Source organism: Platalea leucorodia, assembly GCF_965183815.1.
Source record: "Platalea leucorodia genome assembly, chromosome: 12".
Lineage (NCBI taxonomy): Eukaryota > Metazoa > Chordata > Aves > Pelecaniformes > Threskiornithidae > Platalea > Platalea leucorodia.
This window is the reverse complement of record NC_138834.1, coordinates 12204859-12276947: the sequence shown is the minus strand read 5'-3', so window position 1 is coordinate 12276947 and position 72089 is coordinate 12204859.

The window sequence follows — 72089 nt, the reverse complement described above, 5'->3', positions numbered from 1 at the left end:
AACCCCCAAATTTGTCTTTCTTTGCTAGCAGAGAGAACTGAAGTGTTGCAAAGAAAAGTTTTCTGTTAAAAATAATTTTTGGAAAATATATTTTGAAGGAATTCTTAACACTATCCAAATTGTGTATTTTTAGAATTTTGTCAGACTTTTTTATTCCAGCTTGCTGTCTTGTAACAAAACAACAATTTTTGCCTATACACATCTTACTTTCAAGCAGAAAATAAGATTTTTCAGATTTTTGTGCAATAATCATGATAAGATTGATGCAAAATAAGATGGCAGATGTGATGAGCACAGCAATGAGGTCTGTTTTGAACCCTGCAAAATGGAAACAGAGTTATCATTTCATATTTCTTGGATGAAATGTTTTTTGATATTTATCAGGCAAGTGAGGGCAGGTGGATCCAAAGAAGCCTGTGCATCATGCAGAATGCTGAAGACGAAAATTAAGGCTGCTAATTTTTTGTTTCCTCTACTTGATGGTGTGCACCATAATACAGATGAGCTGTGAATGCTGCTGGGCATGGGGGCTGCCGGGCATGGGGGGGGGGGGTTCAGCCCTGGGGACAGACTAGCTTCTCTAGAAGCAGAACCAGTAGCACGGATGCATGAACAAGAACATTCCCAGCAGGGTCAGTTGATTTTCAGTAAACACTCCAAGGAAGCCCACCTGAAACTACACACTGGGTCTGATCTGAATGGCTCCAGGTGTCTCTCAGGCTCTTTCCAGTCCCATTTTGGTGGTAACAGCTCCTTTGACCCAGCAACTGTACCATCCCTTGGGTTGACTCACCTAGGAGTCCTTGCTGGACTGTCTAACAGTCTGCACCAGGTCTCCTCCCACGTATCAAAAGTAGGAGCTTGTTCTCCTCCCCAGCCCAGTGTCCAGCTCAGAGGACCCCAGTATGGACCAGAGTGATTCCCAAGTAATGTGTTCTTTTATAGGCATTTGCTATGTGTCAAAGCTCAAGAAATGGTAGCTGTGGTGCTAGGCAGGCAAATACAAGGCTCAGCTTAGACACCCTGCCTGCAGGGAAGCTTTGCTCAGAGCTCAGACCCTAGTGTCAATCTCCCCTTGACAACCTGCAGGAGAAACTGGTCTCATCTCCAGAGCTACATGGGTCACATCCATCCTTATCCCACCCCATGCTGCTTGGCCTTTAGCTCATCTAGGCTGAGCTCCCCCATACCCTTTACTAAGAAAAGCTCCTTCCCACAGAGACAGCCTAACACGCTTTGTTGCACTGCCAGAGGTCACTCTTTCCCACCTATGGGTTCCCTTTCTACCTAGAAAATATGAATCTCCATTCCCAGTAGCTGGAGACAGTCTGCAATGTATTTATATCACTGGCCCTTCCTCCACACCATGACCTAATGACTCCTGAGTCCCCTTCAAGCACTACCATGCCATATTTACATCACAAATAGATTAGACTCAGGAACCCTCCTTGGTGACTTATTGATGCTTCTTAAAATTAGCCACTCTGAAGAAACTATGAGAGAAAGCATGGATCCAGGGATGGCTGTGGACAGGCTGCAAAAGGAGCTATTGATAAGGAGCCATAAAGACAATGTTGGACGTATGCCACCAGACCAATGGTACCATGTGGTTGCTGGGTCTCAAATGTGACTACAATCTTGATAGCTCCTTCCCACTCCCCCTCAGTATCTTGAGTTTTTTGTGTTTCCACATTTGAGGCCCTTCTCTGAAATATTTCCGCTGCTCAGCTTTCCCCTCTGCTCTCCACACTGCTCTCCATTGCCTTGTCTTCATTTTCAGGGAGTTTTTTTAAAAGAAGGAAATGTTAAGGCTGTCTCTGGACAACTCTGTTCTTTCCACCCTCCAGAGAGCAATGGCACACAGAGCAGGGAGGCACTGCAGGTGAGGGTCTCTGCTGTGGGTGAGGGTCTAGTGCAAAGTGCTCTGTCCTATGTTATCTGTGTCAAGAGCTGAATTTGGCCCAGAACTGGAACAACTTGGGCTATGGTTGTGCTTTCCGATGGTTCCTTCCATGCTGCGATGGGATCACGCACCACAGATTTGCATCCAGAAATTACATCCTACTGCACACTGAAACTATTCAGACAGGTGATATTTGAGTCTCAGCAGCCCTCCTACTTCTGTCTCCACTGTAATTGCTAAGTCTTCCTGATAATCTTTGAAATGAGGAAGAGATCAAATACATACAAATGCTTATGATGCATTGTAAAATAACAAGCCCTTAGGAAACATTAACCTTCAGCACTGAATGGGGGTTCAGCTGATGTGGAATTGTGCTATTTGCAAGAACTTTATTTTTCGTGGCCTTCCTGGAGGGGAGTAGGAGAGGAGGGGGAAGGTGTTGTGCATTATTGGCAAGCACTTTAATCCACAGCCCCTACTGGTCCCAGTCCAGGGCCCTGCTGAGGCTGTTCTGGCCAGCTCCTTAGGTCAGGAGTGCCTGTTGACAGCTTTACTTCTTGGCTGACCCAAGTTATCTGTTTTCAGTGTTAAGTAATAAGCTCTCTGACCTTATGTGCTGCAACTGTCTTGAATATAGTTTAAATCACTCCCATAACTATGCAAAAAAAACCCCTAGCTATATTTAAAAGTTTCATTAACTTTCCTTCTTTAAAGAACAGGGAAGACCAGACCCTTTGGGATGGTCTCTGTCTAGTTACAGTACTTCAAGGCATGAGCAGGAGACACCTATAGGTAGAGCAACTGTCTTCATTGTGTTAAACATGGCCTAAGACAAAGCTTTGAAAGCCCTTAAGACGCCAACGCTCCTGGCTGCAGCACAGGTCAGAGACTATCATGCTGATTTTAATCTTTGGAAACAAAATATTCCAGACAGTAAAAAGAAAAGACTCCAGTTCCTCTCCTGGAGCTCCTCCTAGTTCTGAGTATCAAGAAGAAAAACACACACAGCAGGAACTATAATTAGAAAGGAGCATTACAAGAAAAGGAGTGAAAATTGCTCTGTCAACCTCAGTTCTGTTTAGGCTCTATCTACTTTCTCCATAATGTGCTTTGTCAGAAATACTACACTGGGCTTATAATGGCTGCAGAGTCTAATACTGATAGCAACACCAATGCCTTCCCCTGGAGCCACGCTGAAATTAGAGGTTTCAGTGTTATCTGTAATAGGAAAACTAGCTTCCATTATCTAGGAACTGTCCTGCAATGGAGCAAGCCCCAGCACCAGCAGGGAAACCAAAAGACACTCAATTCTAGTTTTTTGATGAAACAGTAACATTCCTCTTCTGTGCACTTGGGTTCATTAAACAGGGCACTTTTCAGAAGTGCCACTGAGTCTATTTTCAAAAATGCGTGCAGCGAAACTTACTTTTTCTCCTCTGACGCTTTTTCTCCTCTTTCACTTCTCCTCTGACAGAAGAATGAAAAAACTTTCTTGCTTTTCTGCCTAGCCTTGAGAATTTCCCAAGGAAAATCTGGATAGCATGATCCACACAGTTGTGTGTCAAGGAAAACAAAATCCTGCCACTCTATGTCTTTCTCTAATGAGGCATCCAGTAGGATGGATGTGGATGTTCCATGCTGCAAGCGGCCACCAGTCATGTGGCATTTCTGTGGATATTATTCTCACTATGGAGACCAGGCATGAATCACTGATACAGCCAGGCACACAATATCATTCTGTAGCCACTACATTTTTTTCCCCACTTTGCAGATGTCTTCTGGCTGGTATTTCAGCTCTTTGGGGAAATTTCCTGAAAGATGTGGTGGCTAACCGAACCCTGGCAGCAGTGCTTTCTAATGGTTGGAGCAGTTGTTTAGATAGTCTGCTGAGTTAGACTTTAATTTTTTTACAAAAATCTTCATATCTGCTGCTGCAGTGGATCTCATTGTTTACAATGTTCTGTTCCTTCCTTACCTGAAGATATATTTCACTTAATGAAGACAATCACTGTCTTTACATCATAATGTTGTAACACCAGGTTTGCTTTGTGATGCTTTGTCTGTGATTGCTTTTCGGACCCACTGAGAGTGTCTTTGTTGTTTTATGGATTATATATCTTGGATATATTTCTCCATATTTTCATTAGCGTTTCTATTGCATTCTTAGAGCAAAGCTTCTTCCTTCAACTCTCCAAGAACATCTTTACGTTCTCATGGGTAGTGGTTAATGAAAGACTTTGTAGCTTAATTTAGTGCCAACTGTATTTGTCTTAAGGTTTTGAAGGTACCAAGATCAAATCCAGAAGGAGATCTGTTTTTATTAAAAAATAACTCTGGTTTCTTATTCTCTGCATGTCAAATGGATCACAACAGTAGCACTTAATTATCTTTATCTACCCCTCTACTCTCTTAGCATTATTTAAAATGCTCGTGTTCAAGATGCAAAACTTAATCTTCAGCAGGTTCTTGATCTTTCAACACTTATTTATATGAGAAACTGAAATCAGTGTCACTGGAATTTGTCTGACAGTGGGTTTCACTTTCTCTGTGTCTAATCAGCTCCCCAATGGTGCAGGGGTAGTGCTAGGGATTTGCAACCCCCTGCCCTTCACTGATGATATACAGAGTAATATCTGAGGAACAAAATGTTTAGCCTACTGAGGGCCTTTGGGTGTTGGGACCACAGTGAAGGGCTGTGATACACGAGTGCTCGGTCCTTTCTATCCCTTCACTTGAGGATGCACATTTCTGGCTGGATGGTCCAAAGTCAGAGCAGCAGATGAAATTTTCTCCTGCACCCACTCCTGGCACACACAGTCCATCACGCTGCTTTGAGAGGAGGCAATTTTTCAGCTAAGTCTGTGTTTTGTCTCCTTCTGAGGTTTCACTTCTGTAGTTACAGGCTTGTACCTCCTTGCAAGGAGAATAATACATAACCACAGGTGCTTATTGACTGGGGCACTATTGAGTTACAAATAGACTTGCCTGTGCCTCGGACAGGAGTCGGGGAATGAATTATTGATAAGGGCTGTGGTGTAATGAAGGAGGGTGGAGATGGCCCCTCTGACTCATACACCGGCTTTCCTGCTGCAGCTAAAACACATCAAAAGGATGCACAGAGAAGCTGCTGCTCACACACCAGTGCCAATGGCAGCGATACGTCTGCAGAGGCAGAAGCAAGCACAGGGCTTTATTACCAGACACACAATCCCAGAGTCATTAAAGGGGGATGAGGTTAATCTTCTGGTTCTTCTGAGCTGAACATGGCCTGACAGGGTCTTGTCCAGATCTCTGCACTTTTCCAGTGAAAGCAGAAATTTTCATGACATGCCAGGGTTGGTGATGGGAAATCAACTTTGCCTCTGAGTGCTCCCTAAACAGCAATCAGGGCTTAAAAGGATTATTGACCTGAAGGAAGGAGAGATGATTTGTGAGTGATCAGGAAAGTCAATGAGCCACAAATCATTTCGGACCCTATGTTCTCTGCAGGTGACTCATGGACTGGCTCTGACACCCCAGAATGAGAAGGACCCCTCTTATGTATGTGTCCCTTAAGATTTCCAGGTACAAACTGGGCCTACAACACAGTGGTATGAGGGGTGATGGTAAGTGCATTGATTTACTGGAGTTACTTACATAAGTACACAGGACTCGGATGGAGCAAGGGTTGAAGAATTAGTCCTCTATGAAAAGGATGTTTTGCAAAGCGTTGGTCATGAATTTCAGAGCCAGCCCTTAGCTTTTTCTCCTGTCTTGACTGTAAGGTGCATAAATTATCCATTTTTTTCTGGATGTGTGAGCCAGTGGGCATTCAAACTTTGTCTGGTTTTGCAGGAATATTTTGCAACCCTGTGATAAAAAGCTCCATCAGTTCCCTTCCCATTAGAGCCTGTGTAACTCTTTGCAGGGTACAGAATAACCAACTGTTTTGCACCAACTGTTTTCAGCTCATGGCTGTGTCCAAATGTCAAGATGCAGAAAGATATTCTCATGGCATATACAGAAATACTTAAATAAATGAAGTGTGGTCATTACAGCAAAAAGCAGCTTGTGTAATCCCTGAAATGCTGTCATTTCATCTTCCAGAGACCAAGAAATAACAGGAAAAAATTCAGCTTCTGATTCTGATCCAGTCAAAATCCTTGTAGCGTGTTTCCATAGGAAAGATTCAGTTAAAATTTGCCCCCTTCATTTATTTTTTTCTGTTACCTCTGTTCCACTAATGGCACCTTTTTTTGCTCAGCTACCTATCAAATAGCCTTGATGCCTTTGGAAGATTTTAAAGTGAAGCTGTAGGGTTAATTCCAGCTAAATTTAAATATGTTCTGATATAAAATGTAATCTCCTATCATCAGCAGCTCTCATAAACGCTACTTTGCTAAAATGCCCAGTTTCCAAGCTGTGCTTTGATATACAGTTTATCCATTCACCACTCATTTTTGATTGGTAGTAAAGGCTTTTAGTAAGGATGACAGAAATGTTTTATCCACCATCATAAACATGGTTTTATTAAAAAGGAAAAAAATTGAAAGGGTAGGAATGAGAAAAATGCAGGTCCCCAGTCCTCTTTTCATAACTTATTGGGAAAGACTTTATAGCTGAATCAGCTGCTGAGTTGCCATGTTTTTATCTAGAAGGATGCAAATTTAAGTGTTTCTGGGCTGTAACCGTGGTACGCGCAGGCTCTGGGGTACCCACAATTACTGTCTGAAGGCTTAATACTGCGGGAGAGAAATAGGCAGTTTATTGCAATCGTCCTACCAGCCTGGATTTTTACAGAGAATGTAAGAGCAGTCCTGCTGCCTTTTTCCCCAGCCCTCTTTGTAATGCACAACATTTATCTTTTTGGACTTCTCTCTCAAAAAAACTCTGTGTTTTTAATTTTTTTTAAGCTCTACTGTGAATGAGCTCCTTCAGGACCTACACTAAATTAAGTGAGGTCTTGCAGAAAGAGGTCCTGGCCCCTTGGATAACCGTGGACCCTTCCAAGAAGCCAAAGGACAGGGAATTATTACACTTATTTCAGGACCAGTCACTACCAGAGAAAATTCCAGATTCTGCTGAGCTTTTTCCGGCAGTCCCTATGTGAAGTCTTGGTGCCAACCCTTTCAGAGGTATTCTTGTTGGGATGGGCCCCAGGGAATATTGGGTAGTGTCCACCAAAGGAATATGTTCAGATTGGCTCTTCACTGGATGAGATTGGACCTGCTTGTGTCTCATTGTAAACCTTAACACTGTCCACTGCCCCTCAGCATCTGGCCCTTAGGCTGTTCATTGAAGTCTGCTGCAACTCCTAACAATGCTTGGGAGACCCTGGACAAGCTTAGAGACCATGGTGATGTCCTTGTATGAACATCATTTTTTTAAGCTCTCTGTGAATGAGATCTTTCGGTGAGGTCTTGCAGCAAGAGGTACTGGCCCCTTGGATTGCCATGGACCCTCAACATCCCAACAGCCACGACAGTGTCCATCCTTTGCAATGCAACGGCCAAGCCTATCATTCACGAGAAAGCAATGCACTTTCCCGAACCAACCCTTCCCCAGGGTCTCTTCCCATTTGAAGGAAGGGAGCTGAATTGTTTATTTTATGACTGCAGATATCTGGACTGAATCCTACCAAATGCGTTAGCACGGGCCTCTGCCCATCTGTCAGAGAGTCAGCATGGTGAATCTTGACATTGTGCTGTGCTGAACCTTGCATATTGAGCCAGATCTGGCACATCTCTTGATCTGGTGGGAAGGGAAAAGAGCTCCTGCACTGCTAAAAGTACTGAATTTGGTGGAGTGCCACCAGGCCTCTGGAGACCTGCAAGTCTCCAGAGAAGAGAAACATAACGTTGCTCGAGAGATGGATTCGTCAGCAAAAGAAAATGGTGATGTTTATTGACATCAATTGAATAAATAAACAAGACAATAAATTTGGAATTGCTGCTGAAATTACTTGGAAATGCTGTATATTGAATTTTACCTATTTTTATTGTTTGTGGGATGGGCTGCTGTTTTATGTATCATCATCTTTTTGATATACTGATTTTGTATGATTACATCATGTATCCTGGGAAAAATCGGATGAAAAAAAAATTACTACCAGGCCTTAAATGCACAGATGAACTAAACCAAAATCCCACAGATAACAATGAAATTATTCTAACCCAGTGTGACAAAGTGAAGTGGAGGTCATCCTGGGAAACAATGCTGCTACCTGTAAGATGAAATGTTTCAGTAGCTTCCACAGCACAACTTTCCTCCTGACTTTCTGAGCACAGTAAGTTAAGAACTAGCAAATATAACTGTTATAAATCTTCTGGACTCTTCGTTCTCTAACAGGCCCCTCATGTGATGGGAGAGTATTCCAGGAAAGTGGCCGGTTTGGAATGTTTTCTCAATATATTTGATTTTGCAGAACCAAGACTTGATTAAATCCTGCCCAGAGATCTTGGCTTTTCATGTCAATTTTGAATGATTCTTTGGTTTTACCCCATTTGTATTAATTTTGATTTTTTCCCTCCTTATAATCCCAGGGAGTTTGGAGCTTTTCCTACATGAGCTCCCAGGGAGTGAGCTTGCTTTGCTTAGTGTCCATATTCACTTGCACCCGAGACGATTTGCAGGAAGAATTGTAACTGTTTGGTACTGGCTACCTGTTCTTCTTCTCAAATTTTTTGTCTGAAAGTTTCAACAATGGGCACATGCAGTACTGTGGGACCAAGCCATCCAGTCCTGATTCCCTAGAGATTAAAATCAAAGTTACTGTAAAAGCAGCATGGCTATGTTTTCTTTGTTTTCCCTTTTCTCAGAAACACCCTCTGCCATCTCTCTGGTACTGGCCAGTTTAGTCCGATTTACGTGGCACGCTCCCACCAGAGCCGATGAACGACCACTGGTGAGCTGGGCAAAAACAAGGTCCAGAGCCATGGGACCGAGGGGAAAATGTTGTTTTGGCAGACCAGGTTACATGCATGGAAGGACTACCAGCTTGAGCATGTGAGAAATCTTGGTCCATGAGAGAGACCCTTGACTTCAGTAGTGTGAGTATTTTGATACAGGCACTTCTGAAGTGCCCCAAAACTTCAGTATGCTAATATCAAAGAGGAAGGACTAGGAGACACGCTGGAGAGTCCTTTGGGCAAGATGAGCTCCCAAAGAAAAATGTGCTGGGCTGGCTGTGACCCACAGGTGGGGTCCTTGTCAGGGGAAGAAGGAGTTAACTCTGGGACCTGTCAGAAGACATCCTCAGCAAGAACAAGACACTCTCCCCTGCTTTCAGGCAGTCATGCCTGAAAAGATTCAGGCTAAAAAAAGTTAAGCATTCAATGTTCAGCTGCCAGTTAGACCCTGAGGTTTTCCTTAAATGAGCTCATTGTTCTTCCTTTTTTTTCCTAAACGCAGTGGTGCTGGTCCCAGAAGAAGTGTATGTGCTAATCGTATAAGGATGTAATAGCTCCGGACTCCCCTTAGAGAGCTCTGCGGCTCCTGTGCCTCTGTTCCACCCCTTGTGGGGAAATATATTAAGGATTTTAATATTATTTGGAAAGCCAATCACAGGAATATGTTTCTTATCCCCTGGGCACCATTGCAGTCACATAGTGACATTAGCTTTCCTGTCCACAGGCCCGTGCCAAGTGCTTGCCTGTCCCACTGCTCCAGCATATTTTAAACTCTTTTCAGTTTTATGGTTTCCTTTTTATTTATATCTTCCTGTGATACTCCTCTCCTTCTTCCCAGCATCTGCAGTCATGCAAAAAAGCTGGAGAACACCAGTTCCCAGAGGTACCTCCAAAGTTTGAGTAGCTTCTTCCCTGTCACAAGCCTGTCAATAAGGAGCTTGATGGGGTCTCTACCTCCCAGTCAGGGGTGGGATCTGATTTCCCAGGTTATCAGCATGACACAAGAACAGATTTGTTTTCAAGCCTCTTTATTAAAATTCTGCCTCGCACAGTGGAGCTGAATGTTCTCTATTTCAAAAGTTACCTTGTAGTTTGTTTTTGAATAAAAAATGGCATTAGAGACTGGAAGCCTTTTTGGTATTTTTGGTCTTCTGGCTTTAAGGAGAATATAGGGAATTTCCATTTCAAGGCTTTGGAAGACTAAAAGTCCCACCACGCATGCATATTATTGACTAAAGCAGGGCTCTGAAAAGTAATATACTCCAAAGTACACCCCCCCTGCCCCCACATAGGTGAGAGAATAAATAACAGATGACTATTAATCATACTGCTTAATGCGTTACTAGATAGTACCGGAACACGGTTGTGCTGATCATAGTGTAAGAATCTATTTAGAAGAAAAATTAATAAATTTAGAAGAAAAATTAATAAACCTGAGAATGTAAATTCAGATCTCAAACACTATTTAACAAGAGCGAGTGCTACTTTCATAGCACAGTACAAGAAACTGAGCCTTATTGTGGGCAGAGCAGCTTCCTATGCCGTGCTGGAGGTTGCCAGTAGATGTTTCCACACTTTATTTTTCAAGCATTATGGATAAATGGGCATTCAGAAGCTGGAAAAGAAACTTCACCCATGTGAAGACTGCACTTAGTTATTTAAAGCTGGTGAACAGCACACTCCCTCCAATATATCACACGATCAGCAAATTCATTCAGTAGTGAAGCCAGCTTTGGTAGATACAGACTTTTTTTTTTTAGTGAGAAAAGCTTCATCTTTTAGCCTTCTTTCCTGAGGAAATGAGTTTTATGTGAGTGGGATGTCTGTTCACTTCTCTGTCTCTTAGCTCCTTTTCCTGATTATTGGAGAATGCATGAGGCAATTGGGCAAATTGAAGTAGAGGTTTCAACAACAAGCATCTCAAGAAAAACCCATAAATGCAGTTAAAATTCAGCCCTTAACTCTTTCCACAAGGAGTAGCCTGCTTAAAACACCAGGCCACTGCCTGTGTGTTGGTTCAGGCAAACAGACAAAAGAGGAAGATGGAGGGCTGAAAATACAGGAAAATAACAGGAATCCAGGATAACTGTAGAAGGAAGAGATCAGGGATGTGGGTCACAAATCCATAGTTAACAAGATGAGAAATTGTTCTAAACTGGAATGGTGGAAATAAAAAAAAAAAATCTTAATTAATTTTCCAACTATATTTGTGCTTCAGTTTGGATCAGGAAAAGCCAAGAAATAAATGCATTAATTTGGAGACTAAAACAAGAAGAAATAAATAAATCCCAGAAGACAAAAAGCCAAAAAACAGATTTAGAGTAAGCTCTATTTTTGAGACATATATTTTTCAGTTGATGTAAAGTGCAAGACTCTCTCTTACAGTTCAACATGTATACACAGGCCCAGACAGAGGTATTTACATTAGCAGGTTTGGGAAGATTTCTGGAGAAAGCAAGTTTTAGGAATTTTCACTGTCCTGTCCACACCTGTTAGACTTTTCACACTATAAACTTCTGAATGATGAACTTCACCACCAGGATGTTTCCCAGAAAATCACTTTTCTATGAGAAAATCCTAAACATATGCCGAAAACATAATTAAATTGTGTCGGTCATTCTTATTGGTGTTCTAAGACTAAAAATGATGTCTGCAACCTCAACAACACTTTCACTGAGGTCGCAGCTATGTAACAAGTCCCAACAAAATGTAAGGTCTTGATTCCTGCCTGCAATAATAAAGTTACAGCAGCACAAGACCACTTAAAAACCATAACTGCATAATTTTAGATGTGGGATCAATCTGATCTTTTCACTACATTTAGACAGTACAAACTCTGCTGAAATTAATTAATGAATTGAATGACTAGTTTTAAATTCTTTGCTCAGCTCTGCTTGTGGCCTTGAAAGAACAAGGTATAATCAGTGCAGTTCCTAATTAATGATACCTTTCCAGACACTCCAGATCAGCAGTTAAAGTTCAGGAGGTTCATTGCATTCACTCAGCCATTGCATGGCTGGGAAATAATGTTGCCTTATGCCAGTGCTTCCAGGAGTTAGTGGTCCTTGAGAAGACACCTTTGTTGATGCTGAAGCCTTGAAAATACCCTGGGAAGGATTTGGCAGCAGCAACCTTAAAGGCAGAAAGGATAATTCTGTGTTCAACTAATATAAGTGAGGTCAATCCAAGGAATATTATTCAGCAGGCTTTACCAGTGCTTTTGGGATGGATAAATTACACAGGCACCTGAAGTGTGTTGGTGAAAAAAGCAACAGGCTTTCATTGCAGCTGTTCAGCATCTGTCTCTACCTTCCAGCTATTTAGGACTCTCAAATTAGGCAACCTGGCAATGTTGTGGTGGCTCCCCTTGGCAGATATGCTCTGAAACCACTTTGAGTGATAATTTTATCAGTCAATGAGTGAAGGAAGGCAGGGAAGGGGCCAACGATATTCTGCAAAAGAACCTAAGGCTACACAAGCAGACACATGGGTTTAATCTCTCTTTGACCTGATGGGATCCAAAGAAGATGGAGATGCGTCTACACTTTAGTCCCACCAGACTGAAGCTGGGTCTCGGTCCAGAAAAGTATTATGAGAATCATTGTGCTAGAGAAAGAATGAAGAAACAAGACTGGATGATGGGAAGCCTCTAGGAAGTGGTGTGCTCCTGAGTTGTGCTCCTGACTTCTTTTTTGCATCTTATCCAATGACATATCAATATATCATGTATAACCGTACAGGACTTTGCTTCCCAGACGACCCATTTTAATTTGTCATACAAGTGCTCCACAGACTGCAGCCATGCTGTCCTAGGTCAGAGCTCCCGTGCCAACAGCTCCTCTGCTGCCCTTCATGACTGTGTGCCTCCCAGTAGCTGAACTTGGTCTTGTGCATTGCTGTAACCCCCCTGCCTTTATCCAGAGGTGTAGCACTGATTTTATAGCAAGGGGAAATGCACCTTTAAATTGCTTCCAGGACAGTGGCTCTAAAACATGTCCTCTGTGTCACCACTTTACTTTTCTTTTGACCCTTTTCTCAGGTTGCCAGCACCTTGAATCCTTACCTCTGCTTCTGTCTCCTTGCCTCTTCCTGCCCTTCCCTTTTAGACCTGGCACCGCCTCATATCTCCCACTCCCAGTCCCTGCTCCTGCCTCCTCAGGCTGCCACAGATAACTCCTCATCTCCTTCCCTGGGTCCTTCTCCTGCCTCCACATCTCCCAGCCTTCTGACATTACCTCCTCATGCTCCCTTGGCAGCCACAGGCTGGATGCCTCACTGAGAAGGTCATGTCTTCCAGGGAACATCAGAAAAGCTACTCTGAACATGTGTGTCAGGAAGGGGAACCAGGTGCTCATAGTAGTTCAGTTCCTGGACAGCAGAAAGGTTTGGAGATACCTCTCTAGTATTGCCACAAGTTGATGTCAAAGCTACGATGAGAATACGTGCCTGCTCATATCAAATTCAGTTTGCTGACAAGAGGCTGCTCATGCCCAAGATGTCTTCTCAAACTATTGGAGTCTTTTTTCAAACAGCTGCTGGACAAGATGGCACGGACACAAAAAGGCTCTGGTGGACAGCCAAGACCACAGGCCACTACTGCAGAGCTGGGAGAGGAGCTTAGTGCAAGGCTTAGTGCAGAGGCTGAGTGCAGTAAACTACACCTAGACCTACAATTCCCAAAACTGCTCAAGGGGCTGGGAAAACTGGAATCTCCTTACAGAATCAAACTCCACCAAGTGCTCAAGCCTTTGTGCTTACAGAGCCTTGCTCACTGGTTGTTCCTGTGGCTGGCACCATCAAGTGAAAAAAACCACCAAAATGGGATTCACAAATTCTATATCAATCAGATAGGTGAACCTCCTCATCTGAGTATTCCCTAGTTCATTGGTACAACACCTTCTGGAGCTGTGGTCACCCACTTGGATGTCTGAGTGTCATGGCAACATTGACCTTGTGTCCTAATCCAGGCAGGCAGCTGCGCACATCTACATGTCCCTTAATGACATGAGCCCACAGTCTTCAGCAAACTTGATGCTCAGGAAATGTCTGCTGTGTTGAAGACCTATGGATCACATACCCACCCCTTAGAAAATCCTATGCACGTGGGATTCAAACCACATACCACAAAGCCTGGCAGTGGCAATCCCAGGTATTACTACCAAGATCACTGCAAGGGCTCATCAACCCAAGTCTTTTGATGACTTCCTCTTTTTAAGAAAAACACCTCAAGATGGAGTGTTGCTTGGCAAATCAGTGCCTAAATCATGTGCTGAATGGTGGGCGGTCTCTGGTGTACTGAAGTGTGAGAGCATTGGGATGCTGCTAATAACAGTGAAAAATCTAGTCCAGCAACAGTAAGGAATACGGAACCATCTCTTGGAACAGCGGAGGGTCCCTGAGGAAGCTCTGGACAGCTGAAAAGCTCTGTCTTTAGTCTGAGTTTATAACTTAACAAAGCAGAAGAAAAAAAAAAAGCCCCAGACTCCAACCTGTTAGCCTTATTCTACAGATTCACCACACTTCCTGCTATCAGCACCCAGAAATCTCTATCAGGAACTGCTCTTTGTACTAACAACAGCTAGGTACCAAACTACATAATAGTAACCAATTCTTAAGCATGCAGGAATTTTATCTCCATGAAGAGAGTACAGTACAATTCAGTACAGAGTGTTTCAGTACAATTCCCTTTACAGAAAAATAAAGGTAATAGATATCACATCTTATCTTGGGGTTTCCAGTATTCCTTTCAGGGCTTGTTGTTAAATGGGAAATTTGGTTAGTTATTACTGGAATCCCCCAAAGAACTCTGTCACACAGTTCTGGTCATTTCCCACTCCTCTTCCAGGAGTAGGAATACAGCGGTGCACTGCAAGGAGTCAGCACGGGTTGGCCCCTTTACAGCTTTCTGCCTCTGACATTTATTTTTAGCATTGCTGCAGAAGAGGCTTTGAAGTAGCCTTTGAGCAGAAGCAGCCAAATTAAATTCCTGGTCCCTGCACCATCTGAAGTTGGATAATGTCTTCTGAACACCACCAGCGTGCTTGACAGTGACAAAAATGAGCTGGTGATCAAGACCACAAACCTTTTGAGAAGAAAATAAACAAATGCCACTGTATTGTCTAGGAAGATTAGGGGAACAAGGCTGAAGAAGGCATACTGCCAGAGCCAGAAGACCAAGAGACTGAAGTCCAGACTGTAGAAGATGTCATGAAGCTGCAGAAACAATTGCAAGTTAGGAGTGAACGGTCTAGAAGAGAATAGGTGTGGAGGTAAAGCAAGTGGGACATGAATATCTATATTTCTGAGGTGCAATTTGGAGAAGGAATGACTAGGTATGATGAGTTTATTAATGTGTGTGGGCTGGCTAGCAATGCTTGAAGGACAGGCACTTGAGAAGGGTCTGCCCTGGGTCAGGGACAAGGGGTGGGCTGGAGCTCTCCTATGACAGGACTGAGCTGTGATAGGAGAGGCGGCCCTCACCTGGTGAAACAGATGATTGCAGATATGGCAAGTTGCTGGGATCTTGCCTGTATACTCCAGAAAGTCCATGGTCCTGGTAGTGCCTGCCAAAACTATCCTGACAGCCACATTGGAGGAAGCTTGCAGCTGTACTCACAATGAGGGTTGCGCAGTAAGAGCTAAATGAGAAATAACCCCCTCACGCACACACCTTTCCCCCCAGGTCCAGGTCATGATAAAAGAACAGCAGTTCAATCAAGCTTTGGAGTCAATGGTCAATTGCTGAGACCTTGGAGATGGTGGAGGACAGTGCAAGCCAGAATTATCCAATCAGTTTCCCTGCACTGACTCTGCAGGGCCTTGAGGCTGGGCATGTGAACCTGGCTGTGGAGGCAGAGCGGTACCAGAGCACTGGCAGAATGAGCTGGATGGTGCTGAGGTGATGACAACCAAGGCAGTAGCTTTCTCCTTCTGCTTTCCATGGCTGGGGCTGTGCAAGAGGGAGTTCCATGGCAAGATGGAGCTCCATGGCAAGAGAGCCTGCTTTGAGCAGAGACCAACGCATCTAGCTTTCCAAGTCACAGGAAGCAGCAGGGCTGGACTTTCTCGCTGTCCGATCTCTGGCTCATAGAGGATAATGAGGAGACAGACCTCTGCTCTCACTCTGTAAGGCCACCCCAGTCTCCAGCATAGGGCATGGGTTTTGGTTCTTTGCAGTGTACTTTGGATTTAGACTTCCCCTTGCAATCTGCATAACCCCCTGTCCAAGGCCTGGCTGAAAGGAATGGAAAAATAGTTATGTACTTTTTGAAAAATGCTGGAAAGTCTCCTTGATCTGTATTCAGTAAAGTTAAACTACAGAGGGGCTTCAGAGACCAGTAGTTGTCAGCCAGAAAGCAGTTCACCTCATCCACTTTGCGCTGCAAAAGTCAGGTATCTAGTCTGAGATAGTCAGCCAAGCTCCCTCTGCAATCAGTGAAAACACAGAGATGAAAACATTTACCCGTAGAAGTGCCCATCTAACCCAGTAACAGTACACAACTAGCTTAGATCAGACATTAACGCCCCCTCATCCAACATTTAATTTGACAGAAAACTGCAATCACAGTGGCTGCAGGGCTAGAATCTGATATCAGCTCCACTAGGGACTTGCAGATGCGTGGAGGGATTGACAAAGCAGACTGAAAAATATGAAATGATCTGCGGTACTGGGAGCATCTACTGCACAGAATGGCACTGTGGATATATATAGCGCAGAGCAATGCAACTACCAGAGGTGTTCCAGAAGCCCCCATGAGCACATGAGGTTTTTGACAGACAAGATATGGCAATAAGGACACAGAGTCATCTGTGTTGCTTGAGAAGGTCTCAGACAGGCACTGACCAAGAAGAATTACACAGCTAAGCATCAGAAGAAGTCACAACCAAGTGGGAAACGGGATCTCACAAGCTTGTGCAGCAGGGAGCAAGTGGTCTCTGGCACTGATGGAAATTTTATATTTGGCAGTATTGGGCTGTTCTAATGTCAGCTGTTAGCTGTTAATGGTACATGTGGTGGGAGAGACCTGTCCAAGGAACAAACTGGAAATGACGGTTACATTGTGCAAGGCTCATGTTGCACAGTACTGGCCAGTTAAAGTTTCAAGGACTTGGCTCTGAGTGCTTCCTGAAAAACCACAGCCTCTCATCTCTGCAGCAGCTCTGCAAAGAGCCCATAAATCATCTTTCCTGACACCATGCAGTCTGCTCACCTCCTCTTGCATCTCCTTAACTTGGTTATACAGCTTCTCACGTAGTCCTCGCAGGCAAGTACATGGCCCCTACCTGCCCCAGCCTCAGCCAGAGGCACCAGGCTGCAGGAGAGCCTGGTGCCTGCCAAAATCCCTCCCAATGATGCTGAGCAGGTGAACATCATTGTCACCACATACTCCTGTTACCTGCACTGCCTCCACAGCACAGCCAACGATATAGTTGTATAAAGTCTGTTTGGGTAATAGGCTGCCAGTGTCTGCTTGAATGAGTCAAAGCAGGGGGTATTTCTTCATCTTTTTAAGAACAAAAATGTTAATGAACTTAATTGTCTCCCTGAAACAACAGAGTGATTACCCCACTTAGAGATAAGGAAGGGAAGGGAATGTAGGTATGGATTTAGCACTTCTGAAGAAAGACTCCTGAGAGTTGCCCAGCCTGGTAAAAAGCTTGAGCTGGAATTTATAATGAGGTTTTGCAGAAACATATCACTGATTTTTCCTTTCTTTTTTTCCTGTGCAGAGTTTAGACTGAATGACAGCAGGATAGAAAAGCACCCAGCCACAGATCGCTTTCTGTGTTATATTATTCAATAATAATCAATGTGCTCATCCATTTAAAAACAAATCCCTCCAAATGAAACAGTCCTGCCTGACATGTTGGATATGGCCCTGGGTACATGCACAGAAATGGAACAGATTTCCAACCTGAAAAAGCTTTTTTATATTAGTATGACGTTTAAGTCATTTGTCTTATGCTATGTGAAGTTTATGAACAGGCACAGTTGGAAGAAGTTTAATGTGATGAGGAAAATATTTTAGACTGTAAAGATCAAGTTTGAGGAGATTTTAGGACCAATTATTCTGTTCCCAAAATCAAAATTCAGTGCCACTGGTATTTATATACACCCAACAAGAAAGCTTTGTCATCCACGCTGCTAGTCATGTTGTTGCAATAAAACTCCAAATGCTATTTCCTCCAGCTGCTCTTGCAAACCACGGTGCTGGTCTGGCAAAGATCAGCACAGATGTTTTGGCAGGAAAAGGTGTTAATGAATTGAAATTGTTGCTAATATTAAAATTAGCTGTTTTCATTTCAACTTCCTACAACCCTCAGGAACAAAATCAATCCCTATTTGCCAGCTGAAAGGCAAACTTCCAAAAAGGAAGTAGCACACATTTTCTGCTCTTACAAGGGTTCTGTGAACAACCAAAAAGGGAAGAAATGTAATCCCATTGCTTGTTACAGCTTTCTTAAGGCAGCAGGTATTGGGGAGGCTGTGGATATCTGAATGGTTTTCCATAACAGAAGACAAGGGGGTTGCTTTGCAAGGAGAAATTGGACAGGCTCAGACACAATGACTTTGTGGTCTCCCATATATCTAAAGCATTTCCTACTACAGTTCCTAATGGGAAATGAACTAAAGAATCTACCTTAATCAGCAGTCTGCTCTGAGTAGGAGTGGGAGACTACTTCCTCACAGAGATCTGCTGAGATCCTCACCTGTGGCTAATACTGATGCCTCCAAAGATCAGAGCTTCAATATTATAATGCAATTACTGCTGGCAAGATGATGTAGCTGCTGATGTCAGCTGATAAAACAAGCCCAGATGGAGGTATCTGGGACATTAACTGTTCTGGGTCATCCTCTGTGGCCACCTCCTTCCTCAGAGTCTTTAAAGCAGGAGATGCTCCACAGAAAAGAGCCACTGAGGATGAAGGGAGAGAAAAGGAGTTACAGCAGATATAGAAGTATTTACTCTGAGATCTAGGATGCTATTTAGTAGATATGGGGACAAAATACTGCTGGGCTCAAAGGGGCATAAAGTCCCCTTTCTTTTCCTCTTCAATATCTTTGAGGAGCTCTGAGCTAGATTTCTCCAACATCACAGCACAGGCTGTGTCACTGTACTATCACCGAAGGCCTCAGGGTTAGACATGAGAACAGTCTGATATACACTGGATTGTATATCATCCCAGCATTATTTGTCCACAGAGGCAGCCGGAAGGGAAGTGTGTGGCAAAAGCTGATAGTGGGGGAGTCAGGCAGTGCCTGTTCACCTGCATGCAGTAGCTCCAGGCAGTGATGGTATAATCCTGCCCCAGATGTTCTAGGTCTCTCCTGCTATCAAACATACAGAGTCAAGGAACAGTATTTGAAGCATTGCTGGTGGTGTTACCAACTAGAACAGGAGTAGCTATCAATCCCCTAGCCTGAAGACTGTACTTGGAGAGAGCAGCTGACTGTCCCTGCCATGTATTAGCCCTGGTAGGCTGCACTCTGGCAAAAATGTTTCATGCATCACCTCTCAACATTTTCTGGTTCTCAGCTGTGTTGCTTGTTGCTGTTTCTAGCCAGCTTTTCTCTATCAGGGATTCCTCACCCTTCAAAGGCCATGTGCAGTGAAGCAGGTGTAAGATGGATCTTTAAAAACTTTGCAGTAAGTTAAAGAGTTTCAATTTTGCAGTTATAATTAGTAGAACATGTCTTCTGAGATGATTTGATGTTTCTTTGTGCTGGGTGGACCACAATGCGTGGCTTGAATGTGGTGGTTTAGAGATGCCTGGAGGTGATGCATATATGCTCAGGTGGATTTTGACATAGGTAGGTGTGCAATCCATGCCCACCAAAGCTATCAGTGCTAGCACCCCGTGGGGCTCAGGTTTTTGTCCCTTAACCAGAGCTTATGTAGGTGTGAAGATGCCTGACTCAGACCTTTGCTTAATGCCACGGTATACTATGGGTTGGTAGCAAGGGAGGAACCTCCTGTGCCCTAGATATACTGCCTAATAGGATCACACAACATTTGTACCAGCAGCAGGAAAACAAAGGAGTAGGTAGCGAAACAGGACTGAACACTGACCACGTTTCCGTGATGAAGAGCAGCTTTAACTGAGGAGTAATTTGGATGAAAACCACTATAAACAACACAAATCAGAGAAGAAAATGGCACATGGCTGAAACAGAGAGCTCAGTGGCCCAGAACAAGCTTGGACAGGATTCTTAGTCCAGGGAGAGGCCTCCTGCCTAGCTGTTTGTGTTCCTGACACTGGGAATAGAGGAGATTTGCAGCCAATTTTCCAAAGGTGTTGTCCTATCTTTTCCAGAGTGAGATTTGAACCATCTGAGTACCTTGCACAAGAATAGAAAAATAAGTAACAGGAGCAGGTCTTGATCCTGAGGCTTTGTTCTCCTCAGGGGGAGATTACACCATGAAAAGGCAGGACTTGTGCTGGCAGGAATTTGTGTCCAGCCATGCAACAAGAGAGACAAGGCTGCAGCCTACTATAACTTGGTAGCCATCAGCTTCTATATCTGTATGCCAGACGGCGTGAGTATGTCTTCTAGTCCCTTCCTCACTGGTACCTGATAACCACCACAACACACTGTGGGTATGAAAGGATCATGCTTCTTGTTCACAAGGTGTTAAAAGAGAAAAGAGGTGAAGCGTTTTGTGTCCTCTCCACCTGCACCCTTGCCCTCCTGTGCCCCGTATACAGCTTCGGCCATTGCAGTCCCAGTTCATAGCCCTTAGAGTGTTTCTGATCTCTATGACTTTGGTCTTTTAGACAGCAGCATTTTGTCATCAGTAGCAGTGTAGGCAATAATCATTCCATAGCTGCTTCTGTCTTATATAAAGCTAAAATAGCTCTGACCTGGACTTAAAAGAAATGTCACATACCTCAGGCCAATGTGGGAAATTGATCCTTGTGATGACAATGGAATCATAGAATCATAGAATACCAGGTTGGAAGGGACCTCAAGGATCATTTGAATAGCGTTAGGCCCAATATTGATCCCTGGGGGACTCCGCTTGTGACAGGTTGCCAATTTGAAAAAGAGCTATTTACCACCAGCCTTTAGGTGCGTCCTGCCAGCCAATTCCTCACCTACTGCACAGACCACTTGTCTAGGCCATAACGCATCAATTTCTCCAAGAAGAGCCCGCGGGGAACCGTATCGAAAGCTTTGGAGAAGTCCAGGTAGAAAAGTCCACTGCTCACCCCATGTCAACCGACCAGGTCACTTTATCATAGAAGGCCACCAGATTTGTCAGGCATGATCTGCCCTTGGTGAAGCCGTGTTGGCTTTTCCCAGTCATGTGCTTCATTTGAATCATGATGGCCCCCCCAGGAGGATCCGTTCCATAACTTTCCCGGGGTCTGAAGTAAGACTGATGGGCCTATAATTACCCAGATCCTCCCTTGAGCCCTTCTTGTAGATAGGGGTAACATTCGCCTTCCTCCAGTCCTCTGGGACATCCCCTGATCTCCATGACTTCTCGAAGATTATAGAGAGTGGCTCTGCAATGACATCAGCCAGCTCTCTTAACACGCTCGGGTGGATGGCGTCAGGGCTCATCGATTTGTAGGGGGTCAAGCTCCTGTAATAATTCACATACTATCTCCTTCTTCACTGATGGTGGGTCTGTGTTTGGATCACCCTGGATTTTCGTTCCCAATGCCTGGGATCCAACAGTGTTGGTAAACACAGAGGTGAAGAAAGTGTTGAGAACTTCTGAATTTTCAGCATTGTTTGTGACTGATTCACCTCTACTGTTTAACAGTGGGCCTATGTTTTGCTTCTGTTTCCACTTGCAACTTACATACCTGAAGAACCCTTTCTTGTTATTTTTGACATCTCTGGCCAGTTCCAAGTCAAGCTGAGGTTTTGCTTTTCTAACTGCATTTCTGCACTCTCTGGCAACGCCCTTGTAGTTGTCAGTGGATAATCGTCTACTTCTCCATCTCTGCTACGCATCTCTTGGTTTTAAGCAGACCCAGGAGCTCGTGGTTGAGCCATGGGGGGGGCCTCTTGCTGCGCTTAATTCCCTTTCTTTTATAGGGCATAAACTGTTTTTGTGCTTCCAAGAGAGCATTCTTGAAGAACTCCCAGCACTCACTGGCTCCTTTATCCTCCATGGAAGCTTCCCACAGAATGCCTCCCAACTGAGCTCTGAGAGCGCTGAATTTTGCTGTTCTAAAATCTAGAACCCTTGTCTTGGTGCTGACCTTCAGCATGCTCAGCCAGATCCCAAAGTCCACAACATTGTGATCACTGCAGCCAAGGCTGTTACTGACTGAGATATTACAAAGCATGTTTTCTAGGTTTGTGAACAGCAGGTCCAGCAGTGCTTCCTTCCTGGTTGGCACATCTAACATTTGTAAGAGGAAACAGTCCTCTACGCGTTCCAGGAACTTGATGGATGAAATGCGAGCTGCTGTATTTTAATTCCATCAAATGTCTGGGTAGTTGAAGTCCCCCATGAGAACCAGGTTCTGTTGACCAGAAGCTTGCCTTAGTGTCCCAAATATTGCTTCATTGGCTTTATCGTCATGGTTTGGAGGTCGCTAGCAGATGCCCACTGTAAGGTCCTGCTTGGAGACGACCCCTCTGATTTTAACCTCTGATTTAATTCAATAGAGCACACACAATCACCGTAGTTGACTTCGATACATTCAATGGAACAATCATGGAGATGTACTTTTGCTAGTTGGAAATATCATCTTCTCTTTATTTCATTTTCTCATACACACTCATAGAGCTGTCTTGCATGCCCCATGCAGACTGCTTCTCCCTTTGTTGGTGACTTCCCCAAACGCATCTTCCAATTCTGTGTCTTGCCTTAATAAGGACTACAGTAGGACTCTGTGTTCTCATCTCTGACTGGGTAACACCTCCAACACCTCTAAGGCTTGTTCAGGCCTGACAGATAAGCTTTTGGGCTCCTGTCTCACTTTTTCCAAGATGCAGTCTTGCAATATAAGGGTTGTGATCTCCTTCATCATCTGTATCATCCACAGTTTTGTCTTCTCATGACCATCCTTTCAGTCATCCTGCTGCCAGGATGCAGCAGAGCTGCCAACACAGAAATGCCTAGAGAGAAGGCAGTTGCTTTGCCTCTAATCCAAGCAGAGGTGTGTGTCCCAGGGAGAGGATGTTGATACATGTGACAATGCCCTGCAAAGCAGCGCCATTCACACTTTAGCAGAGAAGCATTTTAATTAATTGTCAACAGTTTTTTAATATATAGATTTAGCAGCTCTGCCTGAGTAAATGCTGTTTGAGAGATTAAATTCTGTTTGGATTAATGGCCTCTGACAGCTTTTCCTCCTTTGCAAACAAAGTGGGTTTGAAGTGTAATAAAACAGAGCGTGGGATGCATTGAACACGGAGAGCTGTTCAAGCTGGCAGCTAAGTGAAACATCGCCAGCCTCCATCCAGAGGAGCCCACAGACAAACACACCTTTCAGGCACAAAGGTTTTTGTCTGATGTGGCTTCGGGCTCTCTAGATGCCTCAAGCCTCCCATACAGTTGATTGTGGCAATGCACAGCAGTCATGTGTATGGAGTTTTTGAATGCAGGGCTCTGCAAACTGTGGGGCTGACATCTGTAGCATCTGCACAAGGCAGATACTGAGCAGCTTTGTTTATTCTCCTTGTGTCATGGTTGAGAGGAGACTAATCCGCAATATGGTCACATAACAGGTGAGAGCGACTTCCCAGGAAAGGTCAAAGAAGAAATGATGCTGATCCTAGGGCTCTAAAGGACTCTGAGGAAGATTTGGTTTTTTCCCCCATGCTTATAGACAGCTCCCAGCTGGGTCAGCCTTTTAAATGGATCATGATAATGATTAGTGAAACCTTTCTACCAGGGCACTGTACCTTTTTCATATGCAGTCCAAATTCCTTGTGTTTGAGACTGAGGAGCAATTAGTTCAGTACCCAAACTGTTTAGAGCGGGGAACAAATGAACAGACTCACCATGAACCTTACAACCAACTATCCCTCCATGCCATACACGCTACTGCACTAAGTCAATCTTACATGGATGGACTACAACCATCTTACATCCTCAGGCTCCAAAGCTAAGGCAAAAACCCCTGATATCCTCCTTTCCATGATACAAACAGATGCCCTCTGGGCCTGTTGAGAGAAAAGCAGGAAAGACGTTTGGAGAAAATGCCCACATGTACTGGGGCCCAGCGTACAGGAAAGTATAAGGCACCTGCTCCTTTTCTGTCATGACTCTCCTGAGCTGGGGCTGAGGCTCAGGAACAAGCAGCTTTGGAAAGGATGTCCTACCTTCTTACTTGTGGAAATAATTTTGTCATTTCCATGGAAGCCTGACATGTCTTGTCCTGGTAGAGAAACTGTTGTGAAAGCCATATCAGCCCTTAGAAACCTGTACACTCCTGGCACTTCTCCTGTAGATCATGGTATAGAGCAGTGTTTGAACTACTGAATATTCTAGGGGCAATCCCTTTTTCATTGTTTCAAAAAGAAGAGAAGGTTGCCTTCAGTATATAGCAGCATCTTAGCCCTGTGAGCTTCTGGGAAACACTCTTCACTGTGATTCAGTCACACGGGTGCATCTCACTCAGCAAATGCAGACATCTGTGTGTACATTGCCTGCATTTCCTTAGATACATATCTAAGTTCAAAAGTGATGTAGCTCCCTGGGATTTCCAATAGGCAGTGTACCCATACTGGCTACAGCAGTTTTGGTACAAATACCGTGTTGTATTTAGTCCTTCCAACACTGTCACTATCTCACTACTCTTTGCATCTTCAATCACCCACCACAGTGCCTCATACCATACCTCAGGGCACACACCAAGTAACCCTGATGTCAGGCTATTAAAAAGAACACTCTGTTCAGTTGCTCTGCAGCCCTCCAAGAAAACTCTTGTATATTCAGGCCACAGGGGGACCACATGGTGCAAAGGAGACCCAAGGCCAAGTGCAGCACAGTGCTGATGTCCCTGTTCACTCAAGAAGTTGAGTGCCTTTGAGCAGAGAAGGTCTCAGCTGTTCTAGTCCATGGGTGTGAGGCAAGGCAGAGGTAGATGCAACGTAGATGTAGTTTTATACTTTTATGCCTGTATCCATTTGTTTCTGGTTCCCCTCTGCTTGGGTCTGCAGGCTGCTCCAAGCCTACTGCTTTTGCAGTGTGGAAACCAGGGCATGGGGGGACAAAAAGCATTAGTGGAAGAAGCATTGGCCAGCACACCGCCTTTAGTTTGAGTTATAAGCAATTTCTTTACTGATTTGTAGTGTTTCTCTTGAGACAACATTCTTTCTCATAATAAGATGACTTTAAAGGGCCAGTAGAAATAAAGTGGAAGAGACAGAATCTTTTTTTTTGCTTTAATGAATTTTGTGCATGGTGTTTAAGACTTTTGCTACCCCTCACAATTACCCAGTGAAAATGAAGTTGCTGTTACTGTATCATCATTCAGAGTTGTAGGACATCTTGAGCTTCCTGTTTATGGGATTTGAGAGTTGCAATGCATGAAAACGTCAAGAACAAATCCAGGAGAACTAGTAACAGCAAACTCACTTTAATTGAACACTCAGATCATACTTTTAATGAACTTGTTGAATTTCTAATTGTTTTAAAGTATAGACTTGAGAACTCTTTAATGTGTATATGTTTTATTCATGAAAATGGAACTTAAAGACATTAAAGAACACGGTTTGTATGACAGTTTTATGAACTTTAAATGAATGATTTTAACAAAGGATTCAAAACATATTAGGAAGTAATTATCAAATAACTTGTTAATGATATCCAAGAGCTATATAGTATGACAGACCATTGCTCTGAACTCTAAGACCTTGTGTGATTATTTTGGTGCTAGAAAGGAGCAAACTGCAGCTTCAAAGGCAATGAAAATTTTCATTAGAAATAACATTCAATACCTAACAATAATCAGGATTAATGGCACTGTCAATGGTGATTCAACCAAAATGAATTTATGAAGTCAAATGTGTACCAAAAATCATTTGAAACAAAAGTTGCTTTCCCAAATCATGTTATTTCACAGCAAAATAATTTCCTTTGATGTACACAGACCTTCTCTTTCTGTCTGAACATGGATTGCCCTCTAATACAGAACAGGATGGAATGATTAGAGATAAGGTATACATTTTCAACAGTAACTCAATGAAGCATGTGGTGGATCAATGGGAGTCTTTAAACTTAAATTGCGTGTCTCCTTTCTAAAGGTCTGCTTTAAATCAATCCCAAGTTGAGATAGAAAACACAGGGTGGAATCTGTACGAAAAGCTGGTATAAAACTGAAATTGCTATCCTTCAGGAAATTTCAAGATTTCAAAATTATATTTTGCCCTAAGTTGGGTTACAAAGCAAGTTAGAAAAGTCCCCTAAATATTTCATTTTGACAGTACCTAAACATTTTGGTTTGGCTACGTTTTAAAACTTACTTTATATATATCTCAACTCTCTTATCCATACACAGATTATCTATGTTATATATTACCCATGCTGTTAGCATTAGGTTGGCCACAGTGCTTCCAGGCACAGCTCTCTTCCAAATCGTTCTGTTTTCCTGCACCTTGGACATTACCTGCCTTCACTGAGGACAATTTGTGTTTCTCTGCACAGTGCTGCTGTATCTAGTCCTACATTTCGTCTCAGACAGAGCCAGGGGAGCACAGGAAGGAGACAGGAGTTTCCCCAGGACCAAGAGGAAGAAGCAGTGACTGGTATTTCTGAAGCATGTCCCCATGTCTCTGGGAGGGGTTACTGGTGCAGATGTGTTCCACTGCAAACTTATAGAGACTGTGGTTAAGGCAATTAGTGCCCTGTAAGTCACAGGTTGTGGGGAACATGCAAATACACTGATTTGACTCTGTGGTGTGGATCCCATGTGTCTGAGTAGCTCTGCAACTCTGTCTGCTGGTGTCATCCTTGCATTTCGTTATCCAATGTCTCCTGATGCCCTGTTGCCCTGGGAAATGGAGAGCTGGATGTGTACAGCATCTTGTTTTATACTAGCCAAATAATAAATCAATATGGCTATAGCCAGCATAAATATTCTTTTTTTTACTATGTTCTTGGCAAATATTCTCAATGTCACAGCAGAGCCCAAAGGGAGATGCCCACTGCTGGTAAGGATTTTTATGATTTAGGAAGTCAAGAGCCTTTTGTTTATCAAGCAATTATCTGAACAGAAGGATTCATTTTAATTATTTGCTTATTTTTCTGGGAGTGCCAAGCAAACATTCTTGCTGTAATGAAGTCAATGAACCAATGTGACTCTTCTGAACCTGAAGGCATTTAATCTGCAAAGCTCCAAACGGGGCCTCAGTCTGCCTTTATTTGGAGCCGTGAACATGTGAAATAGAAGCTCTCTGCTTTGAATTAGAAAGGTGGATGTGCCACATCTTGCTGCTGCAGAAGACAGTTCGCTTCCACTCCCAGTAATAACTCTGGGGAGGCATCCTTACTTCTTTCACCTAGGGAAGCATTTTTCTTATCCCAGAACTACAGTGAATTATTCTGGCACAATTTACCTGTGGTAGACCATGATATATGTAATTTCATTTGCCATTTACTTAACTGGTTTTGGTATTTTTCATTCAACCTTTATTGTGCAGCATTTATTAACACTCAGGTCACAATAACAAGCCAGAGGCACTTTTTTCCTGTTTCAGGTTTAGGTACTAAACTTGTTACTCTGCAGTCATACCCAGTCACCCCAAACCTGATAAATCTACTGAATACATTTGCTACAAGAAGTGTGGCTTGCCATGCAGTCATTCCAAATTCTGGATGGAGGTTACTGAGTCCCCTTCTCCAGAATTTATTATCTCAGTTATTCTGAGATTTGCTCTCACTGTAATTGTGACCTCTTCTCACACCCATGACTTTGTTCCCTTTGGCCAATCCATGGTGAGTAATTACTACATCATTTGAAACCAAGTACTTCCTTCATTTTGCATGCTGCCTGAACCTGCCCTTAATCTCATCTTTACCTCTCCATTATCATGGCTACGGATCTTTCCCTGTTCTCATTTTATTTGAATGGCAGGAGAAACTTTACTTCTTTGCCCTTAGTACCCTTCATAAGATCCAACCCGCAGTGACATTTTGTGATTTTCATCATATTCCTCCTTTTCCTGGTGCCAGGAAATTATTCCCTGTTCCTCAAAACCCATTTCAATATACTAAACTTTGCTGATCTATTAATTACTTATTAATTGGATGTTGCGTTCAATAAACATGCCATAGCTTCTCACGATCTAAGATTTAGCTCTTTAATAAGCACATCCAGGAGTCTAAACTCTGCTGTTACTAAACAGTTCAGAGACACAACAAATTATAAGTTCAGCTTTTCTTTCTCAAACATATCCTTTAATGCTGGAAAATTTAAACAGGAAAAAACATAAAAGCAATTGTGAACAAATTGGTCATGAATAAGGGTAGTTTAGCAAAACAAAAAGTTCCTAACAAGAGTAATGGCAGCTTTCCAAAAGCCAGGGACTGGGCTCAGAGACTGGGAATCCCTCCCAATCCCTTTGATCTCTTAAGAAACTAAATAATAAAAAGATGATATGAAGAACAATATCAAGGAAATATTAACACATTCGCAGGGAAATTGGAAGACCTTAGACCAAGCCATGACCTGGCCAAATCATTCAGGGCTGTGTTCTGGATGTCACGATTTCTCCATGGTTTGCCTTCCCACCTTCAGCTGTGGGCAACAGCAACGCCTTATGCAATGGTGGAAGGATTAATGTCTATAAGATAGTGCATTGTGGTGGTATAGATGTGCTAAGAAAAGCATGTGAACTCCAAAAGCTATTAAGTCTCTCACATCAGCTTCCCCTTGCAACCTCAGAGAAAGCAGAAGGAGGAGGAAGGAGACTGTGTGAAGACCATGTAACAAACTCCATGGGCAGGAATAAATACAAAGTCTAGGCAGTTTTGCTACTGATTCCAGGAGAGATGGCATGCTACAGTTACAGTAAAGGAAAATAAAGATTAGGCTGGCTGTTGGGAGGACGTGAATGATGTACGACTGCAGATAGAGAGCTCTGAGATAGCACCTCAGGATGTCCCTGAGATATGTTGCTCGTACTCCTAGCAGTACTTCCCATGATTTCCTTGTCCAGGTACAACATGGGGCTGTCACGTCATCTCTCCCACCTTGCTCGAGGCCTGATGTGTGTGTTTGGAGAGGGCAGGAAGACACATCTCCTGCTGCAGTGAGAGGAGTCAGACACGGGAGACCTGAGAATGTCTGGGGAGCAAGAGCATCCTTCTGCCTCTTTTGCAGATGGGCTGCAGTGGCAAAAAGGGAGCTCCACTGGTCTCAGCTGCCTAAGATGAGCGATGCTTATGCCCAGGACATTCTCCAACAGCTGCCCAAAATGAACATCTCTGTGACCTTTGCATTTCACAGCAAGGAACTCACCAAGCCCCACGGTTCCCCTTTGGGAGGATTTAAACAAATTCTCTAGACAGACATCCAGGTGTGATTTAAGGACAAATAGCCTCTTCAACACAGCAAAAATACATGACTTGATCTGGAGATGCTGAAGTACTATCACACTAAGAGAATCAAATTGCTATACCTGTTAGGGTACAACTGTTTTCCTCAGATAATGGGTTTTATCTTCAGCAAATTTGATGGTTTGTTGTAAAATAATGTTAAGCACAATGAAAAAATAAGCAGCTGGCATGTTTTCTTGTTAAAAAAGAGCCATTAAAATTGTGAACATCATAACAGCATAGCACTGCTATTGAAGGAAATGGATGATAAAACAGTTATTTTTTTCCAATAAATATTTTGTAGGTGATGTATTTGGAATGTATCAATTATTTATCTCCCTATATGGTTGAGATGTGCACTTTAATAAAATGTAGAAAGGTTTTTAATTTTTCTGAACACTAAATGCAATTGATTTTGTGACTAGCATGAAGAATAGATTGACTCTAATGTCTTTTTCTTGCAGTATTTTTTATTGTTTTATGCGGAAATCGCAAGTTTAATAGATTTTTAAAAAAATATTCCACTAAAATGTTTGGAGAGAAGGATAAATCTCATTAACTCAAAATTCTTCATTTTCAATATGCAAATATGTAAGGATTATCATTATCTTTTCTTTCATCTGAATCACAGTGTTTGTCATGTTTATTTGTGCTGTATTTTCATAAACATTTAGGATTATTAATAATTTAGAAAAGATGTTTAATTTTGGTGTAATGAATTCATGCAGGCAAAATAAATATGCAGAGTAAGTAGTCAGTATGTCTAGTAGCTATTAAACATACTTTACTCTTTCTGTTCATATTCACTAGAAATAAGTGAGCCTGGCTTAAGCAGGCAAGAACAGTCTCTCACCTTAACGCCTTATTTTAGTGTAAATCCAGGGTAGCTGCCGTTGCCAGGGAGTTAACTCTAATTTATATCTGTGCACTTCAGCAGCAGGCACAGTTCCAGACATCACATTGAAATTGCTCCTTACTTACAGTGCACTGAGCAACGCAGCTTCTCTGTGGACTGTCACGTAAGCGTGTCTGATAAGCTCAGTTCATAAAAGGGGTTGTATTCAGTCAGGCACACACTCGTTTACCTGAGCCTCCTATCACCAATCATAGCCAACAGCAAAACGTTACAGGAATGGGGCATGCATATAGTGATAATTCCCCAGGGAAAAATCTCTTATGGAATGCAGAATTCCTACCTGTTTATAGTCTTAACTGGCTTTTCTTCCGAGAGTTTGCTGGATCTCTCCTGGACAAGTGGAGACTTCAGCACTGATGCTCTGTGTCTTCAGCCTGAGACACAGGACATGTGCAGAAGACATATTGCTTCAGTTAGCTTTGATTAAAGCTTAGATACATACAATTTAAGTTTGCACATGGTCTGTTCTGATGCTTGACATTTTGAACTTACGTTACAAAAGACTCAACACAAATTATAGAATTAAGACATGATTGAACTTTTAGCTCTGAAATTGCCAGCTCTGCGTTTTTAAGATTTAACTTGAAATTTTACTTGTCACTATCAATGGTAAATGACAGCTTGGCTTGAAATACCTGTTCAAAATTCCCTCTTTTTTATTTGCATATAAATTTGATATCAGGTTTGAGCTTCAGGATTCAGTCCCTTCTTGTTACAACAGTGCTTCAACGCCAATGATAGCTTTTCTGAGACTCACGTCTAGCTATTTTCTTTACTATTAAGTCAAAACTTCTGCTCCTCTTTCACACACTGACTTTCTGGATGCAGAAAAGCCACAAGCACAAATGTGTACCAGCACAAATTTGACCTCATGTGATCGTCCCTGCCATGGTCATTTCCAACATTTCCAGCTGTGCTGCTCTCAACCTGCCTCCACATTCCCGGCAAAGTTCAGCGTATGGGATGAGGCTGATGCATCTCCCCTCCACCCCAGTTCCCCGACTTTCTCCAGCTGGCAGCAAGGTTTTCAGGTGTTAAGATAAATGTTCAGCTCTCCTTCCTTGTAACGGTCCAGTTCTGCCCCTGTTCTGGAGCTGCATTCAAGCTACCTTCAGGGCTCAAGCAGTACAGGATTTCTCAAAAATTATTTCAATACAGTTGAATCAAGTGGCTGAAGATACTTGTGACATCCAAAATTTCACAGTTTAGTGCAATTCTTTATTAGCTTAAAAGTTCATCTTAATAGCTTGTTACATACTGTTCATTGATCTCTTCTTTAAAAACTTTTATCTGCTATTGGGTATATAAACCACCTTCCCAAACAATTATATTACTCAACTGACAAGGAATATACTTTCAAACTGAGCCATGAGCAAGTCATTCTGAGTCTGAAATCTGTTTAACCAAACACCCTAGGCAAAAATCTAAATTGATTTGATAATAGTTTTCCTATTAAGACTAGTAAAGTCCTGGATTGTGTTTCTTCCTTAATGAACAAAGCATTTTTGTATGCTCCTCTGCAATGACCAGCAAGTTAACATGCAATAATCATAGCATGTGTACAAACTCCATGCTGTCACCCTCCTGCCACTGATGCAGAACACAGACAGGGTGCAGACATGTCCCCATGGTGCAGGCTGTGGTACAGCGATGTCTGCACCATATTAGTGCAACGGCGTGTGAAGAGTTTGTAACTCCTGCGTGGTATTGTGGAAATAATCTGAAACTAGGGCCACTGCATCTTATCAATGTATGTGAGGATGAAGTATATCTCAACAGCTTTAGACACACTGTCTGCACTCATCAACTCCTGTTTAGTCAGTGGGGAGAGATCACATCAGCCTGGAGATGGGGTGAAAGACCCTCTGGGTGGTGCCTGTTTCTAGTCACTGTGTGACTTGCAGAGGCCTCTCTAGAAGCAGAAGGATCTCAAAGCCTTGGCCCATGGTGTAGGCACATCTGGCACCCTTCATACACATGTTGGATGGACCAGTTCAAGGTTTGCGCAAGCTCTGTTCTGCCCTAGTGACTGAAGCAAAGGCAATGAAAAAGTGGAACTTGATAAAACTAGCCATTTCAAAACACACCTTTAGTAAGAACTCTGATTTTCTGATTGAAGGAAGAAGATTTACAGGTTTTGTTATTTTCCCCACTGCCATGTTTTTCATTGGGCAAAGCCCAATGCTTCCAATCAAAATGAGATGGTTTTATGCAATTATCTACTTGGCTCCAGAAGATGTCTCCCAGCCTGTTCAGCTGCCCTGAGATGCTATGCATGAATGGCCGTGATGCTGCACACCCACTGGACTGGAACTTGGAGTCAGAACCCACAGTCACTGCCTTTGGAGGCGAGCACAGTGGGTGCAGGACAGCATGAGGTGGTACCACTCTGACCCCATTTGGGTAGCAATCACTGGAAGAGCCTGACACCACAGCATGGCCTCCCCAGGCACCCTGAGGTCTGGATATTAGGAGATTTGTCCTTTTCACCAGATCTTCACTGTTACTACACCCAGAGCGAGGACCAAAGTGGTGGCAGTCGCATCTCTGCAACATTGCTGCCCCTTTCAGTATTCCTTTTTTTACCAGCTGCTCCTAAAAAAAGCACTGGTGACTCAGAGAACGAAGCTCTATAACACCTTCCCAATTCTCTCTATGAAAATCATGGTCAAATTGTACCTTCCTGGAGCTTCAGAGACCAGATGCTCCTGTGCGGGAGTGTGCCTGTGTGTCCTGAACCAAGCTGAGGTCTGTCCTGCTCTGGCTACCAGCTGCTTACTGACAGCCCAGGCCAGCCAGGGGCTGCTTGCAATTCAGTGACATGGTTTCTATTCTGAGTTCCTCCCCTCTCTTCCTAAAGACATCATTGCTTTGCTGCCGGAGCCCTTTGTAGAAAGCTAATTTGGGGAGGAAAGAGGAGCCAGCTTAATTGATTGAAATGTCAGCTACTTACATACTTTTTTACCTTCTAAAAATTAAGATGAATATTTTGTGTGTTTTATGTTGCAACAGATCATTTAATACCAAACCAATAATAGCTGAAGACTAAATACGCAGCCCAGGGTGTCCATGTGTGGTACAGTATTGAGCAAAAGATTGAATGAAATAACAAAGTTTAAGCAGTCAGAATCAATATCGAGGAGGTGTTCTTTAGACTGGAGCTATTTAACTGCAGCCAGATAGCATCAAGGTTGGAAAAGAAATTGCACAGAAGCGGGGAAAAGACACAAGGACATGAATTTTAAGGTCTCTTTATTAGCACGGATGTAACTTTATACCATGGCTGGACACTGCCTGATCAAATGACCCGCAGCTGGATCTCTGCCAGTGCACTGCATAAGCAATGTCAAAGGGAGGGCAAGTGGTACGTTTCTGCCTCAAATGGAGCAACTGCAGCCAAGAGGAGGAATGGGAATCACTTGCAGCCCCAGATGTGGAGTCTGACCCCATGCATGCACCTTGCTCCTGTGCTGAGAGGAGCCAGTGGGAAGCAAAGAGGCAGGGCTCCCCTTTCCTGGATAGACAGAGTTTGTCTATGTGTCCAGAGGAGTGCTGCACAGGTTGCAAGGCTGTCCCTATCTGGCAGATTTACATAACAGCCTGTCTGTGCCACCACTGTGAGGAGACAGATTCAGTGTGTCCACATGGTCAGAATCAGTTATGTCCATGGATCATAAGAACAATGTCTTGCCTATAACCATCATGATCCACAGCACATCTCACACATTACGCTTAGGCACCTCAGCTTTATGTTAGTCTCATCATGCAGAATCATCTCACTAATTCCTTTATCAAGCCCAGCCTGGAAATCCTTTGCTTTAATTTGAAGATGATGGACAGATTTCCAATCCAGTTTCAGTATAGCAGAAGAGTCCAGGGACAGATAAAGAGGATCTGGGAATTCCTTTATCCCTCAATGTTCACTGTACTGGCAGGCATGACAGGAGTAAATGTTTTAAATTAGGCTTAATTTTTCTCCTTGAATATTGGCTGGAGAACAGATACTGCTCCTTATAATATCTTAGTTTCTGGCTTCTACCATTTTTCCCATTAGAGCGGCTCCACTGAGCTAGGTCTGGCATTGTATTCTTTCTCATGCTTTCTGGATGCAATAGAAAATCTGCTTCTTTTACGTTCAACATGCTTTCAATGTACATTGTATCTGGAAAAGCAGCAGACAGGAGGTCACAACATAGGAAAGGAAAGGAAAGGTCTGGCTGATGCATCAATGCTGGTTCCAAGGTTAGTGCTGTGTAAGGTGGTGCTCAAAGAAGGTGGGTATCACAGTGAGTCCTCCACTGTGCCACCTTAATGTTCACCTAGACAGGTGGATTATACATCAAAGACTTTGTCCTTACTGCCTGGGACGTTAGAAGTAGGAGACTCCTAGAGTGCATGGAGGACAACTTCCTAAGCCATGTAATAGACAGCTCTACCAGAGGGGATGCAGTACTGGACCTGGTGGTCACCAATGTAAGTGAGCTCATTGGTGATGTCAGGATTGGAGGCAGCCTTGGCTGCAGTGATCATGCACTGGTAGTGTTCACAATCTGGAGAGATAAGGGTCAGGTGGACAGTGTAGCCAGGACCCTGAATTTTAGGAAAGCAAGCTTCCAGCTCTTCAAGGAGTTAATAAACAGGAGACCCTGGGAAATGGCCCTCAGGGACAAGGGAGCAGAACAGAGCTGCCAGGTCTTCAAGGACGCTTTCCGTAGGGCAAAAGAGCTCTCGATACCCAGTTGCAGGAAATTTGGTAAGGAAGGGAAGAGGCCGGCATGGCTGAGCCGTGACCTGTGGGTCAAACTAAACTGCAAGAAGAGAATGCAAAGGCAGTGGAAGAAGAGACTGGTATCTTGGGAAGAGTACAGGGACACAGCCCAGTTGTGTAAGGATGGGATCAAGAAGGCCAAGGCTCGGCTGGAGCTGAACCTGGCGAGGGATGCAAAGAATAAGAAGAAGGGCTTCTACAGATACATTAACCAGAAAAGGAAGGTTAAAGAAAGTGTACCCCTCTGATGAGCAAAAGTGGCGAGGTGGTAACAACAGGCAAGGAGAAGGCTGAGGTACCCAACAACTTCTTTGCCTCAGCCTTCACTGGCTACCTCTCTCCTCAAACCTCCCAAGTCAATGGGCCATTTGATGGGGATCAGGGGCGCAGAGGTCCTCCCACTCTAAGGGAAGATGAGGTTCACAACGACCTGAGGAGCCTGAACGTACATAAGTCTATGGGTCCCGATGAGATGCATCCCAGAGTCCTGAGAGAATTGGCTGATGTAGTTGCTAAGCCACTCTCCAAGATATTTGAAAAGTCATGGCAGTCAGGTGAAGTCCCTGAGGACTGGAAAAAGGGAAATATTGCAGCCATTTTTAAAAAGGGTAAAAAGGAGGACCCTGGGAACTACTGACCTGTCAACCTCACCTCTGTGCCTGGGAAGATCATGGAACAGATCCTCCTAGAAACTATGCTAAGGCACATAGAGGACAGGGAGGTGATTCGAGACAGCCAGCACGGCTTCACCAAGGGCAAGTCCTGCCTGACTAACCTAGTGGCCTTCTATGATGGAGTGACTGCATCAGTGGACGAGGGCAGAGCTACGGATGTCATCTATCTGGACTTCTGTAAGGCCTTTGACACAGTCCTCCACAATATCCTTCTCTCTAAGTTGGAAGTATATAGATTTGATGGGTGGACTGTTCGGTGGATAAGGAATTGGCTGGATGGTCGCATCCAGAGGGTAGTGGTCAATGGCTCGATGTCCAGATGGAGATCAGTGATGAGTGGTGTCCCTCAGGGGTCTGTTCTGGAGCCAGTGCTTTTCAATACCTTCATCAATGACACAGACAGCGGGATCGAGTGCACCCTCAGCAAGTTTGCAGATGACACCAAGCTGAGTGGTGCAGTTGACATGCCTGAGGGCTGGGATGCCATCCAGAGGGACCTGGACAAGCTGGAGAAATGGACCTGTGTGAGCCTCTTGAGGTTCAACAAGGACAAGTGCAAGAGGTCCTGCAGCTGGGTCAGGGCAAGCCCCAGTATCAATACAGGCTGGGGAATGAAGGCATTGATAGCAGCCCTGCCGAGAAGGACTTGGGGGTACTGATAGACAAAAAGCTGGACATGAGCCAGCAATGTACTCTCACAGCCCAGAAAGCCAACCGCATCCTGGGCTGCATCAAAGGAAGCATGGCCAGCTGGTCGAGGAAGGTTATTCTGCCCCTCTGCTCTGGTGAGACCCCACCTGCAGTACTGCGTCCAGCTCTGGGGTCCTCAGTACAGAAAGGACATAGAGATGTTGGAGTGGGTCCAGAGGAGGCCACAAAAATGATCAGAGGGATGGAACACCTCTATTACGAGGAAAGTCTGAAAGAGCTGGGGTTGTTCAGCCTGGAGAAGAGAAGGCTGCAGGGAGACCTTATTGCAGCCTTTCAATACTTAAAGGGGGCTTATAAGAAATATGGGGACAAACTTTTTAGCAGGGCCTGTTGTGATAAGGCAAGGGGTAACGGTTTTAAAATAAGAGAGAGTAGATTCAGATATAAGGAAGAAATTTTTTAAAATGAAAGTGGTGAAATACTGGAACCGGTTGCCCACAGAGGTGGTAGATGCCCCATCCTTGGAAACATTCAAGGACAGGCTGGATGGGGCTCTAAGCAACGTGTAGATGTTCCTGCTAATTGCAGGGCGGATGGACTAGATGACCTTTAAAGGTCCATTCCATCCCAAAGCATTCTATAATTCTATGATTCTTTAAGCAGGTGATTTACCCATAAGTTGACTGTAGGTAGGTGAAAGAGGAGTCTTTATCTTCCAGCTAAAGAGCACTCTTTAGCAGGAAAAAGACCCATAGGATCCTGATACTGGAAAATAACACAAAACACATTTCAAACACAAATAAGGTTCAGATTTTAAAAGTGAGGCTGCTATATTTGTCATTATCCTAGCTGGGAGATGCCATTTGGTTTGAAAGGGTGGCTATGGTATCTACCATATTTTCCACTAAAAGTGCATCCAGCTTATAAGTGAATATCTCTGGCTCCAGTTTCCAGCTATTGGATCTCTTGGAAAAATGACCTGGGGACAAAGTGGCACTGGGCAGCAGATTATTTTCTAGATGGAGTCTGGGTGCCTAAAGATGCCACACTACAGGCTGAAAAAAATGTACAGTTGCTGCTTAAGGTGCTTTAGCTTGATTAAACAGGTTGAGAGGCTGATAATGAACGTTTCTGGGTTTAAATCTTCTTCATGCTTGAGACAGCAAGCACAGCAATCCCATATTCGTTCCCCACAAATGCCGGAGTTATTCCTACTGAGTGTTACACTTCTGTTCTTAAATGTCATAGAGGAATTTTGTTCCAGATACCTTTAAGGTACATCTTTTTTCTGTCACATGGATGGTCTTTTTCTTTCTTTTACAGGATCCATTCTTCACAAGCCTCCAGGGAAAGCAGTCTTTGTTGGTCAGAAAGGATCACATCCATCCAAAGACAGAGTATTTTTCGAAACCATTCAGAAGCTGCTTCTTGCATGCCACCACCAGATCTGCAGTCCACAGAACCAATAAAGAACTTCTTTGTTCTTCTCACCACACTCACAGAGCAAGCAGAGTTTTCTCAACCCAGAAAATGGAGAGAAGCCCCATGCTGAACTCATGTTCACTTATTAAATGTGGAGGATGTCCAGGTGCTATGACATAGGCCAGCAGTACAGTCCATCAGACAAAGAAACAAGGTAAAGAAAGAGAGGGAGGAATAGAGAGACTGAGCCACTGTGCACCAGGTTAGCTGTCCTCACTCAAATGCATGAAAGGTTGTTGTGTACAACCCATGCTCTAGCTAGTTCAGGGAAAGAGCATCTTAAATCATATTCCACTCTTACATATTTGAGTCCAAGGGAAAGACCCAAGTGAAGTCATTCATTTCCTCACAGCTGACCACATCAGCAGCACATGTCAGCAGCTGCAATAATCTTCTTACGTGCATTACAAGCCCAAAAAGCCCCTGGAAAAAGAGGCAATAATAATTCTGAAAGAATACAAAAGAGTCCACAGGATGAAGCAACAGCAGCTTATGGGAGATGTGGGTTAACACACAATCTTGATGTCAGAACTTATAGAAAGAAGACAGTGAGCAAGAAGGGGCATTGTAAAAAAACTGAGGCACATGAGCTGAGCTGGGAATCAAGGCCCTGGCAATCACAGGGTAATGCTGAAGATCGGGGGATCCTTCACTGCAGAGAAATACCTCGTGCACTGCCCTTGGAAGAAACATCAACGCTGACTGCAGTGGTGTGGGGATTGCAGCACCACTGGGCTGGGGTGCCTCTGGGTGTCTGAAAAGGCACAGAAGGCAGCTTTGAAAAATACCTTGTTCTCTTCTTGGTGCTTCCCAGAGTACGAGCTGGAGAGGGAGTAAGAGAACAGGAAAAGGAGAGAAAGGGCTATGCTTAAATCAGTCCTTGCAGGCCACCTGACGCTCAATCTACATGCAAATGCAGAGCAGAAGTTCCCAGTGGAGAAGCAGCACACTATTCCCATCAGGACAGGAAGAAAATCACTATACCTTCTCACAGCTCTTCCCTACCCCTGCTTCTCCTTTCCTTACAATGAAACTATACTGACAAGGAGCTCTGATTTAGTCCTGTTATTGCACTGGTTAGCCCGGAGACTCCTGCTGTAGATGACTCTGAGGACACCATGCGCCAGGCACAAATGTTTATCATTGTATTCACCCAGGAGAACATTTGCTGTTAATACAAATCACCCTAACTAAAATATCTATATTCATAAAAAAATCCAAACCTTCAAGTAGGCAGTTTGATAGCTTTTCTGCTTGAAAAGTAGCTCACCTGGGACAGGTATTTTGCAAATGCCATTAGCCCAGCAGGGTTCAGGAGTTTTCTGATTTTGCCAATGTACCTTTCATTTGGTAATGTGGTGTGGAAGAGGAATAAATCCCCCCAGCCTGTCACTCTGTAGATACACATTGCACCAAGTTCAATTGTTCTAGCTTTCTGCCAAGTGGCAGGCTTGCCAGCTAGAGACAACAATGTTTAATTTATGAAGGCGTGAGTTTTAATCAGTTTTTTATTGTTTGTTCCAGCAATAGATCAGTTTAATGGCAGTCTAAAAAATGCACCATAAGCAAATCTCACACATGCCATTCTTCTCCCCGTTAGATATCTCACATCAAAAGTTTGACATCAGTGCATGCTGGGAAATAGGCAACCTGTGAAACTCAGAGTTTAAAATAATTGGCCAAGCTGCAGTTCTTACGGTGTTTGTGGGTTGGTGGATACTGCAGCAATAAGGGCAGATTTAGAGATAAATCTGTGTTCAGAGCCTTTTCGCACTGAATCATGAGATTCCTTTTTATAACCGAGAAAGCAGACGCTGTTACAGTGCTCCTCCCTCAAGCTTGGTCACGGAGCTGGTGGTGGAACCTTGTCTTCTAGCATCAACGCAGCCAAGCTTTACTGAAAAGGACTTTTGCTGACACCCAAGGCCAGTCCTTGTCTTTTTTTCATAGGTGGGACTCCAGCTATGAAAAACACATCAATCTGTCTCCAAACATACCTAAATCTCTAGTGTTAACCTGGCCTGGCCACCCCATGTGCTGTGTCATGAGCCATCATGGTAATACAATTCTGTTGCTTGGGCAGAATTGTAGTGACAAGCGATGAGCCCTGGCTAAGGTCATTTATTTTACAGTCAAAGGAAGACACATCAAACACATTTAATGCTCCATTTATCAGGCTTATTTTCAGCTGATTACAGATGTAAAAGATTTGCGTCAGAATGCAGCCTGATAGTGGAGGATTTGGTCCACCCTACATCTGTTTTTTGAGAGGCGCTCTCTGAGAAAGGAATTAGTTGAATCGTATATCTTGTGTGACACCAAAGCAAATCTGGAAAAAGTGGTTATTACCACTGCCACGCACAGGCAATGGGAACTGAAAGTCCTCATTACTTTGCAGAGCTGTATGAGTTGCCTTGGTTACTTTTCTTCTTTTCCACACTTATACATGTATTCATGTCTGTCCTTGGCTCTCAGGGTGATGCTAGAATAATTCATGGTAGGAAAATGGTGATCAGCTGCCCAACCAGTGCCAGGATGAATGCAGCAATGAGTATGAAGAGATTCAGCAAATACAAAAAGATTAAATATTTTTTTACAGGGGAGCAAACGTTTGCCAACAGATTTCTTTTGTGGAGAATAAACAGCCTTGTTAGACAGTTGGGTTATGCTTGTTTTGGCTCTGGTGAAAGTCAACACCTTTCACTACAGCAGGGTTTGACCCCATGTCAGGGAGTTTGTCAACAGGCTGGACTCATCCAAATCATGATCATAGCAGAGGCTGCACCAAAGGGGATGGCATGATGAGACCGAAGTGTCTAGAGCAGCAAATGTGTAGGGACAGTGCAGCCCCTAAAACAGTGCAAGATTTCTTAGTCTGTGAGTCCCTATTTGCTTAAAGTTTAATTGCTGCCTTAATCTTACCTAAAATGGTGTCAGAGGTTTAGCTGTTCAGAGAGGAGGTTGGTGAAAACAAGGCAGAGCATTCTCTAAAGCACCTAGGTACTTTAGGACCACACATCTTGTTTTCAAAAGGTAATTAATATCCAATTCTTAAAGGTACTAAGGTGTCTAGACTTGCAATTGGTGTATAAACAGTTTCGAAAAAGACGCACCTACCTGCATAATAGATGCATAGTAAATAGGGCTGGAACAGATCTGAAGAGATCACTCCTTCCCACCTCCCTGACACAAGTAAAGCTCTGTGGTCTTCAGGAAAAGTGTCTGTAGAGATGATCCTGTTCCTAGAAGCCTCCAACAACGGAAACTCTGCAACAAACCCAGGAAAAATATATAGCAGTGTTTAAGTATGCTTACATTAGAAAGACTTTTCTTAATAACTAATCTGAATTTCCCTAACTGTGATTTAATTACCTCATCTCCTAAGCAGAATGAGCATGCAGAACAAATTATTCTCTTCCTCCTCACAGAAACCTTTTATGTAACTGCAAACTATTATGTTTCCCCTAAGTCTTCTCTTGACTAAAGAACTCCTATTATTTCAGCCTTTCTTTGCAGGTTATTGCTAATAATTCTCATTCTCACTGCTCAACTTTTTCATTCATCCTTCTTGAACTGAAAAACTCCAGACCAGATCCCATATGCCCACTGAGGCTCTCCTGTGAATGTACCCAGAACAGTATTCAGCTCTTTTTACATTAGCATGCTAAGCTAACGACACCCAAGTTCTTTACCACAGTACTGTGTGTAGCCAGTCATCCCCTATTCTGTCTTGGTGATGTTGCACATCTAAATGCAGACTCCTCATTTACCTTAGCAAGGTCTCTGCTACCAGGAACATACCTGCTAACAGGAAGAAAACCTGCAAATCCTGGAGTAGTTAGGAAAGTAAGAGGTGAGGAGATTGGGTAGGACTAACAGACCCTACTACTGGGGGAAAACACACTATACCAAAACAGTCTCCAGAGGCAGACATGGGAAGTCCTCAGCTCCATGCAGAACAGCAGTGGGATTGTCCTGTTGTAGAGATATCATAGTGTAGGGTCTGTAGAGAATGGGCAGGCTCATTACTTAAATGCAAAGGGGCTGAGGTTTCCATTCTTCCAGGTTTTGCAAGGCACTTGCAAGTCTGATTGTCTCAGAATTAAGGACACAGGAAACACATGCACTTAGTCATTAAAACAGACTCTGGTGGAATGTCATGATATGCAGCTCAAGATCCTGGAGCACAGCAATCTGGAAACTGTGCTTTGAGGATCCCTGCAACTGGAGTAAGTTTCAGGAACTTGCAGGCCGGTGTGGGCTCCTGGGATTTCTGGTGCTGAGACACTGACCTGCTGGGGCTACCACAAGTCTGTGGACCCATTGCTGTGCTCAGCAAGGAAGACACACGCACTGAGCAGAAACTGAGGGTATATCTTATTTTGGAATGGATATTTTTTTTAAATCTTTGTAAAATGTGTTCACAATGCTTCTGACTCACGGGAATTGAAAAACAAACAAGCAATGTTCTTTAAGTCCACTTTGGAAACAGATATATTAAGCAAACATTTCTGGCAAATTGGAAGCCCTGCTTGCCAAAGATTGCAGGGGTAAGTATGTTTTTTTCAGAAGTCATATAAACTGCTCAAAACATCTCAAATTTTTGCTGCAATAATGAATTCCAAGAACAGAATAATTGGGAGAGAAACCCAAGTATTCTTCAGTTTCTGACATTTTAGGAAAGAGCTGAAGAAGACTTTTTTATATTCACCACGTCCTTTGTCATGATGGAAAAAGAAGCTTTAATTCCAGAATAGCAGCAGGAAAGGGCAGGGAAAAGGAGGATCTTGGGGATCTCATTTCTAAATGCAGCAATGGTTTAGTGATGACAAAAAAGGATTACGACTTGCTAATTAGTTTTGCATAATGATGACTAAACTTCATTACAGCATGAAACAGTCAAATGTCTTTGTAGCCCATAGGCTTACTGTGCGCTCCAATTAAAAGGGTTAAGTTTGTATATGGCTCACAAGGTGCTTCCTGGAGACTAAATAACTTACAAAAGGGTGCTCCAAGCTTTGTTTTTTCAATTGGCTGCCACAGCAAATTAACTTCTGAGGAGGAATTTGATAGCATCTATTTTATCATACATCCAAAAACAAGCCACTGAGTCTCTACAAGCTCTTGCTCATTTTTTTTCTCCTAAACAGCTAAACAAATGGAGAATAAAGCCTTCGTTATCTGTTCATCAGTTGCCATCTCTCCCAGCAACTGCAGGAGCTCTCTACCTGCTATTTTTCTCTATTAAGAAGAGCTGAGAGAAAATCTGGCTATAAAACATCCCTAGCTCTGTGCGTGTGTGTGTTCATGTGCAGGGGAACACTTGGAGCGGGTGACACATTAAACACCTTACTGAAATGCCACCCACTGTCCCCTCAAGTGAAGGACACGGTGGCTGTTGCAGTGTCTCACCATCTCTGTGGTCCCTCTGGATTCCCATGGATTTCTATCCCATCCCCCATTGCCCCATGCCAAACTTGCATGCATGCAGAGCCCCAGTCTGTCCCCCAGACTGGGATGCAGCCTGGATGCCAGCAGAGCTCCAGCAGTGAGTGCTGGGGTTGCTGTGCACCCCTTTAACTCATGCACACAGCTACAGAGGGCACCAAGACCCCCACAAATACAGTCAAGTCGAGATTTGGACTACCTCATGATTGCTGGAAGTCCATGTGTCTTCTTGTAATTCTTGGTGCTGGAAGGGCTCTGTCTGGCACTGGGAACCAGTGTGGGGTTGGGGACTGGTGGGGTGAGATCCAGTGATGCACCTCAGCAGGATTCCAGCTTGAATTATTCTTAAGGGCTGTGCCAACTCCACATTTCTTCCTGTTACTTGAAAACAACACGGAGGAAGAGAGAAAACTTTACTTCCCTGCATAATTCCCTTCAATGAGGGACTCGCTGAATACAGATAAGCTCCCCTCCAGTAGCTGGTGAACTCTATTACAGGGCTTGCCCCTGCCTCTGACTGACAGCATCTCTGCCTGTCTGCAGGAGTAGAATACTTTTCAGGGACATCTCACCTTTAGCAGTGCAGAACATTGTCTCGATGCCAGAGCAAGTGGCTTGACAGTCAGTGAGGCAAGCGCCAGCTTATCAGACCTCCTTCACTGCACTGCATCCAAGATCCTTTTGGGTGGTCCCTGCAGTCCAGTGCCCGAGCACGGAGGTTCAGCTGGGGTGGGGTTTCGGTTATGAAATGGTTGGGGGGGATTGAATTAAAGCTGGGAAGCAACAGTTGGTTTGGCACAAAGTCAGCTAAGCTATCGATCCTGATAGCAGATGCTGTTTGCTTCACACCGCCCTCCCGTTTCCAAAATGCCGGAGATTTCAGCAGTGCCGACGCACAGCTTCAACCTGCAATGTGAATGGGAAAGGCCAATAGACTGGGAGGCTTTACAGCTTCTTTAGATTTTCCTCATCCCCCCATGGGCTTACAATCTGGCACAGCGTTCCTGTGGGGTCCTGGGCCATCTCTCCAGGAGAGGAGGAGAAGTCCCTCACCCCCAATTCTCCCTATTCCCAAATGAGGGGTCTTGCAGGCAGTTTGCATGCACAAAATGGGCTCAGGCTACAAAAATGTGTTACAACACTTCTGGCTTTCATACATCATGAAAGAGAAAGGGACACTATTTTTTCAAAGAACAAGGGAATTTCCCATAACCGACATGTATCATTGGAGAGATGTGGCAAGAGGAAGAGCTGGGGAATTACAGACAAGTCAGGTTGACTTTGATATTCTAAAAAATACTGGAGCAAATTATTAAACAATCACTTTATAAGCAGTTAGAGAATAAAAGGCAGTAAGAAACAGCCAACACGGACTTCTCAAGAACAAATCATGTCAAACTAATCTAATCTCTTTCTTTAATGGGGTCATTGGCCTATGGACAGAAGAAAGTGATAGATAAGATATACCTTGACTTTCATAAGGCTTTTGACACAATCTGACATGAGAGTCTCCTACAAGTAGGGAAATAGGATTGAAAGCAAATCATACAGCGTGGGGACAATTTAAAAAGCATTAGACTTTGAATTTAATATCAAGAATCTGTTCTGAGGCAGGGAAAGTGATTTAAGTCTTTCAGGCATATGTCCTGGGCCCGGTTCATTGAAAAATTTTTGAACTTACAATTCAAGCAGACCAACAAAATCAGACCAACACCCACACAGAGCATATACAAGAATTTTGTGGTATTGATGTTAATATTTTTTTACAAATAGAAAATATGCAAAAAATATATCAAGAAAGAATCACGTGTTCTCTGTCTCATTCAAATATATACCTATATATATGGTACCATTTTATTTTCAGTGAATAATAAAATTACTCATTGATATTCCAAGAGTGGGGACACAAGTTTGTTGTCTGGTTAACGTTTGTTGTCTTATTAGGTGAAGAACAGGTTTCCTGATGCTACTCATTTTTTTACTTCTTTTCCAGCTATCTGACCTCACAGAGAATTATTCCAGCTGTACAACTTACCACATTGTATAGTGTCTCATTTTCATAGAGATTGAAAAGACAGCTATTTGTTTCAATCTTTTTATTAACAGCTTAGATGATGGAACTGATCAGACACAGCTAAATGCCTGTTCAATTTTAGATACCCCCGGGTAACCCATCTGGTCTCCAGCTGCCAGTTTGGCAGGGTGCTGCTCTCCTGTGAGCACCACATCATGACTGTCTGATGCACCAGGTCCTCTTGAGTACCCAACACATCTGAAGCAGCACCCTACAACTACGTTGAGGCAACTGAATAAATCTCCTATCAGCTTTGAGGATAAACTTGGGGGTGAGGGGTGATGAGGTGAAAACATGATTCAATTAGAAAGGTCTTGCAAAATCAGTGAGATAAAGTGCAATACAGGCAAGTGAGAAGTAAACACAAGGAGAAATTGAACGCACAAACTGAAGTGTGGTTAAGCAAGTGGCAGCACCATTGCAGAGACTGATCTGGGCATCAGAGTGGGTCCTACAAAGGGGATGGGCAAGGTTTGCCACTGACCCCCTACCTAGCAGCAGGAGCTGTGGATACTCAGGGCTTGTAAAGGAGATGATAATTCCCACTTGGGGCACTACACTGTAAGAATGGTAGAGGCAAAATAGAGCTGAAATGAAAAGAGAGCGAACAGAGGCTGGAAATATGTTATATGAGAAAAGAATGAAGAAATTCAGCCAGTCTGTTTTCCCTAGAGAAGAGTAAAGCTGCTCGAATAAGAATGTGAGAATGGTGTAAAATAGGTATTATGTTGTTCTGAAGCAAGGAGTGAATAATTGCTCTCCATCTCCTCTTAGGGTAATTGGCCTGCTTTGCAGCAGAGGAGATTTAATTCAGAAATTAGAAAAGTACCCAGCTACTAGGATAATTTTGCACAGGAACAGGCTACCCGGGGCAGTGGAGAATCCCTTTTTCCATGATCTCAAAGAGCAGATCAATGACTCTGTGGCTCTTCTTGTTATGCCAGGACCTGGATCCAGCACTTTGGCCTTTTGAGTCTCCTGCTTTAAGACTGCGGAGTGAAAGGAAACATCTGTGCTGGCTGCCCATGAATTCATCCCATGCCTGAATATGGCCAGTCGTTCATAGTTACAGCCATCCAACGTTACATTTGGGCTGCTAATTCCTAAACAGGAGGATCTCTACAAAAAACCGGAAGAGGTGTACTGGACAACAGCACAACAATGGTAGGGAGAGGTACCTGTATGACAGGAGATTAAATAGACCTGGATCTTTGGGTTGGAGAAGAGAGAAGAATAATTTTGGTGAGGTATATAAGAGCCTGAATTTCCTTAAGAAGATGAATAGGGAAGGTTTGTTCAGGCTCATTTCATACAATAGTGTGTATGCTCACTATGTTCTTATGTCCTGTTTATGGCAATGGAACAAAAGCTGTCTCAAAGGGTTTTCTCACTCTCTGTAGGTGGCAGGGCAAATAGACAGTGGAGGTGTTGGTGGAGAATGAATTAATATTCTGTGGAGCTTGCCTTTCCATGCATCTACTTGAGATAGGCTAGAAAGATAAGGTGGTCTGCATCTTCTGGAGCACATGGCAAGAAGGTAGGTGAGCCATCTTCTGTGGTAGATTAGCATGATGGAGGACATCCAGTTTCACTGAGGGCTAATATATACTTACTATGCTATCTAATACTGGTGATGCCTGTCAAGAATGATCTCTGGGGAACTGAGGGCACCTGCCTGTGGTGCACTGGGTCTGTGCAGGGTAAGCCTCACAAGGATACCTTCCTCAAGACTGTTGCATGAATCTGGTCCTTGGAAAACAAATTCCAGGTCTCGAAGTCCTCTGTCGGATCAGAGAGAGCTTGGAAGAGACTCCTCTGCAGGATGTAATAATATCAGTTATGGAGAGTTATGTGGAAACAGAGGAGAAAATGGAAAAGGGCATATGCCAGTGTGCTCTACAGTGGATTACCAGTACTTCACAGCCTATAGATGGAAAGTGAAACAGAAATGTAAAGGAAGATAAAGCTCTGCCTCTCTTGCTGCAGGAAGCACAGGATACATGCAGAGACCCAATGCAATCTCAGCCAGAAACATTCCCTCTAAAGTATGGCCAAAGTCCCTGGAGAATGACCACATGGCAAGAGATCATCCCAGAGTATGCTGGACCCAAGGACCCTCCCCTGATGGGAAAGACACTGAAGCAGTCCTGCCAACATCTGCAACTGCTTGAACAGGACAGCTTCTGATTTCGCCTGTGGGTGGCAGGCAGACTGTGGTTGTGGTATGGAGCCAGTGGACAGTTAGAGCATGTCCTGATGCAGTGGCTGGCTGTGCTCCACTGAAGTGATGAAAGGGGGACCTGTAGCCCACACTGTCATTTGTTCCTCTGCATTCTCGTGGGTGGAAAGTGCAGTGATTGGTCCTGCCTGCTGCTGCTCTGGTGAAGATGTTGGCCATAACAAAGAGGGAAGTGATTTTGGAAGTGGTGGCAGCAACAACCCCACTGTTGTTGTTGATCTCCTCTGTACAGAAAGCTCCAGCAGTCAGTCCAGTCCTCTGTTCCTGTCCACAAAGCAAAAGACAAGCCTGGTCCTTCATTTTTTACAGATCACTATCACACACCTGGTTTGAGGGAGGATGCACCCACCTCTGCTGTAAGGTTTTTTCCTATTCTCCATTGGTAGGAAGGGAAGCAGCAGTGATTCATGAAGCTTTGAAGATGACAGGATCAGGACTATGAGCAGCAGTAGGTGGAGCTGGCTGAAAATCTTACAACAAAAAGCTAAGTTTTATTATTATGAGAAATGTAGATTTATTGAGATAAAAAAATATGGAAGAAAGTATTGATCCAGAGAAAATGTTTAAATTAGTCCAAATGTTAATTTTGAAACTCTTACCTCAGTGCAATTCCTAATGCTGGCAGTGCTGAGATCCCCCTATGCTTTGAGAACCCACCCCAAATCTTTTTTGCCATTTTATGGAGTGGTGAGTTGCAGTTTTGAGCAGCTGAAAACTAATGGCTTCTTCCCCATCCCACTTGATTTGGGCAAGGGACCTCTGCAAGGACATGAGAAACTTTCTACCTTGGCCACGGGCATGGGCTGTGCAGTCTGGAAGAAGTGATCTTCTGTCCTATTCCTCTCCTGCAGTCCAGACAGACAGGACCCCTGTGACCCACCACCTCCTCAACACTTTGGATGCTATCTCTTCCCTTGACGTGACCCATCAGCTCCCACACTCTTTTGCAGCCCAGACTTCATTTCATTGCATTGACTTCTTCCTCAGTTTTTGATTTTAGACTAATGTGGACAAATTATCTTTCCCCTTGCAGAGACACTGACAGTCAGCTGGGTAATTACTGTCGTTTGTACTGATAAACTGGGACGCTAAGACACCCTCATAGTCACTGGTAGATATTTCTCTGAAACAGCCCCAGCCATTTCTTAACGGCAGGAAGGAGTCAGTGATCCTGGAGGTCTGATCCTGAGACACACATGATAGAAGAGCTTGCATTCATCACTGGGGGTGGCAGAGGCTTGTAGTTTAGCACATACTTTAATTAATTATGTCATATAAATAACAATACTTGGATAAGGTCCTACACAGTTCCAGGCTGAGTAAGTGCGAATGCTTCCACTGACTGTAACAGGAGTTAATGCAAACCTGGTGTGGCTTGCGTGTTTACAACGCACTCTTTATCACACAGATTTTGTATTAATTGGTCTTCAGGAATGGAAAAAAAACCAGAAATAAATGCAAGAACAGAGACTAAACCGCAGGTATGCCTCTCCTGGTTGAGCTCCTGCACAGCAAGATACAGAGCCAATCTCTTCTTGCTTGCTTTTCTCTTGACTTCATGAATCTCTCATACATACGTGGCTCTAGAAGTGTAGCATCTGCAGTATGCATAAAGTGTGGAGAGAAGGATTAAATTTCCTTCTGTGGTAATCCCACAGCAATTAGGGATGCTATGTTGGGTGTGGATTTCTGTGCCCTCCAACTGAATGCATTAAAAGTCGGCCTTCAGGTACTGAATCACTATGTCTCCCATCTGCTGGGACCCTGGGTAAGACACCACCACTAGGTCCTTGGGCTGGTCCCCAACACCTGGAGGTTGTCTTGTCATATAGCAGGGTCTGGTACTCTGCAGATAATCCAGGGATCCAGTGCCCCTCTGGAGCACTTGCTCCACTGCTGATAGCACAGGAAGATTTTGATAGCTCCAGAGCTTGACCGATTGGGGTCACCTTAGCAAAAGGCTGGCCTTGAGCAACCAGCCCTGCAGAGAAGGTCCAGAGGCATGCTTAGGGACCAAGTATTTATCTCTCAAGCACTGACTCACAGATTCATCATATCAGCCTTAGCAATGCCCCATGAGCAGCATCTCCTGCTAAGCCACATCACTCAAATTGACACTGCAGTTAAAGCTGGCCACCTAAATGTCCTGAAGGTCCTAGGCTTTGGTCTTGCAGTACTCAGCAGAGGAAAGTTGCTAGAACTTAGCCAGGCATGACTGCTTGTAGGAGGTGGAGACCAAGTTGAAAATACTAACCAGCCCCTGCATATTAAATGCTGCTGATTTTTTTTTATACTTCCTCTTTAAAAAACTGGCTCCGTAAGGCATATAAGCTGCCACCCACTTTAAGCATATTGAATTCTGCCTCTGATGTTCCTAGGACTACCCGTTCAGCTTAAAACTAATTGATGTCTGCTCAAAAGGCTTGGTACTTTGCATCCTCAAACACCATTTCTTATGCTTGCTAAGAAAACTTTGCCAGTGATAGACAGGCTCCTGTCTCCCAGAGAGTTTGAGAGCTCTTCACACAGTTACGCATACTAGCAAAACATTCAATATTTAATTGCTCTTTCTTGACTGCATGGACATTTTCTTAATGTACTAGTTCAGCAGAGTAATAGCAATCTCCCAGCTTGGGGCTCGCGTCCGAACTGTTTGCACAGTGTTACTCATTAAGTACTGTGGGCTCAGCTCCTTGCTAGGCTCTCCTGCAACAGCACCAGGGCCCACATGTGGCCTCTCTCTGCTGCAGAGCACCATGACATGATATTCGCACAGACACTTGGGGCACCCAACCTGGGGCACCATCATCCACAGGATGGCCTTCTCCATAGCACACGACTTTGACTTGTGGCAGCAAGCTTCTGAACTTGGAAGTTTAGAGGCCTTTTGGAGTTTGAACGGGACTTCATCTGCACTGCAATTCTCTTTGCTCCAGATGCATCCTTCCCACTGTACCTCAGTTCTCTTCTCGCCTCTCCCACCTCTTCTTTCAATGCCTTCCCTTTGAAGAAAAATTCTTCCCATGCTTTAGAAAAAGCAGTTATTCTCAGGCAACATTTGGACTTGCAATAAAAACTCTAACAAAACATGTAGGATTTTTTTCCCTTCATAATAAAAAAAAAGTGTTTTTTTTTTTGCCAATGCCAGGGTTGCTAGTCAAAGTGCTTGTTCTCCTTTCACTTTTTGAACAGAAGAATGGTCTGGCAACATCCAGTCAAACTTATTATGCCTTCTTGCCACCTGCAAACACTTCCTAAGCACTGCTTTCTGCATCATTTGAGGACCCAGTGTTGCCTGCCTACATCCAGGTCCTGGCAGCATGCTTCATGGGTGTCCCAGGCTCTTGGATGCCTCTAAAGTACTCAGAGCTCCTGAAGCAGGTTTGTCATTGCCTGGGAGATGGAGAATACTTTCGGATTTCTTGTAAATTTCCATCTCAGTAGTTAATCAAGATGATCTAGCAGCCTTAGTAATGAAGCCGTGGTTTACAAAGATGCTTTACAGATACAGTCTCCTGCTGGACAGACCCAGATAGGTTACCACCTTCTTTATCAGCTGAGAGGCCCTTCACTACAGTGCAAGTGTCACTTTCCATGAAGAACAGACTTTCAAGGGAGATTTTAAGTGCGTCTCTGCTTATAAATATTTCATCTTTCTTTAACAGGAACCTTGAGAAACATTCATTGTGCAAATATGTTAATACCTTGAGAGAATATGTCTAACTGCTACCTCTGCATTTACAACAAGAGAAACTGGAGGACATGACATCCCACCCCAGGAGAAAGGCTCAGAGATGGCAAAACCACTGGTTATTTTCAATGTTTGCAGGAGCTGAGGTGGAAGCCTCAGCCTTTAAACAAATGCAGACAGGCACACACACTCTGAGATGTGAACCTGTACCTACACAAATTTGCATCTACCATGTGGGTAGCGGTGCACAGTGGCCCACACCAACTAGAAGCAGTGATGGGAAGCCAGAATCAGGCCTCCTGGGACAAGGGATTTTAATGAACAAGACAGCCTTCAACACGCTTGACAGAGTCGACAGAGCAATAACCCTAGGCCCATCATGGAGTCCAGAACCCAAACAGCCAACGTTAATCTAACAGGCAAGTCTAGGGTCCACCAAAGAAAAAAGTGTCATGGAGCCCCATCAAAAGGGCCAGGTCAAAGAGCAGGACTGGATAAGTGTGGGTCAGGACTAAATTCAGTACCTCAAAAGCCAAAATAATGATTGCACAGCAGAAGGAAGCGGTAGAAACATTTTAAATGCTTGCTGGTGGGTCAGTGCAGTGGTCAGGCTCCCAGCAAGACTTCTGGAGGGCTGATGGTGGGCAGGAGGCAGCTGCAAGTTGCTTGCCTGGGTGGGGATGGACAGAGTCTAGACAGGGATTGTTCCGTCTGATCTGTACACAGCCTGATGTAACCACATACCATGACAGTCCTGTGCTATGTAATAGTAATGAAGTAATGAACACATGTAGCTTTGTGTGAATGAAACCATAATCTGGCAGCTTGCAGTGAAACAGGTCAAGAGTTTATCTTCAGGCCCTGCACCTCTTGGCCCTAATTCCATCCCTCAGGTGCCTTAACCAAGTTTTCAGCACTTTACAGCTTTCAGGCATGTTAGTTAGCTACCCACATCTTTGCAGCAAGGGAATATCAATCCAAGATGAAGAACAGCAAGAGAAGGACAGATTAAAGTAAGGAAAAAAGGGAGGCTAACTTGACAGGAAAAAGAGAGGTTAATCTGTGCTTCTCCATGTATATTCAGAACCAGTTCCTCAACTTGCATTATGGAATATCATTGGAGGAAAAATAGGAACTTTGGGGGGGGCTTATTTATTGATTTATTTTAAATAGCTTTGCCTAGATCTCACAAATACTTATAACCTGTGTAATATTGTGTTTGCCACTGGAGTTCTGTGGTCCTCCACAGATGAGCTCTTTCTGAAAACAAGGAAATCTGCCTGCTGATCACTTGCAATAAACATAAAGCATCCCGCACCCTGGACCCCGGTGCAGGAAAAAACTATTCTAGAAATGTGCGCTCAGGAAAACTTGAAGAAGGACTTGAACCTGAAAACCTGAAAGGAGGCTGTAAGTCCCTACAGAGGGAAAAGATTTCTGATAGCTGGGGGCTTTCAGTCTAGCTAACAAAGACAGCATAAGATTCAGTCACTAAATGTTGGAAGCAGGCAAAATCAGACCAGAAATAAGGTGCTACCTGGGAACTGTGAGAAAGATCAGGTTATGAAGTGAGAAATAATTTCTTGATTGCCTGGAGCCTTTGAAGGCAGATTCAGAATCTTTGTGACATTTGTGCCCTCTACTCTAAGCACATGCTGGGTGAAATTCTGGAGCCATGGGGTGGATTTGAGGACTGAGCCAAATTCACGCTCCACAATCACCATGGTCCCTTGAGGCTTCTGTGTCCAGGACATCTCCTGCAGGTTGTTCATGGATTTCTCTGGGAGTCACTGGGCAGGGAGAGCTCATCTCTGCCTTGAAATCTCAGAAAGCCTTCCTTTCTTGCTCATTCCTGAGATTTGATGGTCTATGCATAGGCCCTGGTGACTCAAAAGCCAGTTTAACCTGAGCATGCCCAGAGCAGTGCTTTGGAAGCTGGAACATCCAGGTGAAGTAGTCCAACTGTGTCTACACTGGACTGCTCTAGTTTGTCCCCAGGGAACAGCCTAGCCTGGATATAATATTTATCACTTCTTTTCCCTGCATTTTCTTCCTTGCAAATCTGGTGACCAAGACTGCAGAGCTCCAGAAATATTTCTTGCTGCTATACAACCAGTACTGGTCTGCTGCAGGCTGGTAGGAGAGCTCTCTGTCTCGAAGAGCTCATAGACCTAGCCTGAGTTTGAATTATAACCACCTATGAACTCTTAAATTTCCCTGTTAAACAACAGAATGTGTTGGTATTGGTTAAATGAAGATAAATAACTCCAGACTGATACATTCCCTCCTGAACTATTGGATGTGGAAGGAGGAGGAGTACTCGCGCTGGAGACAGTCCAGCCTTATCAGTGATGGAAGGTGCTCTGCCCACAGTCTGTCACCCTGTGCTAGGCACCAGGAAAGCTCTGCCCGCTCTGTGGAGCTCTGCTAGGCATCTGAGGTCATTTCTGCCCTGGGCCCATGGAGATGTGCCCATCCAGGCAACTCCGGTCAGTGTGTGCAGGCTGTTTTTTTGCAAATCTCTGTGTACACAGATGTGTGTCCCCATGTGCTGGAGAGCTCAGAGCAGCAAACACAAGTGGATCCTCCCCAGTCCATCACCCTGGGGTTTGGCCCCTAGCAAAACTGGTGGGAAATAGGGTACTTCAGTAGTTTCTTCCTCGGATCTCCCAAGGTACAAGCAGCCATACAGTACGTGCGAAAAAGGGACACTAGGAAACAAAGCCTCTGCAACTGCTGCACAATTGAACTGACATTTTCATTCTGGTCATCTTTATTCATTCCCTGTACTTTGAGGCACCTGAACCAGTGAAGGCCGAGCCTGCAAGTTCTAGAAAGATACGTTGCTATTACTCAGAAATAATGCCTGTCAGAACAGACCAAACAAATGTGACCCTCGCTGTGTCCAGCTAAGCCAGCCACCCTATCTCATCTTTGCATTTCTCTCTCTCAGCTGAATCGTTTAACACAGTGCAGAACTCATCCATCCTGCTGCATCAGTCCGTATTCTCTTGGCAAATGCAAGGTCTCAGCCAGCCAGCCAGTGACCGGCACCAGTGTTGTACGTAACAGCAGGGTTCCCTGAACAGTCCCCAAAGATGAGGACCATTTGTAGGAGAAAATTACATGCCAAAGGCTACAAATGCAGTTGCTGATGAAGAGGTCGGAGCCATGACTTCTTCCCCTATATCCTGGTGTTGTTCTGCCCTTTGACCTTGGAGAAATCATCTACTTTCTTTGTGTTCGGTTTTTTGATTGGAATAATAATCATGTGCAGCATGGGACAAGAAGAAAGGAAGGAAGGAAGGATATGCTCTGAAATTCCCACTCGTTCTGGGAACATCAGTTCTGGGGCTGTGCCGCTGTGTGTAACCTGAACATGAGTTTGGGCTCAGACCTTAGTCTGAGAAATTTTCTGGAGCAAGAAAAGATCTGTGGTCAGAAAGGCTCCCAAAGGAGAACAGAGTGTTCAGGAGGTAGCCTCACTTTACTATCTTATAGGAGAAAAAAGTGAGTTAGTGCTGTGCAGGGAAAATGAAAGGACACAAAATACTCGGAGATTGCCCCATAACTAAACATGTGTTGGTAGACGAAGAAGACATAACAGAGGACAGGTGATGCTCTTGCCAATTTTATACGGTGACCTTTCCAGGGCTGAGCTTCCCTTTGAGTGTTTCTTACTCTCTTTTTTTTCTCCCCATAAATCTGAAAGAAGTTAGGTAGCTTTAAAATCCCTCTTTTCTTTATATCATGGAAAAAACCTTCCCTTCATTACACTTAGACATATATGACCCCTTGAACCTAAATTCCCCTCTCTCTGCTGACCCAGCAGTTTCCCAGTTTCTCCTCAGAGATGAGTGCATGAGATTTAAACTTTGTTACCCAGCCCCAGCTCGTGTTCCACATGGCTTGTTTTTCCAGCAGTATAATTCACAGTTTCAGACACATTAAGTACCAGCTGGGCAGCTCATCTTGTTAGTAGGATTATAGCCGTAATAACACTAGAACCCATAGTTATGATAAATTTACTGTCTAAATTAATAACAGAAAATTAGCACTTGTCATGAACCTGATTTTTCCAGGGCTAGTTCCTGAACTAAAGGGGTTTTGCCCTGCATTTTGTCATTGGGATGAATTCTTCTTGGAGACAGATGTGAAGAGTTCGGGTAAGTGTCTCCTGGTGAAGGAGACAAAGTCCAGCTTGATGAATTCCTAGTGTGGTCAGCAATGGATGCTCAAGGTGTGCACAGAGGAGCCCTGATATACCCTTTTAGCTTCCTGCAAGCAGAATTAGGAAAAAGTACCAGTGGCATTTCAGAGGGGGACAGGGCAGCCTTTGGGCATCCACTGGAAAAGAGTGAGGATGAAAGATGCTTGACCCAGAGGAGGAGAAGGATAAAATGGGTTGCTTCAGATTCAAATTCAGTTGAAAGCCTACCTCTGTGAACAGAACGGAGCTGTTCTCGTGCAATAGACAGCTCTCTTGCTTGGAGCCTGAGCTTGCGTTTTACTGCAGCAGAAATGGATGAGGGCAAGCCATGCAGTGTATAGGGCACCTCTTCCTCCTGAACTCAGTAGTCCACAGGATATTTTGGATATATCCATGCTAGACGCCCCTTGAACAGCGCTCCTGAAGGGGAGGATGAGGATATGTAAGGACAGGGTAACTGATATGTACAAACTAGCCTGGATAAAATCCTCTTACCTAGTACTTTTATACAAATGCTCATTTCAGCTTGGTAACAGCCAAGCCTTTCCTGATGGTCAGGCATTCAGTGCAAAACCCTTTCCTGTCAGTAGTCTCCATTCCAAGCTGCCCTGATGCACTTAGGGCATGGATCGCATGCTTTAGTGGGCAATTACCAGCTGTGGTGTATGGGATCATATGCCTTGCACAGAAATTACCATGTGACACATCCTGGGCTTGATTAGGAACAAATCAATATTCATTGGGCTAGCTGGGTTGTTATTTTTCCACTGCTCCACTAGTATAACAATCTGACAGGCCTGTGTGTCTCTCTTACTGATGCAGGCAGGCACCACGGTCAGTTAAAATATGCATATTGGAGAAGTATCCTTTACGTTATGTCTTGCAAGAGTACTAGAATGAATTTAGCCAGAGTGCCCCCATCTGCACAATCCCGTCTATGCAGGGACGGATAGCGATGGAGTCTGCTTTTGAAAACCCCTGCATCTCTGCAAGAACTGCAAGAATCAATCATATCTCACCTAATCCCATTTCTTATTTAATATTTGTTTAAGTTGAGAAGAACCTAAAGGGAATATAGGAATTGCTAACTAATAGCCATGAAAAAGATCTTTAGGAGAGTGAAACATCAGCTGAGAACTGACATAATATCTGTGTCTCCCTTTCCTTTTAGCCAAGGCAGTTCTTTGCTGGCATTAGTGTTGATTTACATGAGTGGAGGGAGATGGCTTTTCCTGTCCTTCAAAAAGGGTCTGTTGCAATGTAGCAGAAAGCAAGGCCACCTCACTCTTCACTTCTGAAGCTGAGTGGTGTTGGCCCTGGATTGCTGATGAGAGACAGGGACCTTCTGCAGAACTGCTGATGCAGAGGTACCCAAAAAATATTAATTGTAGTTCTGGATGGTAGGAAATTCTACATGACACTAGCTCAGCCAGCACTTAATTGTGTCTGCTCACTTCTTACACCCCGGAGAAAGGAATAAGCAGGCTGTTTCTGAGGTTTTCAGAAACAAGTTGCCTGATACCTGTGGAAGAAGAATAAAGCTACGTCTACTTTCACTGTTGGCATTACCATAAATAATATTCTGACCCTGAATCCATTACTGAGTTGGAGAGGGACTCCTAGACCTTCAGAGGCAATCAAGATCAGCTGCAAAGGACAATGTATTCTTTTTTTGACATGTACCTGTACAGGATTGTTACTGTGTCTGGAAAGAGGTGCTTGGGAACTGCTTCTTCTTTCCATAAAAACTTCTAGTAGAAACAATAAAAGCTTTTCGATGTGCTAAATATTTTTTCAAAGCCTCTGTGACTGTCTTAAAAAAAAATTAATCTCTAAAAACCCCGAATTGGACATCCTGGGATTCAAAAAGAAATCTTGAGAAAAAAGTCACTGAAATTGGAGGCTTTGGGGTGAGAAATCTGTCTTTCTGTGAAAATCTTAGTTGAATGTCTTCCTTGAAGGAAAATTTCTGTCTCAGCTGCTAAGTTTGTTCTCTGGGGGTGGACCTACAGGAGCTTCCATCAGGTCAGAGACCACAAAGATTTCCATTTGAGAAGGAGCTGGTTGCTCTTGCTGCTGCTGACCCCTGAGCCCCCTCTGCAAGAGTTGCATCCTCCGTAAAGTCATTTGGCCGTGCAGGAGGATCTGTAGGGCTCTTGTGCTGGTGGGGAGGGATGGCAAAAGCAGTTGGCATGAAACCCGAATTTTTCATAGTTTTCTTACACACTCCCTCTCATATTTGTTGTTCCCTGCTGTTATAACCAAGATACATTGTGGTGCATAAGCACTAGCACTAGCACTCCTTGTTAATCTCCCTGTTCAGCTCATTTAGGATACAGCCAGTTGAGTCTACCTGTTGGTCTCCAGGACTTCCTGGCTGTACCCTCTGCCTACATTGGGAAGGCTGCAGGGGACTTTTTTCATACCCTTGTGCAATCTTGCCTGCAGCTTAGCTCCCCCAGACCAGAGCTAATTACGTAAAAATGGTAATTGGGACAGAGCTACAGCTGCTTTCTTAAGCTATCAGAGAAGGAGATTTACTTAATTTGAGCTTTTTTCACTAACTACTGCTTCTCCCCTGATTATAGAAATGGAGTGGGCGGCAAGAGACATCATCCACAGGCAGGAGAGTTGAGAAATCTGAGGAAAGACGGAAAAATAATAATCCAGCTAGGCTGACAAGCTCCAAACATGGCATCTGCCTGCCCCCCCTGTAGGCACACTGCTGATGCATGGCCAGAACCAGGCTTGCCCACAAATAACACACAAGAACTGGGGGAGAAATTGTAGCCTCACTGGAGTACAAAGCCTCTTGAATATGAAATTCTGTGGGGTCAGGATTTTAATCAGAGTCTAAAAGGTGTCTCAGCAGTATAACATGCAGCGCTGCTAAATTAACATATGGCATATTCACTAGGCATGTCTTCACTGCAGAGGTCAGGTCCCATCAGGAGAAATGTGCTAGATTTTGCTGATGGAGATTTTTGAGGCAAGAGTCTCTGGTTTCACAGCTGGGGAAGAGAAGTGAGAATAATTCACTAACATTATTTTGGAGACATAACTTTTAGTCTTGATTACTTTTATTTGGTATTGTTTGTGGTTTTTTTACAGTATTCAAGGACAATTCCACAGGGGCAAAATTCATCTGGACATTTACAAGTAGTGAATTTTGACCTGAACAATATTTAATGTCTTTGTTGGTGTCCAGAAAGAAAATACTGAGACACTGCAGGTGAAGCATAAGGCACAGAAGCTCCAAGGAGCAGTAAGTAGCAGAGAGGACGTAGAAATGCTGCACATACCATTGAATAGCCAGGAAGACTAGTCATAACCTAATACTGCGAAATACACGCTCTTAAGTTTTTGCATAGACTGAAGTTCACTAAAATGTAGGTAAAGACATGGGAGGAATAAACACAACGTAATGGGAGCCTTTCATTACGTCCATGTGGAGATGTTAGAGGTTACAATGAGATAAGATATAGAAACTAATTTTTAGACACTCTAAATGAGAATTCTTGGAGAAAATGCTCAGAGATCCCATCAGAAAAGAAGAAATTCTTTATTTAATTGTGAGTATTGAAATTATATTGTTCCAGATGCAGTCATCAAAGAGTGACTCTGTAATGATGATCATTATACACTTGGGAGTGAGAAAAGCACAGGTGAAAATCCGCTTTAATAAAGTTTTGCGTTAAAAAGGCATGAAGAAATAATTACATAAAAATGAGAAACCTTGCTAAGAGAAAGCAAAAGGAGCAGCAGAAAGGGTAATGTATTTTGGGGTAACATAAACCTGTTTAGAGATACAGTATCAGAAGTATGTAGTAAGGCCATATGATCCACTGAATAAGACATAAACAGTCCTAAAATAGGGAGTACCAGTTAAACAACAGGGTAAAGGGAACTATTAGAGTTAAACAGGAATTGTTTTAAAAGAGTAAGTCATTTAAAAAAAATTAAAATAGAGAAGTGCTCTTGTGTGTTAAATATGAAACCATAATACTGTCAGTTGAAGAAGCTTCTGAGAGACTACCTGCTGAAGAACTAGAGCTTGAAATAAAAGATTTTTTCAGCTACATTATAAGGAGGCCTACCAGAAAATTGCTAAAAGACAGCAGCTTAAAAGGAGATCTCCAGGAAGATAAGGGTCCCAGAAGAGAGGAAAGGTTATTTCTTTGCTTTGGTGCTTGGTATGGAGAGCTTAGGGAAGTCTTTTTTTACAGAGGGTGAGTCTGACCAACCGTCAGAACTTAAGGAGGAGGCTTTTAAAGAAATGATAAAATGAGTGGTAGGAAATGAGCAGGAACAGATGGCATTCACCCAAGAGGTTTAAAGGAATTCAGATATGAAATTGCTGAACTACTCGTTGTGTTGTGCAAAGTATCACTTAAATCAATCCCAGTATTATAGCAATGCAAGACAACAAATGAGGAACCAGCTTTTAAAGGAAACTTGGAAGCATCTGGAGAAATACAGACTTGATCACAGACTGCTAAAACTGATCAAAAAGAATATTTAAGTAGAAATAAACTGAAGTCTTCCTTCAAACATATGAGAGATCTCTGAAGGAGTTAATTGGTGCATAGGTGATAAATCCAGATGATGTATTTGTCTTTCAAAAAAGCCTTTAGTAAGGTCCCTTAGTTAACAACTCTTAAGGAAACTAAGCTGTCCTGAGGGAGATGAGATGCCTCTTGTGAACTAGTGAGTAGTTGAGACAGATGATGAGCTTTCATGATGAAGGGGAAATGCCAGTAGAGTTTCCCAAGGATCTGGGCTTGACCCTGTGCCTCTTTACTTTTTCGAAAGGGAGGTTTTGACTTTTTCATAAGGACTGGTTATCAAAATCCCTAAATTTGCTGTGGATCAAGAAGAACAACTAAGCTCCCAGGTCAGTCAAATCTAAAGCTGCTTGTGAAAAGCTGAGGGAAGATCTCACAATTCTGAATGATTAGTTGATAAAATGCCAGAATAAGTTCATGGTCAATAAAGGCTGAGTCAAAAAATGTAGACAAAAACAGCCCTGACTATACACATATAATCACAGTGTGTGAATGAATTAGATTTGCATAGTGGGGAAAGTGCCATGAAAACGCCTGCTCAGCGCTCATCAGTTGCCAAAGCCAGCAGAGATCCTCTCAGATTTATTAGGAAAGGGACAACCAATGCAACAGAGAACTGCGTAATGCCACCGACTAACTCCATGGCACATCTAAAGCTCATGTGTTGTGTGGCTGGGCTCCCCCTGCCTCAGAGAAGACGCAGTAGAGTGGGAGAGGCTCGGAGAGGGGTGAGAGGTGTGACACAGCCTCTGCGTGTGAGAGAGAAAGCACTGAGCAAGGGTTAGCTTGCATCATCATCTCTGCTTTTGGCTGCTGTCTGATGGGTTGAAAAGGCATATAGACAAGTCCCTGCTGGAGATTATTTTGCTGGGAGTTAGGTAGGAAGACGTATATGTAACTTTAGTTCAAGAAGCCTCTAGTCTGTGGTTGCCTGGAGAAAAGCAGATCAGACAAGATGATCATAACAGCTTCTCCTGGTCATTTGCCTACACATTTATGACCACACATAATTATGACTTGTGATGGACTCTGTCCACGATCACTGTCACTAAATTTATACCATTGGAAATGTGAGTGCTGTTGATTCTCTTTTACATGAGGTCATGTTAGTGTTTTTCACCCCTTTAGGCTTTTTAAAGTAAGGTTCACTGTCATGAAAGCAGGATTCCCTGTTGGGACTTACCTTCATTTTCACCCCCAAAGATGTGATCTGCAGACAGTCCTGTCTGCACCCTATGTACTGGAGCCTCAGCAAATACTCCTGTGATTGAAGTTGGTGCTGTTTCTATGAAAGTTTTTCTGCAAGGAAGTCATTTTAGGGCACAGCAAGACATGAAAGAAATCATCCAAACACCATTCCTTTTATGAAGGAAAATAACTAGAAGCTGGATAAACAATTCATATTGTTCCTCATTAGTTCACACTAATCAGTAGAGTGTCTCAAATAAGCATTTAATTAAGAATTAATGTGGCGGCTGTTATAAAATGAAATATTAATTGGAAAAGGAAAGTTTCAGGTTTGTTTAGGTGAAAGAAATCCGCCCGCCTCACGCTTAACTTGATTACACAAGTGCTTTCCAATTCCTGAATTGTTTAATGTATACAAGGCATAAGGACCTGACATTTAACAAGGGAACACTGGCAAATTAATTCCATTCAGTGCTAAAAATGCAACTTGACATTTGGTAGTTGGTATGTTAACCAGTGCCACCTCATCAGAATTGCATGTTTTGCTATGTGCTAATTAACTGCCCTGTTATCCCATTTGAAAAGAATTAAGAAACAATTGGGATTTAATGGATTGCTAATAAGTGGACCGCAAGGTGTGGGCTTGGTTCCAAGCAGAGGGCAAGACCGTCTGTCCTCCTCACTGGGCAGAGAGAGACACTGCTGCCTCGGGACTTGGTGTAAGGTATCTCTGCTGTCAGTGGAGGTACTTATACCTCTGTCTGACTTCTCCCCCTCGGTTATAACCGAAAGACTCACAGGCACTTCAGCATGAGGAGCAGAATGGGGTTTACCAAGTTGGAGCAGAGGTAGATGGTTCAGTGGATGGACATCCGTCTGATGCTCCAGGCACCGTGAGCTTCGAAGCTGTGAAGCTGAGCCATGCTCTGCGATGAACACAATTATCTACAAGCTGGAAGTTTCAGGGACTGAAACTTTTATACATTGATGCCGACTGGGTTTGCCAAATGCTTTCAGCCAAGAAGGTAGTAAAAGAGAATTTTTTGAACATGTCAAAACACCTCATTTTCATGTTTTCTAGAAGGAAATGTTTTGGTTTGGAAATGAGAAAAAGCTTCATTTTGATATTCCCTGTGTGACAGTGTTCAGACTTCTTTCTTTCTAAATGACAGGTGCTTTGTTGTTTAAAATTGACCGAAATTTTCCCTGTTAGTGAACCCTTTTATTTTAAAGAGACGAATAGAAAAGACAAAAGACTCTCTTTTTGTTTGAATGAAAGAGTTTGGGTGAGCCCAGAACAATATTTCAGTATTTTTCCTTTGCCAGTACCCCTTGAATTCTTCTGTTTTGCATCATCAGAAACAGTTCCGTCCCCTGACTCTCCTCTCCATTAGCACTTGCCCAATGTCATCTCAGCATCAGGAGGCAGGGGGAACAATCCTCATGCTCCAAGATCTGCAGGGAAAGTGGTTCCTTAAGACCATTTATGGTAAGTGGTTTTGGAGGAGAGGGGCACCAGGGGTATCAGACCTGCCTTTGAGCAGGTAAGCTAATGGCTCTGTACAAGAGGCAAATTGCAACGCCTTTGCTGTGGGCTATGTATGCTGTACTGAGGAGTAGCTGCAGGCAGGGGGAGAGAGTATAAATCACTGGCAAAAGATAGAGCTGTAAAGCCCTCAGCCTTTCAATTCTTATCCCTTTTCTCCTCTAATGTAAGTCCTCAACCCTTGCAGTTCCATCTCCCCTGTCTCTATCCTGACCTTCCAGATGTCACTTTCTTTGGTGTTTTCTTGTTTGTCTCTGGGTTTCTTGGTTTTACAGAAGCAATAGTCCAACCTGTCCCTTTTAAGGATGAGTGCATGGGTACACTTCGTTCTGCTCCCAGCCAAGCTGCAAGAACCAGCATTTTCCCTTTGACTCATCAGCAGTGTTGTCTCAGCCCCTTGTGGCACCACCTGACCATTCCTACGCTGGCTTGATCTGATAATTGAACAGAGCTGGTGTTTGGTCCATGAAGGACTAAGAAACTCTCTTACAACAGTAGCCTGTGACAGAGAATCAATTAACTCCAGGTAAGCAGTGCTTTGCGTAGTGCTGTGTACGCCCCTGGAACACTTTTCTCCACAGGTTCTCAGCCAAGATCTACAGACCTGCAATGCCTCTACAGACCAGATAAACAGCCAAATGCCTCAAGAAAGAGGGCCAAGTCTCAGAACGTTTGGGGCACAATGCAGCAAACCCAGAACTGGAAGCTGTACAGTCATGTCAGTGCCCTGCTGAGCCAAAACCGGAGCATCCCACTCAACAAATTCCAACTTGTGCTGATATCTCACAGATAGGCTCACTCGGAAGGCTCTGCTCAGTTGGAGCTGGCTTGAGCATCTGCATCTGACCAAGACTTCTGGTGCTTATTTCCCCCACTGCCCACATTATTTGTGAGTATGTCACCACCAGATGCCACTAGCTGAAGTATGAGTTCACAGCATGTCAGCACCTCCCAACTCTTCCGGCTGGATGTGTAAGCCAATGGCATATTACATGTCTAAAATTCAGTAGATTGCCACCCAAAGTAGAAGAATGGTAGGTGCGTGCTAAAAATGGTAGTTTATCACCCAAAAGGAAAAGTTGGCAGGAAGACTCCAACTACTGTATCCTAACCACCTACACAAATACACTTAGCTTGTCAAAAATATATTGCTTTCATTGAAAGAGCATCACATTACCCATGGGTCATTGCAGGGCAGTTTTCAACATTGAAACCACAGTGCTGCTAAAGCTTTGCAAGTTCATAACCTACCTCACCTGAACTAATTTGCCCTTATGCTCATATTCTCAGATTTACCATGTTTTATCTTCTGGTTTTGTCTCTTTTCCAGGTCATCTGCCCAACCCTCACTTTTTCCTCAAGTTTTGAGCGACATGCGAGTCCTAAGCTGTCCCTGTGCTTATGCATGAATCCAGCTCAACTGTGAATGCCTTTTATACTTCAGCCAGAGTATCTTCTCGCCCTTTCTTCCTGGTATACCAGAGCTGTTCCCACTGCTCACTGCTTCCTGGCTATGACATGGCTGAATGAAAGTGAAAAGTTTTTAACGTGCTTTCCAGGCAATTGCTTTCAAGAGTTGAAAGCAGTGGGACTGCTGCCTGTGAAGTTGTGAACTCGGTGGTTATTCGCTGCGCATCCCGGCTTGTACATGCTCAGGGAATTATGGCATACTCTTCCATTCATCAGAAAGCTCAGGGAGGTCTGTGGGCCAAAGATTAAGTGCATTCCAGTGTTCATAGTTTGATTTCTTCTCAGCTTTCTCCTTCAGTGAGACAGCACCTTGCTTCTGTATAGAGTCCAGCTGCAGTCTAATGTGGCTTGGCTGACTGGGGAGGCTTTGCAGGGCTCAGCAGCCAGCAATCAGGTGACTGTTATCCAAGGACAACCTTCCACTGTGGTGCTCTCCAGACTATACTCTAATATCATAGCCACCTGCACATACCCTGCCTGAAACTCCCTGTGCTTCTGCTGAGGCTGGAGGTAGGGCTTAGCCGCTGACTTCCAGCTGAATTTGGCAGCTGATGTCTCTGCCTCCTGTGGGAAGGGCTTTTCATCCAACCTGTGCAGCTCCAGGCACAGCAGCATCTCACCAAGGTGCTGCCTATGGGAGCAGAGCCTGAGATCTGCACTCAGCCTGGTGCACGAAGCGATGATGTTCAACATTAAGGCTGCACCATGCAATAGGATGGGACCACTATGGTCCCAAGCAGCCTCAAGCAACAGCAAACAAAGAAAAGCTTGAGGAAGGGGGTTGGAAGGGAGTGAGTAGGATAATGTCACTCACCCCTCATCTCCCTCAGCTCAGTGCACAGGGGGGAACAGTATAGTACAGTAGCTCCAACAGAGCTGGAGAGCAGTGGTACAGCAGGAACTGGAATTGCACCCAAAGCAAGGACTTGACCTCCTATCCAGTGCTGGGAACCTGCTAGCTTAGGACAGTCCCTGTGACATTTTGTGTGACATTGTTTTGCCAAAAAGATTACATAGGAAAATATCCTTGAAAGATGCCTCATGCAGAGAGCTGGTCCAGAGGAAAGATGTCAGACAACAAGAAATGGTCCAAGTCTTCTTGTTTCCCATTCAGAAGAAAGCTCAAAGCATAAGGGAGCCACACCACCTCCTTCACTTGCGCCCTGGCATAGCAGGCGACTGCAGTGCTTGCCTTCGTCACCCTGGCAGGGCACAGGGAGCAGCTTCCAAAAGAGACCACAGGAAAGCACAGGTGCTGAAAAAGCTGTCTTTCCTAGAGGACAGGTAATCCAGTGGGACTTCACCTCCAGTGGGAGTTAATTTTGAAACTGAGGTATTCAGTCAAGTGACTGGCAAAAATCCATGTGCTTAGACCACAGCAAAAAAAAACCATTTTCTCTCTCTCTATCACTTTCCTCCATGATAGGAACAAATTGCTCATCCTTTCTTTTTGCCTCCACCTGCCAACAGCATGAGGAAAGTCAGGCAATCACCTTGTCACCTCCCACATCCCCAGTGAATCTTTTGTATCAGAGAAGAGCCAGTCACTAGTTCCCATCTTAAATTTTGTGATGCTCCCTGTAAGCACAGATCCTGGCTCGATGGATTTTTTTATCTTGTGGTCATGAAAATACCTTCTCCAGAGAAAAGGCTGTACCCATAGGTAAAGACACTTCAGGGGCAAAAGTTATGCATGCAATCTCACTTGCAACGGGAAAAAATGCACAAAATATAAGTCATTGTCACACAAGTCCCCGTGAGGGACATGCCAGCATATTCAGCTATGACAAAAATGCACAGCTGCAATCAAGAATGTGCAAGAAAATACTCTTTCACATAAATAAAAAGTTATAGAAGTTGCAATCACCTTTCAGTCTTTGTAACTTTTAACATGGCTGTACCAGTTAGCATCATGGTCACACTGAAGCCATCTCTGTATGTCATGGAACATTACTTGTAAACACCATTAACAGTTCTCAAAATACTCAAAATACTCATAAAACTTTAGTGGCAAACATTGAGAAGCAGATGATGATTACCCTCATAATCTCTTATTCCAGATATAAAAGTGGTTACATTGAGCCTTAACAAGGCAAAGCATATTCAGACTCCTGTGCAAAGAAGTATGACACTTCTCTACAGCTTTTTCATAGTTACTTATTGGAGTTGGCCAAATCGTTTGTCAGGAATAACATGTTGGCTTCATTCAGCCCTTCCCCCTGTTTGTGAATAACACTCAAGCAGACAGCAAGGAGGTCTGGGTTTTTTACAGCAATCTTCACCCACCTGAGAAAGCATGTCTGTACTTGATGATGAAACCAGAGGATATTGAAGGCTGGCAGAGCAGAGATGGGAGTACTGTAATTTCATGTTGGCTATGCCATGCATGGAGCCATGGGAAACACAGGGAGACTGAGACACTATATCATAGACAAGGCAGATGAAGGGTGGGAGAAAGCAGCATCCATGAGTGGTTTAGTTTACCTGTTTACTATTTGTTTATAGTAGCATGCAGCGGATTCCAAGATCACTTGGTATCATTCTTGCTCTGGGTGACTTTCACCAAGAACAAATTGATGCTTGACATGACAGTAATTTAACAAAAGAGGTTTCCTTTCATTCACAGTGATAGAGCCAAATAATTGTTGAGCGTTAAAGTGACTCATTTCTTCTCACTCATGTCTTGCTCTTGCTCACCAAAGGGCCTCACACTGCCCATCTTCTGTCCTTGTTCATTCCCTTTCAATAGCATTGATATCCTTGTTGGAGTTGATATCCCTGCTGTTTTTCCAGCAAGTCACAAACTTCTTGCTTTCCATTAAGGATGCTATTACTTTCTCTGTTGCTTCCTCTTAATTCTGTTAGACCCTTTTTGACCAAAAAAGCATTCTTACGGAAAAGTTACATATAAAATTGCAATGCTGGTAATCAAAGGAGTATCAAATCTCAGCTTACCAGTGTTGTGCAGAGCAACCTGAAAATAGCCCAAGAAACTTCCCTGAGCCCTAGAGGACCTGTGACTTTCAATGGTGTACATAAATAACCCTTTCAATGCCAGAGGCTTCAGGAGTTATGATTTCTACATAACAGCCAGCTTAGAGCACAGCATTTTCCCTGGAATTTGTGGAAATAACTTTGTGTTGTATTTGACTGCAGCTATAATTTACACATAGCTTTATAATAAGATGAATTCAAGGAGCTAGAGAAGTACCCTGGAAAGTTTCACCTCCTGGGAGCTTTCCCCCAAGAATCTTGCCTTGTGATTTGCATTGTCCTACTGATATTTCTGCACCGTCTTAAAATAGCTCTTACCATATCTCCTCCCAAGTGAGTATGAGCAGATGACCAGGGTCAAAGATTCCTTTCTCATAAAATTATGTTCAGTTGGGAAGTTTAGCAGCAGCATATACGGGTAATAACAGTTCTGCTTCTAACCCACACATCTGCACACAGCTCTACATGTGAACATCCAAGCCCATTTGTCTGCAGTAAGTCTCAGAAAAACATTGTTGTTCTTAGAGTGGTTCAACTCACCCATTTCTGAAGAAGCACTTTTGAAAATGACATTTCATATTGCAATTCTGAACTATTTACACACTTAATAGATTATCATGTGTTTTCTGAGCCAGGAGTTATCAGCATTTGTGCTGGTAGCTGGTGAGGAGTGCAAAATGATAAAGCTTAGGTAAAGCTCTTAAACTCAGGGCTAAATTAAGCTGAGTCGTTGCGCATATGTTGTGGACTCAAAGTACATGTGCCAGTGGTTCTTCTGGTTTGGCTGATATGGGGTAAATTCCTTGAAGTTGTGCAGCCAGTTAGGTGACTTGGACAATTTTGCTCTGAAGATCCTATTAGACCATGGGAAAATTTCCTTAGGAAATTCTCCTAGAAACTTCTAGGAACTGCAGGCAAGACATGTTGAGTGGATCCTTGCTTCATGTCAACTTTAATCCCCTGTCAGTGCAACGATTTATGGTGGGAACAAAACCCTTTCAGATTGCTTGATGTGGAAACTCATTCCTGTGTGAGGGGCTGGCGCAAATCCCAGTGGCCACTTTGGAGTAATTTATAGCCCTTATGCTGATCCTCTCCCTGGGACGAGAGTCACCCCTACTGATTCAAGTCAGTATGGCCAGTTTCCACACTCTGGACACTGGGATCAAGTGAGCTGTCAAGGAAAGCAGCCCTTCAGCAGATGTCCTTTCTGGTGGAAGGATTCTATCTCTGTGTTCTAATGACTCAATTGGGCTTGGGACTAACAACCTGTCTGGATCAGAATGTTTTGTCTGGAGAAACGAGCCACCGCTCAGTTCCTCTCCTGGCTGTGGATCTGTTTGAAGCATTTTGTCTATCACACGTGAGGAGGCCATTACCTAGTGCAGCTCCCACCTCTGCTGACGTGACACAGGCTCTTCTGCTTGTGCACATCACCCTATTCCCAGAGCAACCACTGCCAAGACTTCAGTCCCTGCTCTTGAGCTCTGAGCTCCCTTGACCCTGGCACCTAGACTTCAAGGCTTTCCAGGAGATTTTCCCCATTCTGCATACCCTGCTGTAACAGTCTGCCAGGGGGCAATAACAAGGGACTGGGAAGGTGAAATGACACCAGTGGAGGTCTCACCCTTCCAGGCAGAAGCTGGTTTTCATGAGCTGGCAGTTTGTTCAGCGCTGAAGGCTGTGTGGCAGAGGACGTCTTGGCTAAACTGCTGGGAAATCAGATTCTGAAATATTTGCAGGAAAAGGATACATTACTAAATTTTATTTGAGCTTTCCATTTCCTGAGAAGGAGAGCTATGATTTTGATCGTGAATATTAATAATTTGGGGTCTGGAGATTAAGAAAAAGTCTGAGGCTGCCCGTGGGCGCCCGAAGTCTGCCTCCCGGTACAGGCAGGGAGAGCAAGACAGGTGCAGCCATCCTGGATTTCCCTATCCTCTACTTATCGCCAGCAAAGTGGGGCAGAGTTTGATCCTGGGTGCCTACACAGCTCCTTCAAGCTGTGCAATCTAAAATAGCTTGAATTAACGTTGCTGTAAGCTGAACTAGGGGGAGTCTTATTTTATTACTTTGTTACTGGTGAGCATGTAGCAAGAGTCCCACTATTTTGCTTGCAACCAGGACCGTGTCATCCCCCATCCCCCCCAAACCTTCCCATCCAGCTTTCACCAATACTGGTGGAAAAGTCCAACCCCTGGAGCAGCCCCAGTATGCCCAGAGTTCATTAAAATTAACATCAGCTCATTAAAATTAACATCAGCTGTGCAAAGGCCACCTTAGTCAGGTCTTATAAGCTCATGGTGCAAGTGACCTGGGCCTCCAGGATTAAATGCATTACCTTTATCTGCTGCTGTTTAACATCATCCTTAGCTGCCATGGGACAGAGCAGCTCAGACTCTATGCAACGTGGCAGCCTCTTCCATCATGTCTCCAAACACAGCACTCTTTTAATACTTTTGCTTGTTTTACTCCATCATTGCTGATTTCATCACTGCTGTCTGCTGAAGGATTTGGTTGATTGCCAGACCTACTTTCGGTCCTGATAAATTTTTTAATCTTTGTTTTTTTGTTATTTTGCTAACAAAATAGTAGATACTGCTATCTTATAACCACCTTTAGCTTTCCTTAGCTATAGCCAAACTCTTAATATTTATTCATCATTGTTAACCTCGGCTCCCTTTTTCCTATTTGATAGTGAAGTATTAGTAATAATAGTAATATCGCTTATGACTATTAGTGTTACATATTGCTTTTTACCCCCCCAGCCTTAGTAAAAGCGTTTTGCAGTGTTCAGGCTAGTAGGCAGGGGTTTATCCTGTGACTCACAGTGCACATTTAAACAAAAGGTAGTGGCTGAAATGTCCAGATTTTCTGACTTTCAAATGTCAGAGAATATTTTGAAATAACGTCAAACCTTACTTCTGCTCTTCTGAGTGACCGAGGGCTCCCTGAGGACTTAATTCTGCCTTAGCCGATGTTTTACTTGGGAACATCGTTTTCCTGTGTTGGTTTTTTGGTTGTTTTTTTTTTTTTTCCCCCCCTAAGAAACCTGAAATTTACAAAATTATTCTTTTCTTCACTCCTGGTAGCATTTTATGATGTTAAATTTCTCAGAAAAGTGCAAACAAACAAACAAAACCTTGTCTAAATAATGAAGGAAAACCTTGTTAACCTACGTAGAGAACAACCAGCCAACTCAGGGATAAAACACTTGTCTTTAGTTTAGGTATAAACACCACGGGGGTGGGGGTGGGACTTAAACGTGCTAGAAACCAAACAGGCTTTTACATATGCATAGGCATATGTAAGCAGGACAGAGTCAGAGCTGGGAAATAAAACAAGGGTCGTTTTCTGGGTGGACTCTGGGGGCAAGGAATGCTTCAACCCCCGGATCTCGCGCTGCGATGCTTGGGGAGAATAATCGTCTCCAGCTCGCCCTGGTGCCGGGTACCCCATTGAGACCATTCCCCTTCCCCTGCAGGACCACACACCCCAAGGAGCCAGAGGCAGCTGGCCTGGGTAAGTGCTGGGAGACAGATTTGGGAAGAATTTGCCATTTTCTTAGAGGAGGATCAGCTTTACTAAATTTCTGTGTGTTTACTCTTAAAGGTGTTATTACACACAATACTTCCCAGTTCCCCAGGCCAATGCAACTATCATGATGGTCTTGGAAATCAACACACCAGTCTTCTGAAAACCCTTCAGAGAGCCCAAATTTCAATGAAGATGCCCTTAGAAAGGAAGTCCCATATGCAGGACACTTTGCAGGGTCTGGGCCAGAGCTTGTAGTTTGCATAGCAAGATTATTTGAATCATGGCATTCTCAAGGAAAGATGAAGGTGCTACAAACAGCAGCTACAATGATCTCAGTGTCCCCAGACATCACACGTTCTGTGCCTGTTTACCATCAAATTTCCCAGACAATGCCCTTCTCTGAGATGAATATCACACAATCCCTCTCAAATGGATATATGCAGCCGAGGAAGCTAGAGTGCATGCTCATAATAATTTTTCTGGCATTTTTTTGCCTTCCTGTGGCTAGTTTGTCAAACAACCTCACAAACAGAATTTTATGACGGAGCTTTACCATGAAGACTCTTTTATACATATTCATAGCAGATTCTTGGCTTATCTCTGAGCAACATTCACACATGCTGCTTACTTGAGCTGTTGTTTTTTTAAATGCTTAACATATAAAAGTTTAATCACAAAGTTGTTTAATGTTTGTTTCTTATGAAAAGCATTACTATTCCTCAAGAAAATTCTCTAGAGATTTTTCATATATACAGTGCTGCTTGATACATGTTGAATTTAGATCAAGTGTACCTAGCAGCGCTGCTAGGGTCTCTCTCATCAGGGCTTCCCAAGGTCAAATATTAGGTGAAAAGCTATTGATGGGACAAAAACACGGCATGAGCCAGAGAAACTGTGTGCATCTTCTGGCAGCATATTGGGAGATATTGCCCTCTTAAAAATAATGACCATGATGTGGGGCTAAATAAAGATTTTCTGTAGCCAGAGTAGGTGTTAAGTCCTCTTCTGGAGCCCAAAGAAAAGATCAACTAAGAAATAAGCCCTTGAGTAGACAGGAAGGGAAAGATGACAGCAGAAAGGGCCTGTCTGCTGGGAGGCAATTTCTGCTTAGGCTCTGCCTAGAGTCGGTGCAGGCTCAGGCAGCGAAGTGCTGCTCAGCACACCGGGCAGAGGGGAATATTTGCCTTCACAAATATTCACCGGTGCCCTGCCTCCTAGAAACCAAGCAGACTGTTACATATGCAGACCTTTTCTTGTATTTCCAGGGAAATAGAGCAGCCTGGTGGCTGCTGCTAGAACTGCTACAGTGGCCTGAGGGCAGGTGTAAGCAGCA